This window comes from Numenius arquata, chromosome 10 (genome assembly GCF_964106895.1).
Source record: "Numenius arquata chromosome 10, bNumArq3.hap1.1, whole genome shotgun sequence".
Lineage (NCBI taxonomy): Eukaryota > Metazoa > Chordata > Aves > Charadriiformes > Scolopacidae > Numenius > Numenius arquata.
In genome coordinates this window covers 1,185,656-1,257,297 of record NC_133585.1, presented here as the reverse complement: position 1 = coordinate 1,257,297, position 71,642 = coordinate 1,185,656, and the positions used below count along the sequence as shown (strand labels likewise).

General features: G+C 43.5%; 1 protein-coding gene across 1 annotated transcript; it reads left to right on the top strand.

Annotated features, from left to right (window-relative positions):
• The first annotated feature begins 33,290 nt into the window (after positions 1 to 33,290).
• On the top strand, positions 33,291 to 58,580 carry HECTD2 (HECT domain E3 ubiquitin protein ligase 2). Its single transcript, XM_074154636.1, has 21 exons — positions 33,291 to 33,521; positions 38,257 to 38,386; positions 40,450 to 40,588; positions 42,480 to 42,582; positions 43,296 to 43,385; positions 43,988 to 44,052; positions 44,880 to 44,925; positions 45,740 to 45,849; positions 47,217 to 47,365; positions 48,868 to 48,991; positions 49,942 to 50,038; positions 50,755 to 50,862; positions 52,714 to 52,846; positions 53,529 to 53,617; positions 54,663 to 54,821; positions 55,221 to 55,295; positions 56,141 to 56,228; positions 56,466 to 56,572; positions 57,264 to 57,379; positions 57,978 to 58,121; positions 58,460 to 58,580. The coding sequence occupies exons 1-21, from the start codon at positions 33,291 to 33,293 to the stop codon at positions 58,578 to 58,580; spliced, it is 2,424 nt and encodes an 807-aa protein (XP_074010737.1).
• The last annotated feature ends 13,062 nt before the right edge of the window (positions 58,581 to 71,642 follow it).

The window sequence follows — 71,642 nt, the reverse complement described above, 5'->3', positions numbered from 1 at the left end:
GCAGGCAGGATTTGTAAGCGAGATTTATTTTAGAACAACAGTTCATGCAGACCCTGTAAATGGACCTTGTAGAACCTCATGTGTAAATATTTCTGATCGATAGCGTTTCTCTGACTCTGTAACTACCTGTGTGGCTCCGTACGGTGACGTTAAATCAAGCGCTTTGTGCTAACGTCAAGGATGTTCACAGCACCTTTCTCACGGCTGATACAGGGGTTTGGTCTGACCCGAATGCTGCAAGATGCCTCTAGCCCAGCTGGATTAATTTTATCAAAAATCTAGACGAGCAAGAAGTATAACTAATCTGCTTACTAGCACTGAATTGCTCCTTTCTCAAAGCAATAACTATATTCATGTTGTAACATCTGTTGTGCAGCCTACAATACCAGTTGGTTTGTTGCATTGTTTCTATATAATTTATTTTGTGCAATAAAAAAATCTCTGGTTTTATCTGACTTCTCTCTGGTTTCTAGTAATATTTGAATTAAAACATTTACGAGCTTTATATCTCAATCGTGCAAACGAACTATCGGCTCACCGAAATGCAGAGTAGAAAATGGAATGCAGTAGTATGGAAATGGAGTAGAAAATGGAACGCAGGTCGGACTAGATGACCTTTGGAGGTCCCTTCCAGCCTGGACCAATCTATGAATATTTTGCCGTGTAGGAAAATCAGAAGGTGCCTAATTGTGTTTGTTAGTGTCATGGAGAGCGGTACTGTTAATTGCCGTGCGTGCAGCGCCTGCAAACACTAAAGTTGCCTGGATTTGTGGCCCCATTTGTAAAATATAACCAGGGGGGTTACACAGTCCTAATGTGTGTTTGAGGCTTTTTTAAAAAAGTACATTTTGGTGCTTAAAAATCCCATAGAGCTTCTGGCAAGGGTTTTTTAAACCCAATGTCACTGTTTATTACCGTGTCAGCTCTAGTTTTTCCTTTTTGTTCTCTCCCTTTCTGATGTTTTTCTGAGTTAATATGGTTTCAGTAGTACTCACTGGTCTGTGCGCTTACCTGCTGATTACCCTGTATTATGTTCTTGGGTTTTTTTCTCTCTAAGGTAACGTGAAATAAATGTGCATGCCAGTTGGAAGCTAGAGGATATCCTTGGAAATGAGCCCTTGGTGTGAACTAACAGCCTTCCTACTATGTCCTGAGTTGTTGCAAGGACAAACAGTGGAGGGAGAGGTGTAATTCAGGAAAACTCCCACCTTTTATCTGAGATGCTGCTGTGGAACCCGCAGGAGATCGGAGATCGGTTCCGGTTTGGAAACAATAGGAAGGATCACAGATAAGGGAAAATGACCCCAGGCAAATAACAGAATCACAGAATATTTTTGGTTGGATGGGACCTTTGAGATCATCGAGTCCAACCAACAAAAAAAAAAAGCACACCCAAAAAATCCCAGAACACCAACACCAAACCAAACCAAACCAAACGCCCACAGCCCACCCCACCCACAAACAGACACTTTGCATCTGCTGGTAAAATCCTTCTGGATGTTAGTGGAAGAAGATAACCATTGCTTGTGAACACCAAATGTGAAGGTATTCATAGTATATTGCAATATGTAAATGGAATTTCCATGGAATTTGGAAGGAATGTGGCAGTTTGCTGATCCCCAGTCCTGGCACCACTGGCTGCCGTGAAACCTCCGCAGCCTCCCTGGCTTCCTTCGAACCTTTCTCACCTTGAATATTTCACCTCCAGATCTGTCAAAGGTCACAGACCAAAGCGTTCTCTCCTTCCAAAGTGTTCCTGAGACTAAGGGTCACTCAGTGGAAAAAACCACCAAACTTTACATAATGCTACAACATTCTTTCTGAATCAGAAATAAATCATATTTAAGTGCAAAATTCTGCTCCTGAGTATGGAGCAGTGTTCCGTCAAGCAAGATTTCCATTCAAAATGTTGGTGATTACATTATTTTAAAGAATGACTCTGTTTCAGGTAGCTAAGAAGAGAATCGTCGTGGGGGAAGCCCCATGCCTGTGACTAATACCAGGCCTGATCAGTCCTACGCCCGGATTATTTGTCATTGCAGGAGGAAGGTAGGTGGTATCACAACCAGCCATGTACATTAGGGGCACCGCACACGAATTTCCCTCCTAGAACTGCGATTCAAATCGCTTTCTAGCACGGTTATTTTTTTTTTCTCTTTTATTGTAGAGGAGACTATGCTGTGCACCATCATTATAGGCAAAAGTAATGTTTTTCAAAAGACAAGTGATTTAGTAATCTAGTTTTCATTACAGAAGCAGAGGTTTGCTGGCAGTGTGTAATAGGAGCACCTCGTTCCAGTGGCAGACTTCCAACATCTTCATTTGGGAAGGAGACTGCTGCATTCATCATTCATAAAAGCCTTGGCATCTACCCCGTTAGACTAACGCAGGAAGAGAAAACATTCTCATATTCAAACCCCTCTGTCCAGCTTTTCTGAACTATTTATAGGTGAAGTTCTGTCCTTTCCCGCAGCAAATAACTCCAGTAAGTGCATTTAGAGATAGGGAAAATAATTACGATAACGAGCCTGTTCTTAAGAAAAGCTGAACTGAATACTGGTTTTGGAGACTCTTTAAATTCCTGGGATCTCACTTCCCCGTTGGTGACTGGAGATGCGCGTGGATGTGTCGGTGCCCCTGCAGACCCAGTCCTGCTGCCAGGAGCCTCCACAGGTTTCATCTTCTGGTACGTCTGTAGAACTGGCAGCGCTTGGTACTCACCACTGAATTCTTCCTTCAGTTTTTCTGTCCGTGTCTTTCTCAAAATGGTACGATTTTTGTCTTGACCGCTTTCTGAAAAGCATTTTACTCCCATGCTCCTCCCTCTGAACTACCAAAAGTGATGCAGACGTGAGAAGATACTCTGTGTGCTCAGCTTGTCCTGCTGCGCCCAACATCCAGATTTCTGCAGGGCTTAGAAAGCGGGCTCAGGAATTTCCCAACATCCAGATTTCTGCAGGGCTTAGAAAGCGGGCTCAGGAATTCCCCAACATCCACATTTCTGCAGGGCTCAGAAAGCGGGCTCAGGAATTCCCCAACATCCACATTTCTGCAGGGCTCAGAAAGCGGGCTCAGGAATTTCGCTGCTGCTCCTGCGCTTTGCTGTTTTACGGTGCTGAATTTATAACCCACCTTATTACTCATTAAGAACTCCCGGCAGAAAACCAGCTTTGAAGAGCAGATCTGACGTCTCCTGTGAGACACAATCCGTGACTCACGTTAAGAAACAAGTTAGTTATTTGTGCTAGGAGGAGCTGCGTGCCTAATTCCACGGGACTCGCAAAATTCAAGGCAATAACTTGCATCTGGCTCCTGTGAACAATTTGACTGTCACCAGCCTTGATGTAAAAGAAAAAATCCTTTTGATGTAAAAGAAAAAAATTATTGCAAAAAGTGGTACTTGTTGTAGTTACCTGTGAGAAGGGCTCAGCGCAGCTAAAATAACCGATGCCCTGCTATTTATTGTAAAACCACAGCATAGCATCGGGTGCGGACAAGGTCTTTAAGTTTTACACTGCATATATTAAAGAGTTCCATAGATTTTCTCGGTGCAGCATCCGGAATTGTCTGTCTGGACGGCGTTCATTCTCTCTAAGTTCTGGGATGCATCAAAATCCATTCAAAAGGAGCGGGGAAGGAGACATTCCAAACCCCTCTGGACACGTTCCTCTGCGACCTGCTCTGGCAGGGGGTTGGAGGAGATGATCTCCAGAGGTCCCTGCCAACCCGTATCATTCTGTGCTTCTGTGAAGGGCTGTGGTTCCGGGGGCTGCCCCCGGGAAGCAAACAGCAGCGGAGCAGCTCCTGGATTTTCACACGTATTCTCTCTCCATCTCCAGTGTGGATTGAGTTACAACGTTAAACAGCGATTTCATGGGCTCCTCCTAGGCCCTTTCTCTTCCTGCAGGCGTTCAGCTCGGATTGTTGTTCTCGGGTAATGAAAATCCCTGGAGCCACAGGAAGCAAAGGCGCGGATCTGTGCTGGGAAATAGCTCTGTGACCGGCAGCAGCCACCCTGTCCCTCTCTTCATGTCCCGCTGACGGCCAGAATCCTCCTGCTCAGAGCGAAAAGGTGCTTCCAGAGAACCTTATAAATACACGGAATAACATGGCTGAGCTGCGTCAGGTAAGAAACACGTAACTTGTTTTTCTATTGAATAATTGCTGTTTTGAAGAGCTCTCTGGCTGCTGCTTTGAGGACGCGTGTGTGTGTTCAGGGCATTACCCGTCCAGTCTGACTTACTTTAGTATTTACTCACAGACATGTAAAATTAAAAATGTTTGGTCATTGTGACAGACTGGTGGAAATGTGTATTAATACAAGAGTAAATAAATAAATACTGCTACAGCTTATTTAGAGAAGTTACACTACGAGGGGTAAAGTCTGCACTGCTCTCGTGCTCAGCCAAAGGCTGCTGTAATTTAATTTTCTAGACGTGCTATGAAAACCACCAGGAATTACGCTGCAACGTGATAACGGCACGAAACCAAAGACATGTTTGATCCAAAAACCAGGCACGTGCTCACGGGGTACACACGTGTGCGACGTGCAACACGTGCACAGGATCCCAGTGGTGCTGCTGGGGAGGTAGGAGTTGGCCTGTGGGTAGCGTGTCCTCCATTTGTTTTACAGATTTTTATCTAAAGCAAGAAAATCACCTGGAAAATAGATGCCTGCCGTGTCCAAGGAATCCGAAGCGCTTTATGGGTTCTGTGTTTCAAACATCCACATGCAGGAGTGACTTTGCCATGGCAACGTGGCCACGGGTGAAAGCAGAATAGAGCAGCTTAGCACAGGAGAGCAACACGACGTTCAGCTGCAACTGCAAGATAAGTTTTCAAGGCAGCGGTAACGTGAAATCAGAATTCACGCTGAAATCTCTTCAGGTCCGTCCCCAGCCTTGAAGAAAAGTGCCCAGAAAAGGTGAGATGCTTTTCCATCTGCCTTCAGCCTCGGAACGCCCTTATTTCTGCCTCCTGGCCACGGCCTGTTCTGCGGCAAACAAATTCTCAGCAGCAAAAATATTCTTTCACCAGGAAAGGGAGTAATGTGCTTTATCCCCGAGCATCACTGCAGGGTCATTGCCCAAGGGGGGCAGCTGCAATAACCACTGCTTAACCAAGCTGAAGAGAAGCTGAATTCTTTCAAGTTCTTCGTAATACCTGCTGGGTTTTGAGAAGGGGATGGATGTGGTAGGAGCAACTGGTGGTCTTTCCCAGGGAGAAGGCTGTGGACTAATTGTCTTTATTCTGATGTCATTTGCTGCCCGTCACAGGAGGAGGCTGGCTAGAGCCAAAGTCGAATAGCCTGTAAGAAATTCCATCTTCAGCCCTGGTAGTTCTCAGCACTCTCCATTGCACGACCGCAGGTGGGGTGAGAATTTCCAAAGATGTGGCATCACAAATCGCACCGTGCAGAGGAGATTTCTCACACCAGCAGTGGGGGACACCAGGCTGTCACCCCACTGAGCAGCGACCAGGCACCACTGAGTACTTCTTAACTGCTGCCAAGGCACGCCTTGGGCTAAAATAGGTGACAAACAGGTATGACTGTGTTTTGGAACAGGTTTCCCAGAGAAGCTGTGGCTGCCCCATCCCTGGAGGGGTTCAAGCCCAGGCTGGACGGGGCTTGGAGCAACCTGGTCTGGTGGGAGGTGTCCCTGCCCAGGGCAGGGGGTGGCACTGGGGGGGGGCTTTAAGGTCCCTTCCAACCCAAACCATTCCATGATCCTATGTTTCTTAAATATCCTCAATATTTTACTCCTAGGAAGCTTAGACTTAATTCCAGCTATGGTTAGTGTTGAGTCACTAAAGAATGTGACCTTGGAAAAAGTCGAAGGGTATCACTGAGCCTTACCGTAGAATTCCAGGCAGGAAAAAAAAGGTGTCCTAGCTGTGGCAGAAGACAGGAGGCTTCTTGGTGTGGCCACCAGCCTGAGACTGAGGCTGTCAAACCCAGGGCAAGGCTCAGCCTGGGGATTCATGGGGTTTTTTTGTTGCTAAATCCCTTGGGAGCGTAGGTCTTGGGAGAGGAAAGCCACCTGCTGTGGAGCAGGTATATTGACTGGTCTGCTCTCATTTGCCCACAAACAACCACGGGAATAAGAATATTTATTTGGGAGCGGTAGTGGTGGAAAATAATGTGGTAAGGAGTGCACAGTCGTGAACATAAATATATATGTGAATATAAATAAAGCATTTCTGTGAGAAAGTAAGCACTGGGTAGTGCTTCACACTATTAATAGCTTCCAAGGAAAGATACCGCGTCCCAGCAGCAAAAGCACAGTGGGTTGTAGCCTGCTGCTGAGAGAACTCATCTAAACGTACTCCGTACGGGACCTTACGACTGTTTCCATTCACTTTGTGAGTCAAATGTGTTTTCTTCCACTTCAGTACCGGATTAATTATACACGTCTCTAAGAGCCTACAGATACAAGCACTTCTAATGCCCAGACCACAAGGCACATACACATTCCGCATGTGAGGAGCTGAAGCTGAACTGAGTCTGTGTCCCTTCACGCATCGGTAATGTTCAGAGAAGGAGGAGAAATCCAGCTTTGGTGGGTGATGACCCGTGAAGGTTGCATTAAGGATGCTCAAAGTGTCATAGATCCCTTCCAAGCAGCACTTCAGATGCTCCAATTGTGCTTCTACAAAATTGGCAAGAAGATTTTCCCTGACTCCCGTGAATATGAGAGCAAGACAGTGATGCACACATGCCGTGCCGAGGGGATTCCGACTTAGAACGGGGAGCAGCGACAGAGCCATGTGGGTGTCTGCAAGGCCCGGGCTCCAGAGAGGGACTCGGAGGAAACGGAGGTGTCCGTCCCGAGGAATGGGAGGAGAAGTTCCTCTGCGACGCTCCAGACTCAGCTGGATCACGGCTTGTTCAGCTTTCACCCACCCCCCGTGCTTTTGTCAAGGGTGGAACGCACAGGGAGGGTTTGTGCTTTGCACTCCAAGAAAAATTACTTTTTGACGATTTCCCCAAAAGCAACATTGGGTTTTTCTAAATTTAACAGTAAAAGCCAATAGTGGAAGGGCAGAAAGCAAAGCTCCTCCCTTGGCACCGAGAGACCTTTGGTGGCACGGAGAGGCTGCAAACGCGACAGCAGCAAAGGAAGAGAGCTCTGTGATTGAAAAGTGTCTTATTGCATAGAAAAAAAACCTACGGAATATGTAAAAAATTACTCACTGGATTTTACATCAAAGTAGAAGCCAAGGAAAGCAGAATTAATTTTAAAAAGAGATGGTTTTACAGGTGTTCTCCACGTTCATTAATGTCTGGCCTTTTTCCTGTACAAAGACAATAACCCAGCCCTAAGCCGGTGGCTCAGGATTTACTGCTCTCCGTGACCAGCAGCCGCTCCCTGGCTTCACGTCTGTCCAAGGCAGGATTTTGAGCTGAAAATAATGCCTTTACAGTGGTGAGGTAAAATCCACGCTGAAAAGCAGGATCAGGCGCTGGAGATCGGCCGTGGAAGCCGGGGAGGAGGCGTAGAGAGGTACCTTAGGGTTTGGGAGCTCCATCTGTGAGCAGCCCCTCGTCAGCCCTGACCCTGGGGAGCTCGGTGTTGGTGAGACGGAGCGACCCCGTACCCAGGCAGCACCAGGCACCAAACACCACCCTCGGCTCTAGTCTCTTACGTGGCAAAGGTTTCTAAAAACATCCTTAATCTCCAGGATCTATCATTGTCCATCGGCGATGCCGCTGGACTCTTCTGGTGGAATTTATGCTGGGTACTTGTGTGGAAGAACTACTGTAAATTGCTCCGCTGCTCCGCTGCCCTGCAATTAGCAGCACAGAGGGAGCAGAGCAGGTGCTCCTATTCAGGGGCTGTCGGTAGGAACGTGCTGGACCTCCATGTTTTAAGCTCGTTATGTATGACACATCACAGATACTGGTTTAAGTTGCAGAAGGACTTACTTTACTCACCATCTTCTGTTATCTGCTCAGTTCGAGCAGCCAATGGGTTTGTGAAGCCACGAGCCTTTGCCGTGAATTTTCCCAGCGGCAGCGACTGTTCCCTTTGCTCCCAGTCCCACCTGAGGACCCAGCTGCTGTTACCAGTTCCCGGCCCCTCAGGTTGGGTCTCCTATCAAATCAGGTGCTGGCTTATCACATCTTCTCTGCTTTTCCTTTGTTTGTCATTAAAGCATCTTTGTCCTTTTAATAGCAGCAGCTCTGCCTGAAATTGCAGCGGTTCATTCCTGTGCAGCCGGCTCTCCCGGTGCTGCTCGTGTCAGCAGGATGGAAATTGCTGCTAAACCAGCACCACAGGTTCCTGCCGTGGCTGACTGAGGTCTCCATGAAAAGCTCAGTCCTCAACCCTCCTTCCTTCATGCCATAGGCTTAGAGTCCGTGGTCCCAGCTCCTTCACATCTCTCTCACATCCTGCAAGGGTGGATGCTCTGCATTGGTGCTGCTTTTCTGCGTCATTTCACGATGTTTATTTTGCCCATGAAATCCCCTTCTCCATAACCAAGTGCTTTTCCTTCTGCTTTTCTCCCTGTGCCTCCCACCTCTCTGCGGACCTGCTGCAGTCATTAACAACTTTTCTCGATATTATGCCCGAGAACAACTGTCATTTTTCTTTTTTTTTTCTTAAACGTGAAGTTGAAACCTTCGTTTTTCTGTCATCTTCCAAGCTTGACCAAGGGCCAGCTGAAGTGCCCACCGGATCCTGCTCGAGGCTGCCAGTTCCCCTTCTGCCCAAGTGGGACCCGCCTCGAGGAAATTCAAACTGGGGCCGGCTTCGGTGCTGCCCTTGCCAACGTGTCAGGGTCAGGGAGGTTGCAGGTGGCAAGAACTGGGACAAGGTAGAACCCTTCTGGAGGAGAACCTAATTCTAAGCGTTCTCAGTTTCAGTCCGGACTCGTTCCATGACACCTCGTTCATGTAAAGCAGAGATTAGATCCCAAAAGCCTTTTTTTTAGTACATGCAATGTTGGACCTAGTTTTTCTTATTGCAAACAAGAGAGATGTAAAAATAGTGTTGTGTGTTTTCCTCCCGTGATTAATGCTCTCGTGGGTTACTTGCCACAGGCTGCAGCTTTGCGGAACCAGACCCTACTCCAGGCGTTCTGAGGGTCTCCATCCACAGAGGAGCTGTGGGATTCCCTCAGGATCCCAGGTCGGTCTTTGCTCCTTTTCCAGTGAGGACCTGCTCCTGGGGTGGGAGAAGGCAGTGGGATGAGTTCCCCTGTCCCATGGGGCCAGTTCCAGGACTGTGGTACTTTGTACTGTGCACGGGGGACACCTCGTTGGGGTTAGTGACACCTTTGACTCAACGTGAAAATATTTATAGCAGAAGTGGGTTGACTGTAAATGTTGTGAGAATGGACCAGAGCTCATCAGTGCTGTTTATTAATCCTTCAGTTCGCTAATTAAAGCAGCAGAATGTGGTCTTCCCCGTCTAGATGAAGTATTCATGTCAACCTTGGCTGCGTTGGCAGGAGGTGTTTGGATCCCGGCAGGTTTCCGGCTTTGTTTCAGTCTCTTTCTGAACATCTGCTGGGGTGGGTGGCTGCTTCGGGGGGGAGGGAAAATTAACTTTATTGATTGAGTAATTTCCTTTATGAAGGATGCGAAGGGGACGGCTGCCTGCAGAAATAATGTTTGTGAAATGGCCATATTTGGGAAATGAGTCAGTGAGAAAATAGCATGCAAATCCCCAAGCTGATCTCCAGCAGGGAAAGAACAGGGACCTGCTAAGAAAGGGGGAGAGATGGTGACTTGGGGATGCCAAGCTAAAATGCCCCTCACAGGAATTTTGTTTAGTTTTGAACTGAAAAAATCAATCGGGAAAATGCTGGAACTGGGTATTTTAAAATGTTAAAACTTCTTCCTAATGAAAAAATTTGCACTGAAATAACTGTACACCTGCAAAATATTTTTAAGGTCACAAGATTCCCCTTGAGCCGGTGTGTAAGAATCTGCAGCTCTGTCCCTTACCTACCTTCCCCTGCTTTTTCTAGAAAAGAGACCTAATGGAGAACAGGGTGATGCGTTTAAGATATAAACAATAAAAGGAGGGGAAAAGAAACTTTCATCTTTGTGTTGTATGAACTACATCAGGGTAATACATAAGGCTGGCAAGGCCCCAGAAAATTAAAATGAAGCGTCTTGCGGACAAATCCTTGGGTTTTGGAGAGCAGCCCATCCAATTAGCCCCGGGTCCTGTCTCTTCGGCAGCTCTGTCACCCCTGACCTTCCCCGCTCACCGCCACTCCTTGTAGAGGACACTTTCCATAGTCTCTTGTGCTGCCGCTGGCTCTGCAAACCCAGGAACTGAAATAGTTCCTACCTTCTGCCTGCGAGCCCGTGGCTGTCTCGGGTCTCGTTTTCTCCCGCGTTCCTGCAGCGACGGCGCAGCCTCTCCTGGCTTTGTGCGGCCGGGGCTTGGGGCGATGGTCGTCCCTGTTCTGTAGGAACCTGGGGAGAGGTGGGAGGGGAGAGAAGATGGGCAGCGATCTGGTCAAAAATGCAAAGTTACATCCTTGCTTTTGTCCTTAGCCCTGGGACTGGGGCGGGAAGCGGTAGGTGAAACAATATGGAGCTTGATACTTACTTTTAAAGCTTTTAAAACTCCCGGGTTAGTCAGGGAGGCTGCCCGTGGAACGGAACCGATCCCCGCTGATGCAGCCGAAACCTTCCCTGCCGGAGCTGAAACCAGCTCAGCTCAGCACAGAGAGGGGTTCGCAGTGAGGTGCCGTGGGGTCGGGGACCACCGTGTCCGGGGAAGCCCCCGAGGCCACCCGAGAGGCCGGGAAACGCTTCGGGCTGGACGGTGTAAAAGGTTCACAAGGGTGTTACTGGTTTTCACTGCAGATCCCTCCCCCGCTCACGGCACGGGCATCTCTGACGGGGGTAATACCCCTCTTGTGGAAAAGCCCGCAGCGGGCAAAGCCAGCCCCACAACCCCTGGGCTTTGCAGAGCAAATAGGTGGCTCCGGGAGGGACCAGGCGAGAGCTGGACGTGCCCCGGGGCCGGCGCGTCCCCCCCTCTGCTCCCTCGCAGGCGCTGCCCTGACGCGCCTCAGTGCTCCCCTCCATCCAACTGTTGTGTGTTCGGGGGGCGGCGGGACACAGTCTCTTAAAAATGCTTTGATTGTCATCCTCTGATACCAACGTTGTTTTTCTTCCCCACTGATGCCAGAAAAAACACACGCTGCATTAAAGCGAAGGAAAAGCTCCCGAGTCGCATCGGTGACGTGGAGTGTTTTCCAGCCCACCTGAAAACTCTCCTCTCTGGAGAGGTAAGTTCCCAGCGTTATTACAGGCCGGCAGTCGATCCAAGCGGCACCGAGACACGGCGCTGGGGATGCCAGCAGGAGCTGCGAGGTGAGACACAGGCACAGAGCGGGGTGCGATACGGCAAACGGCCACCCTTCCTTAGGGGATGGGGCTGTCACAAGGACAACACCTTTTAAAAATACGATTCCTTACACATCAGAGGGCGTCAGCTCTGGCCAGTGAGGGTTTTGGCTGCTCTTTGAAAGATGATCCTTCTGAGAATAATGTTTAAACCCTCTATTTACAGTAAGGGTTGTGTTCTGGCCCCAGGCTGTAGAGCGTTGTTATCCTTCTTCTGTTTGCTTTAATAAAGATGGATGTATCGCCCTCGTGTCCCAGTGAAACAGGAATTAGGTTATTTCCTTTGAGCTGAAGCTTCTTCTGTGTCTTAATTGGAAGCATTCTAATGTGCCTTGTGGGGCCGGGGCAGAGGAACGTGCTGTGTGGAAACGCCTGCCCAGTCCTGGCCATGTGGGAGTTGTTCCATCAGCTCCCTTCGTCTGCCCCGAGCCCCCCTTCCGTATCCACCAGCTTGCGGAGGAGAAGGTGATTAAGTGTTGCATTAAAAGTTTGCACGGTGCTTAGAGACGGGTGAAGATCCGCACTGTTGTATGTAACCCAACGCAATTAGTTAAATGGCCGGTTTAGAAATTAGAAAGTTTTCCACCGACTTTTTTCCGCCGGCAGCATAGTCACAGGTTGAAGCAGGCGTCGCTTGTGCCCCTTTCATTCTGGCCCCTTCACCTCCAGCTGCGCCCTCTGCTAGAGGCTGGCTCTGTGTTCTCCTCCTCCCGCTCTGGGGGTGTCTCGGGGAACTGAAGAAGCAAAATCCCACCTTTAAAAAAAGAAACTTTAATATCTTTCTTCCTGCACGCTGCTATATTTGGGCTTACTTCCAGTAGGAAGAGCAGCTATCTATTTTATTTTTTAAAAAAACAAGTGCAATTACTGACAAATAGGTTAATTCAGTGGTGAGCCGTTAAAAGGAGGGGCTGAGGAGGAGGAGGAGGAGCATGTGACAGAGAGGAAGAAGAGAGCGAAGAGGGGTGGGTTTCTTTATCCTGGAGCAGAAAGGGTTGGCAGGATGTAACCCCATTCTTCTGCTACTGGAAAGGGGTGTTGGAGGGTTAAAAGAGGTAATGTTCAGTAAACAGAAACTTCATCAAATACCAAAATTCCCTGTAGGGGGAGGAACAGGGACTGCCACGGAGGTCACAGAACCCTGGGAATTAGGACGTTCACGGGTGATTCCTGCCCCCTGCTAGAGGAAAGGCAGCCCATGCAGCATCCATCAGGGATGCCTGGGAAGGGAATATCGGGGGGGTTCAGCATTCGTGCAATTCCTGAACGTGTATCGCGTCCTCGGGGTGGCTCTCCTGACAGTGGGTGGCAAAAATGAAAAGCTTTGAGTTAGAAGCCTCAGTTTCATGGGAAATGTGGGAGGAGGGCTGGGAGCGGGACTGGGAGCTGGCAGAGCCGCGCGTGGTCATTGCGGGCGGTGGGAAACGGTCACCAACGGCTTCGACTCGGCTCCTTGGCCAAGTAGGAAACCGTGTTTGGGAGGGGTGTTTATAATTATCGAGAGAAAACAGTGAGATGTCGTAGATGTAGCCAAGGGCTCCTTTTCATTTTAATAAACTGGGTATTTCTGATTGAACAAGAAAAGTCCCCAACGCCAAGAGAGCAAAATGAAGTTTTGGAGCAAAACCCGCGTCTTGCAGCCCTTAATCCAGCCAGTCTCCTAATAATTCAGATGGAAATCTTGCTGCAGGAAGGATCATTTTTTGGCAACACAATATAAGCGCTACAGCAAAACATGAACAATTTTGACATGATTTACTTACTTTTTCCTTTGTAAATGACATTTTTTTTTTCTTATTTGTGCTTGTAACAAGAAATCTCCTCCTTCCTGCACAGCCACAGAGCCTGCCTGAAAACCCCAAAATTGTTACTGGCGTATTTTCAGCTGCTTCTCTTGACGTCAGCAGGGAGATGTGGCTCTCCCTGAAATGCATTAAAGTAGTGGATCTGAATGTTATAAATATATCAGGAAATACAGCCATCCCTTCAAAATAAGGGAGCAGCAGCCCCTGCCTCAGCAGATTCCCCGCCACCTCCGTGCCCTTCTTCTGAGCTCTTGTCCTCTGTTCCAAAGCACATCTATTATTTCTAAAGGATTCATTCATATCGAGTTAAATCTAAACAAAGGAAGGTCCTGACAAGTCAAAACGAAGAAGCAGTATCATTTTACTGCAGAGTCAGAAATAAATATTTGCTATAATATATAATATAATATAATATATATATAAAAAAATATTTCCTGTGCAGGAAAGAAATGCTTTACTATTCATTCATGATGACTGGGGGTTTTTTTCAGGGCATTTTCGTATGGAAGGCGACGCAGAGGGTAACCCGGGACGTGGGTAAGTGGCTTTTCTTGTAGCCGGAGGTTTGGATGCGGGGCGCGTGGGAGCCGAGCGGCTGTGAGCACCCCCCGCACGCAGAAGCAGCTCTCCCCAGGGTGAGGGTGAGTTCATAGAGAAGGCATCCGGACCCTGTCGCCGGCCGACGGCTCGCCCTTATTAGGACCGGGGGTTTTTCTCCTGGGAGGCTGCGCTTCCCTGGGCTGCAGCGGATCCTGGTGGGTGGGTTGATGTGACACCAGTCTGACTCGCGCTTTTTTTTCCCTGCCAAATCAGTTATTCTGTTTCGACATAAGCTAGGGCCCCCTTTCCCTGAGCTATATGTTGGTGTTTCTTTGAGTCTAAATATGTGGTTTTCTATCTTTGGGAAGGCAGAGATTGTGTTCGTCGCCATCTGTGGGTGAGAGCGATATTCTTCATGAGTTTAGGTCCACATCAAATCCTAAAGGTGTGCATCCAGCAGGGAGGATTTCTACCTAAACCTCTTCCCTCCTCAAGCTGCTAGCAGTGGCTTTCTCGCGTGGGAACTTCCTGAGGAGCTGCTGCAATATTATTAAGCAATTGTTGCTTATTATTGCTATAAGCTATTGCTATAAGTTATTGCTATAAATTATTGCTATAATTATAAATATTGCTGATTTCCACCCTTTGATGTAGTCTAGCCCATGATCTTCAAGCAAGAAGGTGTCCTGATATTTGCCTCCAGCTTCAAATATATAGTTTTGTTCAAGTTGACAAATTACTTTTGTTTGGTCTAAATTTGCAAAAGTAGGAATTTCTGAATGCTGAGAAAACAGCTGACAGCATCGTTCCAGCACAGGCTTAACCAGGTAACTTCTGCTTTTAGAAAAAGAAGTTGGACATGAGGCCCCGTGACTAGTTCTGAAGGTTTTCTAAAGCCACGTTTGCCGGCGTTAGTTAGCACGTGGTTATAGGCAAAGCAGGGCTGCCTTCGGTGACAGGGTGGCAGGAGCTGAATTCCACCCCGCCGGGGCTCCGCTCCAGCCAGCGTCCGTCCCAGCAGCCGGACGTGACAGCGATAGCGCCAGAGTTGGCTGCCAACCTGAGGAACCCACCGGCCCTGCTCACCTTTGCCTCCCTCCAGCACGGGAGCCGGGCTGGTAATGGAAACCATTTACAAGGCAATAACTTTTAATTGCTGTCACTGATTAACGGCCGCACACCCAGAGGCAGAGCAGGAACTCGTCTGTTATTCTTCCAAGAAATAAATACCTCTGCCGTTCATTTGGCCTTACAGTAATAAAGAGCCCGTGACAAAGATTTATGTGGACTTTGCTGCTGGTCTGAGCAGATCGGTGCTCTCAAGAGATGGACCCTTTCTACCAAAACAGGGCAGGGCTTTCGTTTTCTGAAGACAAGAAAACAACCTTTGGCTGCGTAGAAGGAAGTGAAACAGAGAGGTGGGAAAGCTGCCCTCTCTGGGTCTTTCTCTCAGCATTTTCAACCCATTTTCTGACCCCTCCTAAAGTGATTATTGTGCTATTTAGCGTAGTCAGGATGGTGGGTAGACCAGAGGACTGACTGGACGGTGTCTCTCTGCCCCTACTGCGTTTTTAAGACCCTTTAGGGAGTTTTCAGAAGACACTTCCATCTCGTGTCATTTGACCGGATTTTCTCTCGTAAGATTTATGACGTGCTCAATTTTAACCCTGTTCCTTTTGCAAATGACAAATTATTTCACTTTATCGAAAAGCGGCGTTAGAATCGGCACCAAATGCAAAAATAATCCGAGTTTTTCTGGCAGCGTGGGGAAAGCGGTAACGTAAGACGGGGGAAAAAAACCTTTTCCTGTTCCTGACCCGCTGAGGGCAGCTGGAGACTGGCACGGCCTCTGGTGTAATTTCATCCCAGGCTCCGCTTGGAAAGTGATGTCTCACACACCCCGATGAACGTCTGCAGAATACTCTGTCATCACTGCCTGGGTATGCTGGAAATTATTATGGGCTTGAAGCAGAGATTCGGGGCTGGGGTTTCTTCCTCTTTTTTCTACATCTGCTACACAGAGCCCTTGTGTTGGGGGAGCGGATGATCATCCCTAATAATCTCTGCAGACATCTTCCTACCTGCTGCCTGTGTCCTTCTAATGCCACAGGGCTGGATTAGTGCCAGGATTAACGTGCATTTCCTTAACGCGGGGAAGTGGGACATCACACAAATAACTACCTTTGACTTGTCTCTGGCTGCTCAACAATCGTTTTCTAGGCTTGGACAGGGTGCTGGGGTACCGATCTGTATCCCTGTCCCTTGCCGTGGACCTCCCTGGCCCCTCTGCTCTACCCAGCACTTCCCAGCACAGAGAGCTCTCAAAACCTGTGAAGTGACTAAATCACATTTTTTATGCCTGAGACCCTTAATAAATTATATAAATGCCTTGGGATTGCCCTCTCACATCTCACTAGGGAGGGATTCAGAAGCCAGGCTCAGGTATACATTTCGAAAAGGTACTTCTAAATCTTCTAGTAAGGCAAGCTAAAAAGGCTGCAGTTTCCCCAGGACAAGCCGCATGAAGTGTGCTCTTTAAAGGCCTAACTATAGTCAAGTGTAGTAATTGCCAACATGTGTATCTTATTTTCAAACTGTAATCCAGCCAATTCCAGTTCATAAACTGGATGGTGTATTTGTTTACAGTACTCTGTTTAAAAGAGAAGTCACATTTATAATAATCTCATGCACATCGAACCCGTTTTATTCGTGTTTTATCAGTTGTTCCTGCTTTTAGAATATTCCTTGTTCCAGTCTCACTGAAGCGAGGATTATTTTAGTTCAGAATCTGACTAGAGAAAAATTAGCGAAACAAATGTGTTTGCTCAGCGCCGCAGATGAAGTGAGAATTCCTTCTGCGGGGTCCCAGCTGTGTGCCGGGGGTTCTGCTGAGGTACGACCCGGGGACACTCTTTGCCTGCCCAAAAACTCTGCCCCGTGCCAGGTCAGACTCTGCAGCTGCCGCTGAGTGACCAATATCACCTTATTTTCCTCGTTTATGCCGGTCTTGCCCGGGGCGAGCGCACACCCCAGGCGTTTGACAGGTCCGAGTGCTCCCCACAGATTGCATCACCCCCCTGCAAACTCAGCCAAATCAATGACTTTTTTAGTCCCTGTTACAAAAGAGCCGAAAGTGTGTACATAGGAGTTTAAGGGATTAAGGACTTGCTGCCAAAACCGATGGCGAACTTAACGTCGTATTCAATTGTTTTTAACAACTGCAAAACAGAATGTTCTCTTTTCCAGCTCATTTAAGTTTGACGATGGGCTCGGCATAAACTATGATTACATTAACAGGAGGAGGTAAATAGTGATGGATTTGCTGCTGGAAGATATCCTTTTTCATTGCTGGGCTTTAGCTTTCATCTGAAGAATCATTTTTGTCAGTTTAGTCTTTATTGAATTAATGTATTTATGTTCCCTGTTTTCCTGTATTTTGCAATCCCAAAATAAGTATTTAACCACACAAAAAGACTTTGGAATATTTCTGCCCGTTGTGGCTCCCCTGACTTCCCATTCCCAGCAGGAAGATCGGCTGTGAGACACCCTCGTTCCCTTGGAGCGGCACAACCAGCTTCCCTGGCACCGGCGGGTGGCCGTGCTGTGTCTGGCAGCAGCTCTCCAGCTGTGATTTATCAGCCCGGTGAGATCTGGCAGTTCCAATGGGGTGAGCAGCCTGACAGAGCTACAGCTTTTTCCAGCTACAATGTCATGAGGGATTTTTCTTTCTAAGACTTAATCCTACTCCGGCCGCGTCTCCCCAAATCGCCCCCCTTCTTTTGCTACTTCAGAAGAACCACGCTACAACCGTTTATCCCTGTGTTTGCTAAACAGCACAAGAGCTCGGTTCAGATGCAGAGCTAATCCCACAACATTTCTTTTCATTTCAGCTAGTTTATTGTTTCATCGTGTTTATTAAGTGTTTAAAAGGCCAAAACTCTTGTAACAGTCAGGGAATGGGAGTTAGTTAAGATCCACATCTAAAGCTAAAAAACTCCTCAAAAGCTGCAGGGCCTGACGATGAACAGCAGGGTGTTCTGTGACGGTAATGCCATCCTTACAGAGATCTGCACCTCATAGGACTGGAATTGTGTTTTTAGTTTCCTGTCAGTGAGAATAAGGACACCGGGCACCTGGGGGACAGGCTGTGGGAACAGGTAAGGGCAGGCAAAGACTTCTCCACCAGAAAACTTAGTGTGGGTGAGGAGAGGCCATACGTGGGTCTGGAGGGAAAAGCTGCCCGGAGCATTTGGGGCAGGGAAGGGTGGCTCTCGGGAATGCCCATTTTAGAAAGTCAAAACTGATCTGGGTCACTCGGCTCAGAGGTTGGATGCCAAACGGTGGAAGTCTGAAACTCCTTCCTTCTTTGAAGTGTTCCTCAGCTTCAGGCTGCTCAGTGACCCAAAGAGGAGTCTGAAGAAACTATCGCCAGCGTTGCTCATACCGTTTGCTGCTCTTTGGCTGCACTGGTCTCGCTTCATGCTGCTCTGGCAACACGGAGCAGCCACCAGCCCTCAATGCTCTCAGCTGGAGGATTCCACCAGCAAGCGGCAGGCAGAGCATCACCGTGCTCTTCTCCTGTAAGCCATGCCCAGCAGCTCTCGTTATCCCAGTTCTCAGAGTGAGGGCCCACCTGGGTGCTCAGCTGACTTCCAGGGTCAGGCAGAAGTCAGGAGGAAGGAAGACTCTCTTTCCTAATTGCAGCTAATGAGAGATGGGGTGCCGAAGGTTGAACATGAGTGAAGGAAGAAGAGGGAGCTTCAAAGGGCGAGATGAAGAGCCTGGACTTTGCCTCACACGTTTTCCCCTGTGTGAAGGAACTGTGGCAAGAGCCTTGGAAAGTGCATCTGAAACATCAGCACCCCAGGGATGGGTTGTACATGGGGTTGCCTTGACCTTGGCCAAGGTACGTGGGAAAGATTCCCAGCCTTGTACTGTGTGTCTTTCCATTCGATCAAGTGACACAAGTGTTGGGTTTGGGAGGTTATTTTGTCACCTCTGGGCCCATCATGTTGTGAAGTGAATACAGGTGGAGGGCTGGTTGGTTTGGGGATTTTTACTATGAAAGGAGAAGTGAGGTCTAGTGGAAACTCTCTAAGTTTCTGAACTCCAGACACGTAGGTGTCTAACCAGACCTTCCTTCCTTTCCCAGGCAAGATGTACTATGACAAACTGACCCAGAGGGTTAAACATGACTTCTTTTACACATACTGCTATGGGAATTTCCAGTGTGGAAACTGAAGGGGGCTTTGGCTTGAAGAGAAAGGGAAGGATTACATTTTAGCAGTCTTGCTTTTTTTTTTTTTTTCCCCTCAGTAATGAGGCCATAGCTAGTTAATTACAGGGTTTCCAAACCCTGCATCTCTTCAAACTGTGTCACTTCTTTATGTGGCAGACACTGAAAAGTGAAGATGAGGAAATACCAGAAACAATAACTTTCACCGTCACATGAAGCTAGTTCTATAGTGTTAATGCAGGCAATATAGTGTAGGGACAGGATTTGCCTTTAGTAGAGGTCTTGTTGAAATAATTAGTGCTAAAGAGACGAAGCTTTGAAGCAGAGAGTCCCGATGTGCCGTGAAATATTCATTTCTAGTAAGTCATTTAAATTAGAAGCGTTGAAAAGGGAAATTGTTCCAAGACTTCTCACAAAGTCTGTTGAATGGTTAGAAGGGAATAAGGAGGGGGAGCAGGGAAAGAAGACTTGGTTTGGTTTGGTTTTCTTTTTTAACTTAAAACCTGGGATGTATCTTCCCAGTTATATTATTGATGAAACCCTTGCTGTCTCTCTCGTGTAGTCACATGATGCCGACCAAAACCAGGAAGGAAGCGTTTGAAATGTCGCCTCAGCCCCTGCTCCCCTGTCAGCAATTTGTTCTGTGGGATATAGAGTGGTATGAACCAGCAAAACTGCCCGAGGGCTCGGTTAACACTCTTCTGGAAGATTTATTAAAACCCAAAACATGAGAAATTCTTCTCAGTTGACTGGCTTTATAGTAGTAAGAGCTCAATTGAAAAAAAAAACCCAACATGTGCTGTGGCAATGTTTGAAAAAATTCGCTTTGTACTACTGTGTTGTAACAAGCTGCCAGGCAATGTCATCCTCCTGTCTGCTTGGTAGCAAAAAAGATTTCCAGCATTTCTTCTTACTAAAATGAAACATTTTATATGTATTTCAAAAGCATCCTGTCATTTAAAATTAGATCACGTACATTTAGTTTTACTTTGAAAATGAAAACAAGGTTCACACCACTTAGAGTTTGTCTTCACCTCCTATCACTCACTCCTCCTCTTCTTTTTCAATCATCTTTCAGCAAAAACTCCACTATGGCAGCCAGTTTGAAGCAGAATTCCTTAGATTAAGTGGGACCAAGCGTATAGAGCAGAGAATAAAGGGCAGGGTGCTACAACTCTACTTAAGGAAATGCCATCGGTGGAGTTACTCCCGCGGTCTGGAGCCTGACTCACCACGTGAGCTGAGCTCACATGAGCCCCGAGTCCATCACGGTTAATGCTTTGCCCACAGGGCTAGGACAAGCCAAGAGAACAGGCTGATAGTCATTGGAGACACTGGCATCATGAGCAAATGGAAAACTGCCGAGGCAAGGACGTCTCGTGTCCTTGACCTGTGTTCTCAGTTGAACAGCAATCTGTTGCCTTTAATAGAATCATAGAATCATTCAGGTTGGAAAAGACCCTTGGGATCATCGAGTCCAACCATCAACCCCACTCTACAAAGTTCTCCCCTGCACCATATCCCCCAACACCACATCTAAAGAACTCTTAAATGCATTCAGGGATGGTGACTCAACCCCCTCCCTGGGCAGCCTATTCCAGTGTCTGACCACTCTTTCTGTGAAGCATTGTTTCTTAATGTCCAGTCTAAACCCACCCTGTTGCAGCTTGAAGCCATTCCCTCTTGTTCTATTGCTAATTACCTGTGAGAAGAGACCAGCACCAACCTCTCTACAACGTCCTTTCAACTAGTTGTAGAGAGTGATGAGGTCTCCCCTCAGCCTCCTCTTCCTCAAACTAAACAGTCCCAGCTCCTTCAATCACTCTTCATAAGATTTATTCTCCAGAATATATATAATTCTGACCTGGTTTGGGTTGGGACTGTGTTGTCCTTGGTGAAATACCAAGACCCAAGAGACTGTTTTCTGTGTGGGATGCATTTGCCATGACCCACGGACACTGGGCTCTGGCTTACTCTCTTGGTAAATCTACACCAGCGGTGCAGGATTTCTGGCTGCAGAGCACCACCACGGTGTACATCGATGAGCTCTGGTGGGAGCAGATTCAGCCTTAGGAGAGACCCCTAAGGCTTAGGGGGTTCCGCCTAAACCCAGAGATCACAACTTTGTGGCTGTCCAAGACAGTTCCATAACAGGGCAGCAAACTTGCATGAAGTGTGAGATGAAATATTTCAAACTCCCTGAATACCCATCAGTGGTAAGAGGAACTTCCAACTTGACCGTACAAAGACACCGAGCAAAGTCCCTTCTATTTGGAGACAGTCTTTTTGTTAGAAACCAGCAAGTTCTCACCCCCTCTCACCTTCCCTGCATACCACGCCTTCAGGTCTGAGCAGCCTGTAACAGAGTTATTTCCTTCTGTCCATCCATTAGCACCCATTTATCGCCTGTTGTCTCACCAGCTTTCTTTTCACTGCAGTTTTGGTACAACATTCAGCCCAACAAACCCAGTGATGATCAAGAAACCGGGATGAGTAGTGCCGGTGCACAGCTCTGCGTGTTTCTCGAGGGTGAGTCTTGGAAGTGTGGATAAAAAAAAAAATCCAGATTAGTGTCTGGAAGAAGATACGGGCACAAAGTGAGTCCTCGGGAGCAGCACTTCCCATGGGCAGGATAAAACTGCCAGGCACTGCCTAAATGCTCAGGAAAGGGATGTTACCTACAGCTTCACACAAAATTGTGCGGAATAAGTGTTGTACATGTGCGTATTAAAGATCACTATTTTTTATCTAGCTGTTCTCCTGAACAGCCTTACATATGGCGTGAGCAGTGCAAAAGAACAGAAAATACACAAACAGCTCTTTTAGGGAAAACTCGCTGCCCTGAGTGTGGCCACAGTTTTGTCCCTGTAGCACAGAGTCTTTATAAACACAAAAATGTGACAAAATAAAAAAATATGTAAAAAAACCTTCATAGATGTCACTGAGTAAATGGTACTTACAGAATAAGAAAATGGAGAGTAACTTTTCCAAATGAGTTATTAGAGTTACAAAACCTTGATCTACGCACAGGGTTTGGATTGTGAATTTTTGGGAGCGCACCTTTTCGGGTGCAATTCCAAGGCACATCTGTTTTCATGGCACAGAACCCATCCCTGTGTGCAGATGTAACCCTGCGGTTGTGATGTTCAGCGAGGCAGGCAGCTCCCCGCGGGTAGCAGCCCCACGGCCCCATCAGGCAGTGTCGGCAGTTTGGCATGGAATTCACTCCATTCCCACTTTCTGGATCCAAGCTAATGGCCCCGAGGTGTATTCACTTCTCTACCTCTTCTGCAGATGCTATATATATTTTTTATTCATATTATATATCTATCTTTATATAAAATATACTCTATATAAATATATTATGAAATATAAAATATCAGTAAATATATTAATATTTTCATATCACTAACATTTTAATATAATAGAATATAAAATATTTAAATATATTAATATGTCAATTGTGTACAAAATGTATATATTATTTATATAAAATATCTTTTATCTAGAAGATTTTTTAATATATATTTTTCTGCTCAGGCAGAAAAGGGAGACTGAGTGGTGTAACAGTAACGTGAAGAGCATTTTGCAACGCTGGGAGTACAAAAGCACAAGCTTCAATGGTTATGGCTAGAATTATTAAAATGCATAGCAATAGAGAAGCAAAAGAACAAGTGTAATTGTTTTTATTGCAACTGGCAATTCACTAAGCAGCAGATCACTGTTAACGAAACTACTCGTACGGGTACAACGGGCAGGAGTTGGCTCTACGGCTCTCTAAGGCTCAAATCTAATCGCTTTGGTTAATTTGTTATTTATCCAGAACATTTTGTTTATTGCCTTATTGTCCTTCCCGAGTAGCTCCGTGTATGAACTTCTCTGCCCCCTCTCTCCTGATGACAGGATCACAGAACCGGAATGCACCACTTGAAGCGTCTGGGCAGATGTCGCTGCCTGTGGCCGGGACGTCAGAGGGGTCAGGGGGACTTTGCCTCCTCTCCTCTGGCTTCTCTCCCCAATCCCGGTCACAGGGTGCCACCCAGAGTTGGGACAGCAGAGCCGGGGTACCGAGCAGGGCTGGAGGGGACACTGTGCCACCACGGGCCTCGGCGTGTCCAAGCATCCCCTCCTGCATTCCCCTGGAGATGAGGAGCTTTAAATACAGCTAAAAAATAAATGCATCTTCCCATGACAAAAAGCAGGGAGGGGAACAACATCCTCAGTAGCTCCATAGATGCGATGTGTGGCAGAACACCAGTACTTCAGATGGTGCAAATGCTTGCCTATATATGTTTTATTTCTCATAATTTCTCATCCTGCAAGGGACAGGGGGGAGAGAGGGAAAAAGAACATCCGCCCCGTCCCAGCTCATCTCCCTGGCAGCACAAAAAGCCGTGCCTTAAAATGTTTTCCCTCCTGCGTGGTGACTTCTCCTGGGACTCTGACATTCCATCTCCCCCCCTGCCTGTGATAAGACTCCACGTTTCCATGTCCCCAGCGGTATTTTTAGCACATATCGCAATTCCCTAGATGGGGAGCAGAACCACGACATTGTGCCTCATTACAATGGTGTCCCCATGAGCCGGTACTTAAGTCATCCATCCTGAATTACATCCCATACATGCTGGGGTGGCATTCTTCGCCCTGGGAGGCTGCTGTGGTGTGTCATGTGTCAAATCACACCACAGGCAAAAAATATTCGCTGGAACTTTTTTTGGGGCGGTTCTTGCAAAACATAACCTACGTGTGCGCGTTCCCCTAACACTCTGCTGGCACCAGAAGTGAATTTAGGCTCGGGGTGCCCAGTTGGAGCCTTCTCCCGGGGTTGATTCAGTCACCCTTTCCAGTACAGCACCTACATCGGTGGGTGAGTTCCAGCCCTGGAGCTAGTGGTGACCTTCAGGCCCTGCTCCTGGCCCTCAGCATCTTGTCACCAATGTTTAACCAACCTTTCTTATTTTTTCCCCTGGTTTAAGCACAACCAGCTGTCCACGTCACAGTCCTACAGACACCAGGGCAGGAGTGGTGGGATGACAGCGAGTAGCTGGTGGTTGGAGAAGGGTGGGCAGCTTCTCTCAACACCACAACTAGTTTATGCCTATCTGAAAGCTTTGGTGAGACTACAGCCACTGCTGACTATCAATGGCACGAGGAACCTATGGAAAAAAGAAATCTAGCTTCTATTTGTCTTGCTTGGAGACAGCTACAGAAGAAGCTCTTGGGAGCTGGAAAGCTCTGGCATGGTGTTTTCTGTTATGATGTGACCTGGGGTTCACAGAGGCTGAGGACATGGAATAAGCTTCTGGCCAAGGTGTGCTCCTCCAGCCGGGTCCCTCTGAGGGCTAGGCACACCTCCTGGACCACATGCAGTGAGGATGGACCCATGTCCCTAAGAGCCGTGCCCACCTCCAAGAACACATGGTGGCCACCACGGCCATTCTGTATCCTCTGTTGCCTGCGCCGATGCTTCCTGGAACCTCTTTCAAAGGAGGGGACACCAGTTTATGCCCACATGGCAGCAGCAGATGATGTGGACATGAAGGTCCCCACATCCACACCAATCCAAGACAGACACAAACTTGGATTCTTCTGCCTGTGTCTTTCTGGGTTGTCTCATTTTTATGCACATCAGGAAAAATTCAATCCCTAAATTTTCATGTCTTCAAAAGCAAAGATTGATAAAGATGAATCCTTTGTGGGTTTGGGTTTTCTAATTTCTTTTAGTTGTAAAATTAATTTCACATTTTGAAATTATTAAAAAAGATTCAGGTTTATACCACACTGAGGGTTGACTTGTTGGCTTTGGTTCAAACTCCAGGTCCATAGAGTTAAGAAAATGGGCCGCTGAGTTTTCTGTAAATAAGCTTTTAGAGAAATAATTTACAGAGCACACAATGACCAGAAAACACATTTGCTATTTGGCAAGGAGGGCTGGAGCAGGAGGGGACGAGACCTCTTGATGAGGCTCCCATCAGCTGATGATGTGACATCTGTGATCTTCCCAACAGCATCGGTGTGAACAGCAAGCTCCTGCTGGCCTGATTTCAGAACGTGACCATAAATTAGTTCTCATTCCCAGCTCTCTGAAACCCACATAAGTGAGCTCAGGTTCTTCCCATTGCTTCGGTCTGGCAGGAGGGACTAAAGCCTTTGCATGGCACGAGCACTGGAGGTGTGTGCTGTTAAACCTTGGCTGCTAGAGCTTGAGATGGGGTCATTATCTATTATTTTGATACAGCTGAACATTATATAGAGAAAATTTTAGAGGAGAAATTACTGATGAAAACCTCTAAAAAGAGGGATAGCCAACAAGTATTGAAATTCTACCCTTCCTCAGAGAAAAAAAATATGATTAAGTACTGAATATATTGTACTAGCTATGAGCAAAGGCTTCAAGCTTGTAATCTTGTGACTGGTCTTTATTCATGTTTGGGTCTAGTTGGATTCATTGAAATGAAAGGATCTAAACTTAAAAATATTTATTTGCAAGCATTGTGGCAAATGCTCTTTGTTTTGTAAGCAGAGGGAGAATGCCTCCCCAGGAGGAGGGGCATTAACAAAAACCTGCATATCGTAATGCGAGACACTCTTTATTTATATTTTAATGTTTGCAAATAATTATGTGTATTTTGCCTCCCTTTGTTAGAAATGGAAACTTGTGCTGGAGTCAGATTTCTGACCAGGCAGGACCTCCTGAGCTTTTTCCCTCTCCCCATCCTGTCCTCCAGGTCCTTACAAGAGCCAGAACAGGGTGTACGTCAGGTTTCCATTCACCTGCCCTCTCCCGCCGCTGTTGGCAGCACATTCTGCAAGAAAGGTGCTATATTTTAAATCTCCAGGACTTGTTTTTCAGTCTGCCAGCACTCAGGATATGGCAGAGGGTGTTTCTTTGCTTCTGCAAGATGGAGCAATTGGTTTCAGCCACGGCTGTGTGTTTGGGTTGGTTTATTCCATGAGGGGCAGGTTCTTACCACTCAAACAGCGTTGTAGATCACTGGCCATAAATGATCTGTACTATTACAAGTTTTCTGAATTGTGATGCCTTAGACTTTAAGACACAGAATAAATAAATATCCCAGTGGATGTAGAGCCGTCCTCTGCAGTGATTGGTGCAGGGGAGGAGGTCACTAATCCCTGGAGGTGGTTCTCTCTTGTCTAAATGGGAGCGTTTGGGACCCTCCACAGGGCTGAGGAGTTTGTCTTCCCTTTCACTGCCATCGCTTTGGCCAACGCGTTCACTTCAGGTACCTTCTCAATTTTTATTCTCTATGGTGATTCCGTGAGGGTGGTTCTGTTTCACCAAAAATGACTGTTACTTATGCCTGTTTCCAGGGCACGCTCCCCTTGGATAATTACTCCAGTGTGATGACTTGCCTTCGCTCCTCGCTGTAACGCTGGAGGATGGAGGGAGGTGACACAGAAAGCTTCTGTAGAGTTGAAAGAGCCAGAAAACTAAAGCATCTGCAACCCCTGCATAAATAAGCCGTTTGACACCTTTAAAAGCTTTAATGTACTTTATTTTTGGAATAAAACTGGCATCTGTGCTGACAGCTTACATGCCAAGTTTCAGCTTGATGCAAATTTGAAAACTCCTGAATAAAAACTGCTAAAAATCAGGAGTGCATAAACACTTCCTGATCCTGACTGGCATCCAACATGGAGAGTAGTTAAGCTGCAGTATTTATATAGTACGCGACTTCATACCCGGGAAAGACTGAAAGTTATCTCCTTCTTTAGAAGTGCTTTACCGAGGCTACGACTGGGTCACCTGAGAGGTTATTATAAATAGAACTCCTTGGCTGATTGCAAATGACGTTATAACTTGGCAGCGCTGTCCTGGGAAGGAGCCTGTGCTCCTGCAGCGCGCCCTGGCAAACCGGACACCTCGGTACTCAATAGCAGTAAATTCTGCAATTTCAGCTGAAAACGAGGGAGATGGTGCTGTAAGGGCAGGTGGTTCCCTCGTTCCCCTGCCACCAGCTCAGCCCTTCGGGGGGAGATGATGTAGAGGGGAAGATCTTTGGGAAAAAAATGCTGGAATATTTATTTCTTTTTAAGGAGAATAAGTGCAGGAAAAGGGCAAAGGGGAAACATTTCTTAAAAGAGAATTATTCAGGAAGAAGTGAGATACATCAACCCTGTAATGTAGACCAATGCTTCGCTTTCATAAAGTTTGTATTGCTGCAGTTGAACACTGTGGTGGGTTTTTTTTATACAGAGATTCTGTGGGGGGCAAGTGCAGAAAATGTGATTATTAACCACTTGGTGAACGTTTCCTCTGAAGATGACAGAAGCAAAACAGCACTATTTGTTCATTTATTAAGTAAATTCAATCACCATTACATTAGTTGCGTTTGCATCATTCTCTCAGTTACACGCACACCGAGGGGAGGTTTTTTGTTGGAAAAGGAGCTTTTACTAGAAGAGACAATGTTTAGGAATGAACGGGTTTTGGGTGAACATGAGTATTTCTGTGAAAGAACCCAGTGCTGGGTTTGGAACTGGTGGTGTGTATGGGAGGCAGGGGAGGTCTCTCCTATTTATAAAAGCCAGCCATCATCTTTTCAAGAAATAAACACAATAAGAATTAGCTAAGCAAGGTATGGGAAGGAGCAAACACTGCACCCAGCTCCTTTAGTCATTCCAAAGGGAATACCACATACTGCATTAAAGATGTGACATTCCCAACAGCCTTCAAGCACACAGCTCTGCCAAAACTAACGTACAGGATAAAGTTAATCAATGCCATTTGTCCTATCAGTTTCCAGGATACTCGTGAATTATTGCAGATGTGACCTGATCCCACATTCATTATTTATAAAGCTCAAAAAGCTCAGAATTTCTACCGTGCTCATCACGTCTCTGAGCTGACAAATCCTTTCCAAGCGCTGGGAACGGTGTGAGATGCTGATTCCGCCGAGGCCGGCTGCCTCCCAGCTGGAAACGCGGCGGCGGCAGCGCTGGAGGGAGCTGCAGCCCTGGTTACCACCGCCTCCACCAGCACCGCTCCTTTCAACCCAGTATTTTACAATTTTATAGGTCATACCATGACACGGGTACACAAGCAACCTCCTGAATTCAACATCACATACCGCCTCCTCATCTGAACCTTCTTTAGCAGGACACACTTGTTTCTTTTTTTCTGTTTGAATAGCAACTGGATAAAATCCTGTGTCTGGTATCTGCCCCAGCTCATTTTAAAATGATTTCCAGGTCAGACATGACAAAGAGCCTATCTCCTACCCTCAGCTTTTGTCCCCTGCTGTATCTTGAGGAAAATCATGCTGCTGTTTTATCTTGTAAGAGTTTAACTGAAGTTTAAAGATTGAGTAACTAACACCAACTTTATGGAGAGAAGAAATGGAAACCTTAGTAAAAATTGTGTGATCACTAAGTTAATTCCCTTCACCTGGTGAATTTTTCTCTTGCCTCTAGTCTCTCTTGTCCCTCGTCTAGTGTTTGCGTACACTGCATTATCACAGATAACCTCACTCTGGATGTCACTAAAATAGCTGTCATGTTTCTAAGATAGTAGTTAATCACATCTTTCAACCCAAAGGTCCTGTTCCATGGCAAGAGGTAATTTAATATTCATCTTATTCAGGCAGACAAAGAAGAGTTAATCACTAACCTAAATAACGAGCTGTTGCCTAGGCACCAGTGTCCATGTTCCCTGGTACAGATGTTGTATGGCACCAGGCAGTGATGACAAGGAACCCCAAATGCAAATGTAATGATGGAGGTAAGACAGAACTGCTGATTACCTCCTCTTCCTCTGTACCAGGAATGGCCAAGGAATGGCCATCTGACAATATGCCTTCAATCAAGAGTTTACCATTTGCCAACGAGAAAGTGAGATTTGAGTATCTGCCAAGACAAAACAACAGCTGGGCAACGCGTATGGAAGTGCCTCGGATGAATTAGCTGAGGAGTTCTTTGCACCACTTCTCTGAATGTTTATGAACTCTTTAAAAAAATGGGGCTTGGAGGACAGCCAGAGGGCAAGTGAGAGCTACAGATTAGTTCACCTACTGTTAGCCATAGGGGAAATAATGTGGACTGAGCTCGGGAGAGTCTGAGTGCACCTTGCACACGTGCTCCTGGAGAAGAGGGAGCTTTTCTCTCTCACAGGTGAAGGTGTATGATCCAGGATGGAAACACAGAGTAAGACAAGCTCCAGTTTGACATAATTCCCTATTCCCAGTGGGAATAATAAATGTAATTGCACTGGTTTGTCAGCAATGGCAGACAGATTCACAACCATCTGAATTCTTTAGGACAAAATTCCCCAAATTTATACCTTAGTCTCACTTCAAGGGAAAGGGGTGGCTGGCAGCAGGGGAGGTCAGAGGAGACTCGATGATCTCAAAGGTCCCTTCCAACCAAGAAGATTCTGTAATTCTGTGATTCTGTGAGACTGGGGTCACCCCTTAGGAGCCCTGAGGCTGCGCAGTTTCAGACAGTCGTGACTTGTGGGCAGACATGAGCTTCCACCTTCCCTGATGGGAGTTAGCTGGCCGGGAAGCCCAGAAGTCACGCTGTCTCCGATTGGGATGATTCACGTGGGATGTATGGTGGGCTCTCCCACTGAGTCGGCAGAGAAACAGGTGGATCTCGCTGGCATCTTGCCCGAGTTCTGCTAAAAGGTTGTGGGAAAAAAGATGCTTCTTTGTAAAACATTTCCATTTCAATGAATCAGGTCTTTCTGTTGAAACCGAAATGTTTTGCTGAAAACCTGTTGTGCTGGAAAGCACCCAACCGTTTATCTCTCTCCTACTCCCATAGAGAGGAAATGGGTTGTCTCCAGCCTTTGCTTCCCCTTTGGATGTTTCAGCTGTCCCATGCTTCCCCTCGTGCCCACTCAGGGGCCACCTCACAAAGCACACACCTGGCAAATGGTCCAAATATTTTGTACTGGGAAGTGTAGGAGATCCTCAAAGAGCATGAAGAGAAAAAAACAGAACTGCTCAATATCCGAGACGGAGCAGAGCTGAGCAATGAGAGCGTGTCACCAACCGAACAGGAAACTCAGCCTACGCTTTCTGAAGGACACGGGTCACTTCAATTCCTGAAATGCCACTTTGCAGCAAGGGATCTTTGATACTCTCTGGTTGCAAACACTAGTAAAGCATTTGAGGGCCAGGGAAAAACCCATAATGGGCCAAAACCACCCCTAATATCACTGAATTAAAGCAGGGCTGATCTTGGCTATGGCTGTATTTTGACTTCTGCCTGCAGAGGAACATGTGAGGTACACGCAATTATTTGTCATGCAAACACTAGCCAGGGAATTCAGCCCTTTTTATTTTTTTTTTTTCATTTGTGCATCACTCCCAAATGCCAGTCCCTGCGAGTCTCTCTATTCCTTGTAAGCATTTACTAATCATACGTGAACAAATGTTAGCATTTGGGTTGTTTCCATCTGCCATTCCTAGTGGTGTGCTGGTGCCTGCCCATGTCACTGCACAGAGATGTGCCACTTTTTCCCTTTCCTGACAACTCAGACTCTTCAGATGGAAGAAATATATTTCTGAACAAAAGGGCATTACCAGCCTCAAAGGAAGAACTGGAAATATTGTGAAAGGTGATGCAAACAAAAATCCTGCACTTTCAAAATAAAGGCATCGAGCGTGCACGGCCCTTCATCAAGGCCCATCTGCCCAAGAAATTCGTGAAGTCTTGTAAAACGGCAGTTGCGTCCCTCTGATTTTGTTTTTGCAAAATTTTGTGCGTTGCACATCCCACAAATCTTGTCTGTTGGGAGGCAGACCATCGTCACCCTGTTTTCTGACTGCTTCATTGCCCCCTACCCTGGTTTATTGCTTTGGCAACAAACGGTTGCAGGGTTTACGCATATTGCCTCCTTACATGCGGCACCACTGCACCCAGCCAGCATCCCTCCCTGCCAGTTTAAACATGCCTTTCCCAGCTGTGGTTATGTCTTCGACTGCCTTGTGAATCTACAAATTATATTGAAATACTTTCAGTTGCAAACCCGAAGCACCAGGTGTACGCTGCCCTTCCAAGAAGTAGGAAAATGCACTTGCTTCTCCTTCAGTATGTGGTCCTTTTACTTGCTTATAAAAACGGGAATACATTTTTTTAATAGTACTTTTGTGCCTATTTTCATAATTGTCATGGGTCAAAATACTTATCTGGATTAGTTCAACAGAACACTACGGCTTCAAATAGCACAGGACAGTACGGACAGTAAAAATTGATGTCTCTGATGTTGCATTAGCTTTTTGCACAATAATCCTGGCAGAAGGCTGTTTCAGTGGGTTTGAAGCTACCGAAAATCAGGCCTTTATAGCTCAATGGAATTTAAAAAAAAAAAAAAAAAGGTATGAAATCATTTGTATACTTGCCTTCCTACATTTCTATTCCCCTTTGCTTCGTCTCTCTCTGCAGGCTCAAGGGAGCAGATCCTTCCATGTTCCAAGTCGGCACAGCTCCACAAAAGAGCCGTGCCAATTACTTCCAGTTGGGGACTGCCGCTGGGCGTACGGCTGCTCGTTCTGGAGTTGCGGCAATTACTATCATTATGTTATTTCTTGGCACGGAAAAGGAAAAAGACGAGTGAGTGTTTGGGGGTCTTTGTCGAAGGGCAGCGGGCCGCTTACTCACGCAGACCACTGGGAGCCACTGGGAAGTAAGCACAGCGAGGAACGGACTTTTTGGAAAACCAGTTCTCGTATTGAACTTGCTAAGGAGACAAAGGAATTTCTTAATGAAAAGTAATAAACTCCAGCTCTGCCAGTTCCTTCAAAAAGGGAAAGCGTTTTTCAATGTGTGTTAGATTAGCGCCGCAGTACCTATTATGCCCTTGCTTTTATGCGGCTTATAGAGGTCTTTAGCACAGCTCCAGCCTGCGGGAGCCCCTCCGGCAGCGCCAGCGCCGAGAAAAGCCACCACACGCCTTCCCCCGCCCGGATAATGGCTCTGAAGAGTTGTTTCAAGTGGTCTTGGACGCAAAATTAAGAGTGGTCTGAAAGCAACTTATTTCTTCTGGCAGCTGATGGTTTGAAGGACATTTTATGTAGCTTCGCGTACACAAACACAGCACCCCCTCGCCCCGGGGAAGGGCGCCCGTGCCTTTGCATACCATAGCATGTCAGTACCCCATAAACGCTGCATTACATGTCATCTAGATGTTGCTTTGCAACCAGTTCAACGTAGCACATCTTCTGAAGACCGTATTTTTATTTTATTTTATTACAGCAAAGCTCCAGCAGGCCCAGGCTGCCGCACAGGGGCCCCGATGGCGGGTGTTACCTCAGCCCTCCCGAGACGTGTCCAGAGGAAGAGCAAACACCCGCCATCACAGGGGCCCTGCCTCTGCTCTGGCTTTGCCAGCAAAACAGAGACGGGTCTGAGCTTTATACGCTTTATTTCTGCGTTTTCCTCGTTAAGTGTGTGACGTGAAGCCCTGAGGAAGGTCAGCATGAGGTGACAGGGAGGTGAGAGAGGTGCGACAGCGGCACGACGTGTAACACCGGCCCGCTGTGGCAGTGCCCCGAGGTCCCTTCACCACAGTTTTATGTTTTATTACTCGTGTATTTCACTCGCCGCCGCGCTCCTGCCCGGCACCCGGCCGCCGGCGGGGGGCACGACCTGGGGAGCAGGTGGGAGATCCCGGTCGGCGGCAGCATCGCCTCAGGGTGGGTGCGGGAGGCGGACGCTACCGGGCGGCCCCGCGACCCCCGGGGCCCGGCGGTGCCCCTCACCCCGGCCCCGACGAGCGGAGCCCCGGCCGGGGGTCGGCCTCCCCACCGCCGCAGCGCTCGCCCCTGGCCGGCGCGGCTGCGCAAAAGGCGGGACGCGCCTCCGAGTCCCGTACGCCCTGGCGCCGCCTGGGGCCGGCACCGCGGCTCTTCCTGCGCTACGCAGTTTCCGTAGCCGTGTCCTCCGCTGCCCCCGCCCGGCGCCCCCCGGTCGCCAAGCGCGTTTCTATGAGCCGCCCTATAAACAACATGGCGGCGGCCCCTCTTCCTGCCCGCCGTCTGTAGGTGGCGTGGCGGCTGAGGGGGCGCCAGGGCAGCGGGGTCCGGCGGTGCCGGCCGCCTCTGCTCCGCTGCCTCCCCCTCGCGCTCCCCCTTCCTCGCCCGGGGCCGCGGCGGGGGCGGCAGGGCCGCGCTCCGCCCCACCGTGCGGGGGTGTCTGAGCGCCCGCCCGGCTGCTGCATTGCCGCGGCGGCCCGGCGAGGAGCGGAGCGGCGGCGCCGGGGGTGCCCGCGGGGGCTCCTCGGAGGCGGCGGGAGGGAGGAGGAGGAAGAGAGGGCGCGGGGGCTGCGGGGCTGCCGCGAGGAGGAGAGAGGCCGGGAGCGGGGGCTATGTCGCTGCAGAGCCCGCCGGCGGCCACGGCAGCCGCCGACCTCCCCCCCGGCCCCGGCGCGGGGCTGCCGCCGGGCGCGGAGCTGAACCAGGGCAGCGCGGCCGCTCCCTCAGCCCAGGAGGGCGGCGAGGAGGAGGAGGAGGAAGAGGAGGAGGCGGAGGAAGGAGAGAAAGAAAAGGAGCGGGAGAAGCTGCCGCCCATCCCGTCGGCGTCCAGCGCGGCTGCCGGGGTAGGTCTGCGGCGGTCCCGTCCCCGCGGTCCCGTCCCCGCGGTCCCGTCCCCGCGGTCCCGTCCCCGCGGTCCCGTCCCCGCGGTCCCGTCCCCGCGGTCCCGTCCCCGCGGTCCCGTCCCCGCGGTCCCGTCCCCGCGGTCCCGTCCCCGCGGTCCCGTCCCCGCGGTCCCGTCGCTTGCCCCGCTTTGCCGCTGTGTTGGCGTTGGTGAGGAAGCGCCGTGTTCATTTTCTTTCGTGCTCTTTTCCGCTGAGAGGCTTCCATTCAAGTTTCTTAAAAAAAAAAAATAAAAAATAGCAAGTGCGTCTGTAAGCTGTGACATAATGAAGCTATAAATTCTCCGTCTACTTATAGTTCTTTAACATTTTACAACGGTCTGCACTTCTGGGTTAGTCATGACTGGGGGGTTGCAGCGCCGTGAATGTTCGTTACGGGTTTTCGGGGGTGGAGGGTTTCGGCTCTTAATTCCCTGAATAGCGAGAGAGGTACCTGGAAAATACTCCTGCGTTTTTAACTTTTTTTCTTAAAAGGTCTTTTCCGGCTTTTACAGTGCGTTGAAGCGAAGGTGACAAAACGTTTTGCTAATTGATGAACGAGTTAACGAGGGTAAAAAAAAAAAAAAAAAGCTGCGAGAAGGATATTTGCCAGAATAATTTCATTTCAGGAAACCTCGTTTGAGATTTTCAGTTTTACTGGAGTTGTGATTTTCTTTCTGCTGACCATACAATATTATGAAACATAAAATTTTCCTGGCATGAATAGAATCTCTTACCTAGCTCAGTGTTACAGCTTGCTGGGACTTACTTCTGTCCAACAACAGAGCAAAAATTGTACCATTCCTGTCGTAAGTAAGGCAGTTAAGAGATTTTAATTCAACAGTTCTGATAAGCACCTGATATGCTATACATTACTATTTTACATAATTTGCATTTAAAAGATTGTTTATGACTGTCGTGAAATAATTACAGTTTTTTAGAAAGTAATGGTAGGCAAACTGCAAACTCCTTTGAGCAGTTCTGCCAATTTTGTTTTGCCTGCAACATTCCAACCTTCTGAAAGACTTTCAGCTTTGCAAATCTGGCTGAACGTGGAAGAGTCTGTTTGTTCTTGTGATTCAAATACGGATTTGGTGGGAGAACCCTGTAAGGGACAAGTGCCCAGGAGTTATTTGTACCTTTGAAAATCCCTACTTCAGACTTTGAACGGCAACTGGCAGCCTCTTAGAATAAAGATACAGGTGCTGGTCTAGCTATTGCCATGGCCCTAGGTTTGTCTGGCTGTAACAGAATGCAGTTTTTGATCGAACAGGCAATGCAGGTATGCTTTTGCACAACACTTGAGTTGCTGTAATGAAGGTATTGGCCTGTTGGCCTGACCTACACATCGAATTCCAGGGCTTTGTGACGTATTTTGTGAGATTATTTGTATAGAGCCTGATTTTAGTACAAGTCCTTGTATTCAAAGTTCTGATTGAACATCAGAAAGCGAGTGTTACTTAATTGAATCCTTATAAATACTTTTAAAGAGAGAAATGTTCTCAGCTTCCTCCTCATTAAACCGGGGAGAAGTTTTTAATGGGATATAATGACAAAAGGGAGAAATTATTGTCTTTTTAAAAATATCTTTGCTTATTTGTGGGGGTTTTTTTCTCCAATAAAATTCCCTTCCTTTAAAAATACCTGATATAAATACAGTGATACTCCAGATGACTTTAATTCTCTCTGCATATTATTCCTAAATCTATAGCCATGATATGATGGCTGTGGTGATACAGATACTGTATCTTGTCTCTCCATGAAGTGAGCCTGGGATATCCCTGTCTCACAACATCTCCCCAGATTGTGTGTAATTGACGTTTTCTTCAGTGCTCTAAAGACCCACCACAAATTTGGGTGGCGGGAGTGACTAGAGCTTCCTCGAAGGCAGCATGAAGGTGTGACACATCCTTTAGAGAGTTTTTATTCCCTGCAACGGCTGCAGAAATGGTCAGAATTTCAGTGAGTCAATGGATAACTGGGGTATCCTTTTTCTCCGATGTTCGTGAAAGATGTCTCATCTGGAGTTGAAGATGGCTTCAAGTTGGAATAAAGGGATTATATGATTTACTGCTATTGTCATTCACATCGTGGCTTTTCCCATGCAAGGGCCATGTGGAATTGTGGAGCAATGGTGGGGGATTGGGGGTGGTTTGTTTTGGGGTGTGGGTTTTTTTTTTTTTTTGCTTCTAAGGAACGTTGTGGAGATTAACTAAGTCCATGAAGAAATTAACGTGATCCTGCAAGGAGTTCAGGCTTTCTTACGTGCCAAAGGGTGATCGGAAATAATGTGTAAGGGGTGATGGTTTGGAGGTTAGCACTCCAATTCTGAAAATAAACTTATGGGAAGCTAAATACCCCCAGGAAAGCAGGAACACGTAGAGGCATCTGTAAAGCAAAACCAGTCCAATGTTACATCTTTCAAGATAGGAATGAAGGGGAAAATCCTACTTCTTGTGTAGGCTGTTGCATCCACAGCTGCCTTTGGGTAATCTGAGTGTCCTCCATGGCTTCTTGCAAGGAGAAGAAAACCATTTACTCCTTACTGGCCTTTTCTTGCCAGGCACATACAGGTCTTGAGTGAGTAATGTTGGGACTAAAGAGTACGATTTTCAAGAAACTCTTCTAGAAGATCTTTTTGCCTCTTCCCAGAAAGCTCTCTATGTGCTCTTTGCAAACAGTTTGGCTTATTTTCCCCATCTGATTTTAAGTTCCAACGGTGAAAACCATACACGTATAAAGTATAATGCTAGTACCTCTCCAGCCTTTTGGAGGGCTTAACTCTGGAAAACTTCCACTAAGAAGCCAGTAGAGTTGTGAGTTATTGATATGCTCTTAAAAAACAGGATTAAAGATTACTTTGTTCCACTTACTCCCTCCAGGCATGCTCGTTCTTTGTGGGGCGTTCAGTTTTCTGGGGGTGGTATGTGTGGAAAGTCTGGGGCTCTGGAGGCTCACTGACCTCCTACAGATTTTTGAAGTGTGCCGTGGTGCTGTACACTTGTCCTAGATTGCTCTCCTGGGAGATGGCAGAGATGCTCATTAATGAGCATGTACTTTCCCAGTATTCCCCTAGGGGAATACTTTCCAGTAAAATTAAAAAAAACCTCCACATTTGTTTAATATTGTTGGAAGGGTACTTGGAGCAGGATGGTGGAGTTAAATAGCACCTGCAATTTTTGTTCTTTCTGATGGCTGCTGAGGGAGGCGGTGTTAAGAAGGTGGCTTTTAAACAACTGTTCAACTCTACTTCTCCAGTAGTGTGGCTGGAGTCAAACCTGGGAAGTGAGACGGTCAAAAAGGCTATCAGAATAGTCTGTTTCGTAACAGCTCCTCTTATCGATGATCTATGATATCTACTCCCTATTAATCATAATTAAACCGGTCCAAGCTCCAGAGGTTTCCTACCTAGAGTGTACATTTTGTGACACGGCAGATTAACCTCAGATCCGGATTTGTTTAAAAGTCCTTTTCCAGTCAGTTATGTCTTGCTGTGTTTGTTCAGGGTCTCTTTTTCTCCAGTCGTGTGCCAGGTGATTTTTAAGAAGCATCTTAATGATATTTCAAGGGTTATAGAATAAAATAAAAAGTTAATGTAAAAATTATAGTGGTAATCAAGTTTTATTTTTGAATGTTTGTTGCATACAAGGAATGTGGAGCTAGAAATTGAAACTTGGTATTTTTAAAGCCAGAAGTCCTGCTGATTGTTCAGATTTATAATTTGCTGAGTTATAAGGCATGGAATAATGTGCCACAGGTAGTTAAAATTCCTGGCCGTGTCCCAGCTGGCGTACACTGTGGCGTGGCAGGTCTATGGGCTGGGTCGTTGCCCTCCTGGTGGGATTTTGGGGTGGAAGTGGAGTGCTTTCCTCAGAGCTCTGACTGCATCTCTGAGTGCCAGTGTAGCCCTCTTAAGGGGAAAGGGAAACGAATGGGTTTAAAACATTGGTAGGGTACTATGTTAATTATTCCAGAATTTCTATTCTCCGTTGGGGAGTTACAGTTTTGATTGGCATGAGAACATCATCTCTTACCGAGAGTGCAGAGACCGGATCTCAAGCAGATGAATCGTTGGGTTAGTGTGAGGCTGAAAACCCTGGTGCGTGGGAGAGGCTGTGTGTTTTCTGTGGGTTGTTCTGCCTTTGCCTCGTATCAACTAATGCCTTAGAGCAGAGATTGAAATGAAAATCTCCATCGTGGGATTTCTGTCATCTTGGGCAAGCCCTTTAACACACTTAGGCTTTGTAACTCCTCCAGAGTAAATAACCGTATCTAACAGACCGACTGGTGGCACCCTTTGGAAGCCTGTTGTGTTTCTGCACTTGTGTTTGCTGGATGAAGTGTTTGCTCTGGATGTAGTGACAAATATAAAATTTGTTAGAAATTAGGATACATAAAGTTAAAATATAGTTGAACGCATTCTAATTGTACTGTGTTTTCCTCGCAGTAATCCGAGGGTAACTTCATCACCCGCAAATTAATCCTTGAGTTTTTTAATGTAGTGTAAAGGAATTCTATGGTATCTGTCCTGACTCAATTTGAAACAAACTTGCAGAAGCATTATTTATGTCTTAATTAGGTATTACCACTCTGATTCCAAGATAAAAGGTATTTAAGTATTCTGTGTAATACTCATGAGTAAGATGACTCTTGCAGTAATGTATGAGCCCTTTATAACGTGCTGTCATCTTAATTACAGGGGTTGGAGAGAGGAGCCAAAAATCAGTTTTCCACTTTCAGCAATTTCATCACAACCATCAACCAAAAGAAAGAAGGCATCGGAAACAGAAATTCACCTACGCAACTTGTTATACCCAACATCAAAAATGGTAAGAGAATAAAAGCCCTATGTTACTTAGCTACCAATTTAAGAAGGTGCTCAGCGTTCTGCCAATATGTGTATTGTGGTACTGCCAGAAAATCAAGAAGTTGTTAGTTTTCACCACGCTAACGCATGGCAATATTTGTTATATTCATCTGCCCTTGGCTGTGTTGGTCACTGTGACCATAGCTGCTGTTCTAAATTCATTCACCCTCAATTTCCTTGTACTGGTCAGTTCTGGTTTGTGTCAATGAGATTTTCTTCCTCAAAGTTCTTGATCACTCCCTAAGCAGTTGTGCATTGCTGAGTCTTTTTACTGGATGTAACTGGGCAAACAGCCAGAACTGATTGCTTTTTCTTGTCTTGTAATATTGTGTTATTGCAGCTTATCAGCAGCATGAAGTTTCAAGTTTCTCCTCAATGGAACTCAAGTGACAGATCTTAAGTAATATTTTTGAATGTCAGACAAGCAAATAAATCTATTTACAAATCAACTTGAATTATGGCAAAACATACTGAAGTTGACAGTATTTATGAAACATATTATTAAAACTGAGTTTTCGTATATCTAATTTAAGCTGCGTATATTTCAAAGAAAATTACATCACTGGGTGCAAGTTACCAGCTCAGCACCTGCAGCTCACTCACTGAGATGAGGAACAGCTTCTGTCAGCAGCTGTCTCTTCTGCAGATGTGGAGAGAGTATCTTCCTCACCCCAGTGTATTCAGCTAGTTATAAATCAATGTTTAATCCATTTAAAATTGAGAATACATAATGAGAGCTAAATGAGAATGACTTGTCTTTCTCAGAGTATAAAAATAAGACACAGTCTTAGGGGTTTTTTTAAGTGGGTCCGTCCTGCTTTCAGAGAATTGTGTGGCACCTTGGCTTGAATTAATTTACTATCTCTGTGTCCACTTGGCTTTTTAAATTACTGTTCTTCTCTTTTAAATAGCTTTAAATTTCAGCTGTGAGGGTGGGCAAGGTTCCGTGCCTATAATCGATGCAATACTCGGGGGGGATGAGGGCAGCTCCGATCTGTTATTGCCTGATGAGCGGTGGCTGCGCAAAGTCACAGTGACAGCGGCTCTCTCATTAGCCTGAGCGAAAAGAACCTGCCCTTGGGCTTTGGGGATTTTGGTAGCATCTATTTCCCTGCTCTGATAAATGGAGTAGGCAGCAGAGCAGTGATACTGCCTTGATGTTTAGTTAATTTTAAAAAACAATAGCTCTTGGAAAAGGCTTAGAGGGCACTTGGACAATTGATAGAGGATTTTAGTTTAATATGTTTGACTTTTGAGGACACTTTTCTATAGTATCTTTTATCTCAAGCATACATCATAATTCATATAAATGCTTTTAAAAACGTGCAGTATAAATAGGACTAAAAAAGCATTTTAAGGATATTTGAGAAGACACTGTCAGTAAATGGATGTTTTTATACTTCATTGGAATATATTTTTTTTCACGTTTTTGGTGGGTTTACTTTGGCTGGCTGCCGGACACCCACTGAGCTGCTCTCTCACTCCCCCTCCTCACCAGGATGTGGGGAGAAAATACGATGAAAAAGCTCATGGGTTGAGAGAGACAGCGAGTCCACTTTCCAGTTACCGTCACAGGCAAAACAGACTTGACTTGAGGATATTAATTTATGGCCAGTTAAACAAAATAAAGCTCAGAACACCTTCCCCCTGTCCCTGCTTCTTCCCAGGCCAAACTTCACTCCGTTGTTCCCCGCCTCTGTCGCTTCCCCCCAACCAGCGCAGGCCTTGGACAGGAGACGGACTGGCCGGTGTTCTCCCTCCGTTGACAGGAGGGAGCACTTTGTTCACAAAAATAGTTTCTAGGGTTTTTTTTCCCTTCATCTAGTTGAAGTTTCCATCACGTTTGGGATGAGCATGTGGTAAGAAAAGTGCTTGGATGAGAAGGGGTTTAAAGGCCTGTAATCAACCAGTGTGGGTTTTCTTTCTTTCTTTTTAACTCATTCCTATATATCTGTATTTTACTAGCTAAAAGTTTTGTGTATGCTTGCATTGTATTTATTGTTCTTTACTTTTTTCTTTCATAAGTGAGAGACCTACCACCGATTTGCCTCGACGTACGACAGAAGCAGCGCATCTCTATAGATACGCTGCCCCAAGAACTGAAGGCACCGGTTCCTGCCGAACCTTCCCTTCCCATCCGAACCAAAACTGTGAAAGACTTTCAGTAAGTTACACTGGGGCTTCTAAAGGTGCACTTTCTTTGGACTTCTTTTTTTCATTTTTGTCCTAATCCATACATTTGACTTTGTTAATCTCAAATGAGGACACAGTTCAGTAGTCTGGTTGTGGTGGTGGGATTGATAACTCGGCTACTGTGAGAATTATCAAAATACTTTCTCTAGCTTGAAGTGTTGTTCTGTTCAAGAAGTGGCAAAACTTGTGTTTCAGAGTTAGAAATTAAGTTCCTGATGTTCAGTGGATATTTAGTTTGGGGAAAAAAGTATGTATGGCTTATTTTAGGCCAGAAAATACCTTTCAATCTTAGGTATTTTGTTTGTACTGCCAATTACGGTGATTCCTGTCCATTGAGGTACTGGGCATTCCCAGGCGTGTGTGAAACAGCAGGCACTTCAATGTATAACGTTGTATTTGGGCACCTGGAGTGGCCATTGTGTGACTGCGGTATTCCTAACAATTTCCAGTACTAGTTTTATGTCAAAAACTAAATACTTTTTTCCTGTATCCTTGCTGCTTATGTGACCACAGTTTGAAGCAGTGCAAGCGGAAGCCGTTCTAGCGCTTCTCTGAGAGGTGCTGTGCTTTGTTTGTGTAAAAAGAGTTTTAAGAGTAAAGAGTCTGTGCAAACACTATTTATGCTGTTGCCCCATAGCATTGATTTAGCTAGAATTAGAATTGATGTGAAAATGTCTTGGGGTTTTTTTTGGTGCTTTTTCCAGATCAGTATGGACCCTTAATCAAAATGGTATTCCATTCCATTTCTTCCAGCACTGTTAGGATACTGGGCACACGGTGCCTGACCAGCCTAGCTGGGCTGGCAGGAGTCCCCAGGGAAAACACCTGAATTGTTTTTAAATGGTTAGAAACAAAACTAAATCACAGTTGCTCCAAGAGCTGTATGAGCATATACTCTTCATTGCTCTTTTCCATGTTTGAAACTTTGTGCGTTCAGTGAGGAGGAGGAATGCTTTGGGATTAGTCGGTGTGTGCTTGGTGGGAAAGGAAACAGGTATAAGAGAATCTGACAAGAGGTGATCCTTTGTTGGTATTGAGGTGATTGGAAGAGCTGACACTTTTTCCATAATCAGATTTTTGTATCTATTGACTGCTGCCTATATATGTAATTATCAAGAATTTTATTCTTTCAAGTAAAATACTAAAAAATCGTTAGCATCTTTGGTATGTCCCTCTAACTTTGTAAAAATATCTTGTACAAAGAAATTATCTGGGAGGGAAAAACAGGGATTTGTATCACCAGCATTGTAGGTAGCTAAAATAAGTCTACTCCAAAGATTGGTTGGGTTTTTTTGGTTGGTTGGGTTTTTTTAGAATGTATATTAGACAAAATTTCATATCCATATACTTGCTTTAAGGTCCAATACTTGAAAGACTTTAAGAGTAAATCCATATATTTTGTTGTTCTCTTAAGGAATGTGTACAGTTGCATACCAAGATTAAGTTTGATTTGAAAAATTTGAAGAGAAACAAAATTATGTGCAAATAATAATGAATTTGACTAGTTTAGGAGCCTGCATACTTAAATAAATGAGTCTGAGACTTTATCATGTCAGTGTGTCTTCAGTAGAATCTGCTCTGCTAATTATTTGTCTTAACATACTGAACTGTGACACCAGGAGTGAAGATTTTGAATAAGAGACATTGCTCGGGTGTATCAAACACAAGCTGTGCTTTTGTTCTCTTGTAATATCCTGATCTTAAAATGACAAGGCAGATGTTAGCAAGATACTGATATTATACTTGTCTGTCTTCTAAGAGTGCTTAGTGAGGAAAGCTTGGCGTCACAGTGCAGTCTCGGGGCTAAGCGGCTGGGAAGATGGAACCCTTGTATTACCAATATTTTAATATACTCTTTCTAGGGATGATGTGGAAAAGGCTAAGTCATCAGGAGATTGGAGAGCTGTACACGATTTTTATTCTACAACATTTGATTCTTTCCTGGAGATAAATGCTGCGTTTAAGGTAGAAAATAATTTATAATATTGTTTAGTACTTACAGTGCTTTGTGTCTTCAAAGTGTTCACAAAAACATCAGTTAAAGGCTTGCTAGTATTAATGCGGCAATACAGAGCAAATCTGAAAACAGAAGCTCCCTGTCCCTAAAAAAATGTGGGATATGGGCTCAAGCAGTATAGCAGTTCTCGTGTAGTGATGGCATACTCGGTTTTCCTTGGGAAAGATGGTATTTATGTCTGGAAACTTCCTGAATCCATGCTAAATGAATATTGCCTGCCTATTGCAGGGTGAAACGGGCTTACGGTGTTTAATATGGACAGTGGGGCCTGAGCCTGGAGCAAATAACCTGTGGCTTTTAGTTACTTAACAAATCTTGAATGCTTATGTTTTGCTGATTTTGTCTGATGATGGATCAACAACAAAGATGAAAGATGAAAATTCCTTATATTTCGCTATTTGAAACCCTCTTACATTTTTAAAATAGAATGACAAGGTAATGGAGTTACATGAATATTGCCAGTGTGTAGGATTACTATTGTTAGGCTTCATCTTTCCCTTATTAATAAAGGTAACTTAGGTTCTTATGTTTTGATAAGGTAAATAGTTACATCTGTATGTGTTTTGTTTAAACTTGCTGTTAAACTTCTATTTTTCAAAGATAGCTAAAATATTGAAAACTTTTGAAAACCAAAATGCTTTGTGTATTATCTAACTTACAGAAAGATACCAATTCTCCATTTAATACCGTTGAGGACTCTGGAATCAATGCTAAATTTGTGAATGTTGTCTATGATGCCTTATTAAATACTGTAAGTAGAAGAAAAGAATTCATGTTTTATAACATTGCAACATTATTTCAGCAGAGAATTATGCTCAGAAGCAATTTATACCAAAACTTTTTCTCAGATAGGCACGATTTCTGAAGAATCTCTCAAAACATACTTAAAACCATCCCATGAGAATTGCCGTAGAATCATGAAAACTGCCTTAGTAAAAGAGGAGGAAACTCTTGCTCCTGGTGATGCACAGTTTCTGTTGTGATAGATCTCAAAGGGCACTCGCAAGGCGTGAGGAGGCTGCGAGGGGACACTGGGTGGGGAGAAATAAGGACGATGCGAGGATGGGGGTAGCAGACAGTAGGTACTGTGCCTAGTATGAAAAGGGTGGGAGTAATTCAGCAAGTCTCTTTACAGTTTTTAAGTTGTTTAAAGTGTTGAAAGCTGCTGCTGGCACTGCTCCAGGCTCAGCTGATGGGCTGCCAGGAATGGGACTGAGGAGCTCAGCATCATAACACAGCCGTTTCTTACCTGGCTTGAAGCACCAGCAAAACAAACTTGCTTGTGCATACAATTTCTTGTAGAGACTCTGTATCATTACATCAGGTATGATTTTTCCTCTCCTTTTTCCGCAGCCTCAAGATGTTCAGAAGTCAGTCCTAAAAGGAGTAATTAATGGTCTGCTACAAGAATGGAAAGGGTAATTATAACAACAGTTTGCATTAGTGCAGTGCCAGCACTTACAGCTGATACGCGTTTTGTGTTTGTTTTAGCCAAAGAAAGAAAAGATTCTGTTTTGTGCAATTTCTTTAACTCGTAGGAACTTGTCTCATTTTGGCAGGCAAACCTGCTGAAATACACCCTGAACTCCATCAGCTGACATGGAACCCTGAGGGACAGACCCAGCCCCAGAAATACATTTCCCCCCCCAAAATGTCAGCTGCTCATTGCCAGGGCAATCTTGGGCATGTGAACTGTGAGACGAATTAAGGAATTTATCCAGAGTAAGACATATTCTTCCTGCCCACCCCCCAGCAACAACTGGGATGCTCTAACCTAGATAAACTTTGGCTCAAGGAGTTATTTCATGGTACTGCTGATGTGTGGCCGCAGCATAGAAGGAGCAGTGCAGGGTGCAGGAAGGGGTACCCAAAGACAGAAGGTCTGGAAGTGACAATGTTCCAGTGAGAAGCAACAGAAGTGAGAGTGCACTCTGATCCACGAAAGGGTACAGCCAGAGACAGTGCCTTGTTGTGACTCCCCTGTCACCCAGCCCTTTTTTTTTTTTTCCTCCCTTCTCTCTCGTGTTATGCCACAAAAGACAGATGCTGAAGTAGCCCCCTGCCTTTAGAGAGTTGTCAGACTCTTTAACTGTTCTTTGCAGTTTCTGAGAATGGTGGAGATCCTTAAATATGGTATTCTATGTGCAGTGGCAAAGCAAAATCAAATCGTAGGGTCCATGATTTCATGGCTCTTAATGTATGTGATGTATACGTATGGTTCTGCTTCTATTTCATTTGTTCAAAGGCCACGGACAAAAGATGATCTTAGAGCATACTGTATACTTCTACAGGTAAGGAAAATACAGTATCTTTACTTAAGTATATGTCTGCTTTATTTATAATCTATAAACCAGTATACTATGCAAACAAGATACTTTGTATAGCTGAGATACTTCCCATTTATTTTCCTGTTGTAAGAATGTATTAAAGTATCGAAGAAGTGTAGGATGTGCATGGTGGGAATGGGAGCTTCATGGGAGAGAGCTGATGGGGAAAGGTTGTGTAGATCAGAACTGTGAACTTGCAGACAAGGAATTGCTTCCTGTCACTTTGTGAGTTGAAAGAACAGATGTTTTAGCAGGTTACTTCTTATTTCTTCCTTATTCCTAGATTTGCTTTACTGGTATGCTGTAACTCTCATCTTTCCAGAAAGTTTCAGTATATGAACTTTTTTATCTTGCTGTAACTTTCTCCAGTGTTGCGTTTTATCCAGCAGACTGGCTTACATTGATTCCTCTCTGTGGTAACCTATGGCCTTTGCTACCATAGGTGATTTACATTTATAACAAATTTCCCTTGTGGATTTTGCCAGTGTAGATAACATCTCTCCACCCAAGGAGAGGTTTCTGCTGTTACCCGTGGGCTTTCTTTTGGGGGGAAAAAATAAAATCATACTTTTACGATATAGAAGTTATGTAATTTTTTTATTTGACTAGAAGTTGCAAATCATTTTTTGTTCATAGTTTTACCACTGTCACAGCAATTTTGTTAACTCCTTTCCTGTGTAATTGTACTGGCAACAACAAACATGAGAAAAAATCCTAACAGCTTTTTTCCCTTTTTTTGCAGTTTATTAAACTAACGCATTTTTTTAATCTTTTTCAGAATCCTCAATTTAGTAACACTTCTACTTATGTCATCTATGCTCACTTGCTAAGACAGATAGCAGCCTTAACAGAAGCTGACCATCATTTCCTAGTGCACTGGTCCAAAAAGTAAAAAACAAATTAAAAAAATAAAATTAAAGATGAAAATTAAAGGATTACAATTGTTACTGTGTTTCCATTGATGTTGACTGTTTTATAAATTGTATGAAAGTTAATTAAATTATCTAAAGAAGTTGTTTTGCTGTTTTCAAAGTACATTTGGACATAGTCCACTAAGTGATACTGATTTATAGATGCAAACTGTATATAATGTATAAAAATGAGTATCTTTATGCAAAAAAGCCTGAATTGCAAAACAAATTCTGTAAGTTATTGTTCCATAACACATGAAAAATAACCTGTATGTAAATTTTTAGATACATGTTTAAATGGCGTTATTAATACAAACATCTTTATGATCTTTGTTTAAATCAAGTTTTGTCTTGCATAATTTGCAAAAGATACTGTAACTTTACTGTATTGTATGAAAACTGCAAATGAGGTCAAGTCCTTGCTTTGTAGTGTAGTAGGGGGAGTGAGAGAGTGTAGTTAGGGTGTTAATTTCAGTTAATAGAAATAACTGTAATAGCCCCTCGCTAGCAAAGCCATACGGGGTAACTGCCCGAAGAGGGGCTGCCAGGTTGGTGTCGCGGTGCCTGCCTTATAACAGCTGTGCAAAGAGGCTGCTCTGGGGTGAACGTTTGAATGGCCACGTTCACAATTCACTGATCTCCAGGGGAACCTGTTCATAAAGGATTTTCTTCTCTGCAGGGATGGGAATTATATTTCCCTCACCCCACCCTGTGATATGTCTCAATTTGCTTAAAACTGTGGTAATACTTGATTTCATTTGAACTGGTGTTTACAAGTAAGGTTTACCCCCTTGGCTAAGGATGCAATAGGCCTATTGATGTTTTTATTCTTAAAACTTGCGTTAGAAATCTAATCCATTAAAATAGGAGAGCTCTTACTTAGAAAAGAATGCTTTAATATATCTACACTATATGTGTATTGTTGTGATATTATGGAAGTGGTGCAGCACAGAATTTAAAATGTGCACTTGTCACAAGCATATGAAGTACTTTCCACGCTATATTCAATAGGACCAAGTATCTCAAAATAAACTCAGAACTCCTCAGTATTCAGACAGTAGAGTGAAACAGCTAAGGATTTTTGTTCTCTTTTAGGTTACTAAAAGTCAAGAACAAGTAATGATTCTATTGTGATTTTAAAAAATGCAGACATTAAAAAGCATGGTTGGGGTGCTCTGAGGAGCATTGCTGGGTGCACTATTTGAAAGCATGCTGCTTCAAACTTTGTATTTGGGATTTTTTATGTATAGGGCAAAAGCATGGGTTTTTAACATTTTTTTTAAAAATATAAATTCTAGTGTGGTCAGTGCTTACATGAGAGTAACTGCGGCCTGTTTGCGTTAGGATCTCGCAGAGGAGGTTCAAGCAGCTGGTGGACAGGTTACTGCAGTTCATTTCCTTGCGCCTCTTTCCTGCAAAACCTGAAGAGTTTCCACCTATGGTGAAATGCGCCTGGTGGATTCCATCAGCAACCAAAGTCCTGGCTTTATTTAGTAGGTATTTTTCTTGAACTGTGTGTATTTATGTACACTTGTGTGTATATATATGATATGGGGGGGTAGTTAATATCTCTCCTGTTCTGGAGGAGACTGACAGTGCTGGTGGCACAGTACCAGCTACAAGAAAACGCAAAAAAAAGTAGTAAGCAAAAAAATAAAATAATCTTCTATTGGCAAGTCTTCCTACCTGTTTTCCAGTAGAGAATAATTGCTGTGCATCCTTCTCCTGTGACAACAACTGAAGATCATCCAAACAAAAACCCACAGAAATAATTGATGGTTAAGGTTTCCCTTAGATTTATGAAAGAAACTGTTTTAAATGTGTAATTGCCAGAATTTCTTCTGTTAACTAGTGTACCCACACAGAAGCATTTAGCATCTAAGAGAGGTCAGGCAATGCATATGCCTCTTTAGACCAAAAAATGTAAATCCCTGTCCAGTTCAACACCGAGCACAGCAAATCTGACCATTGCAAATGCAAACCCTCTCCTCCCCGATACCTTAGTGATTAGAGCATTTACGATGGAAACAGGAAATTCAAGGTCAGTCCCCTTTTCTTGAGGGGTAAATCCCTTTCTCCTTTCTTAGGAGAAAATGAAACCACCAAGTGAAAATTCAGATTTGGAATGAGGATGTTTTCATTTTGCTGTCAACTTAAAAACTTTTACTGAAAACCCTTCTGCACAGTCCCGCCTGCCCAGAGCCACCGCTCAGACACAGCTCAGCCGCACCAAAACCCAGGATGTGTGCAGTCTGGTCAGCCGTGACAGAGTTGCTAATTCTTCAATTCTGGGAAAAGGGATGTTTAGTAATTCAAAATACATTACTGTCTGACTGGCTAAACATAGTTAAATTATGTTTAAGTGCAAATAGAGAAAACTTATTAGCTGTTTAGTGGTATGTGGATGTTATACAATGAGGCAGGCAGCTTAAATGTGGATTGGTTTTCTTCTTTTGGTCAAGTACTTAATTTTTGTGCTGGTGAGTCTAGATGGTGTATTAATTACCTAAGGAAATAGGCATATCTTTGCATACTGTGTTTTGTGCCTCTCCCTTTCCATGCCTTTTGCAATGGAATTTGCAGGTATCAAACTCAAACAGGTAATGGTTAGCTGGGAAGCATCTAGATGTTATATCCAGAGCTATGTCTGAAATCAAATGAAGGCGTTCAAGAAATCCCTCTATCAAACTGCTTTTTCATTGATTTCAGCAGAACATGGCATTCTTTATCCATGAAGCCTTACTTAGTGTACGTCATGAAGGGGGATAGAGTCAAATGGAGGTTCTCTTGTTGTAAATGGGCTAAACTGGGGATTTACTATTTTCTACAGCAATTAGTCTGTGTTACGTTGTAGTTCTGTAGCTAAGGCTGAGACGAAGTTATTAGTAGCTGATTTGGCTTAAAGTGTCTGAAGTCACCGGTGCTCGGGATGCCTAGAAAACAGACCTGTCAAATCCGAACAGTGTTTTAAAAGACTTTCGTGTTTTCTTTGTAGATGCTGCAAATAGTCTGGTCAGTCCTCCTATTATTTCGTATACGGATTTCTATAACTCCACACTTGATCATATTGATCTTATGGAAGAATATCATAACTGGCAATGTTATGGAAATTCTCACAGGTAAGAGGAGTAACCGGGTGTTTCTTGATCAGTAGTGTTTCAAAGCGCCATAGCTACACTATGTATATCTATCTTAAACATAATGTATCTATAGTGTATGTATATATGGTATACATACGCTTAGGATTTCCAGGAGACCAAGAAACAATATTTTTCCTCATTTTCCTCTTTCTTAAAGCTGTTAGAATCCAGAGTTTCTCAGAGGCAGAATTCAGGGTGTACATGAGGTGTGGGTTGAAGATGGCACACATAGACTCTGGAGCTCTGTCTGTTTCAGTTTAAACTTCTGGTTGGGGATGCATAAGCTAAATCAACCAAAAAATTACCAAAGTAACCAGTAACAAAAAAAAAAAATAAATCTTTTACTGTGATGGTTTCTGAAGCTTTTCAAAATTGTTTGTATTATTTGATTGCAGTGGAATATGGCTGTGGTATTTTAGAAGTCCTAAGTACTTGTAACCCTGGGTTAAATCTGAAGGACCTGTGGAAAATCAGTGCCTTTGAAAATCAATTCTGCAGCAAATAAGCCAAACCAGAAATGTTGCTACTGTGGACCTGAGAATGCTTCACTGACAGGGCTGTTTTTCTTGTATTTAATAAGAAGATATTGGTTTTTTCTAATTCAGTGTAGCAATTAAAACTTCGTATTTAAAGCAGATGACTGTTTATTAGGTCTATTCATAATGAAAAAGATAAAAAAGAGCTTTATTGAGGGTAAGTTTTCTTACTAATTACAATTTCTAGTAGCATTTGAAAATAACAGCTTATTCTGCTGAATTGAGTATGTATGCATACACCACAAAAAACCCAGCAGCTATTCACAAATTGCTGTCAGTGGAGGGAAGTTAGTTACTGGATGATAATGCAAAGGTTTACTCCTGTATTCTTAAAAAAGAAAATAATATGCTAGATGCTAAAAAGGCATATGTTTTTATCTTTTCTCTTTTTAGGTTTTCTTTCTGTCAATACCCATTTATTATTTCTATAGCGGCAAAAAAAGTTATTATTCAAAGGGATTCAGAACAGCAGATGATAAGTATTGCACGGGTAAGTCAGCAATAAATGTTTGTGTCTCATGCACTGGTGTTTTACAAGTTTTTGTTAGACTGATACTGCATACAGCCTTTCATCACAACTTCTAGTTGTTCAGACTACCCAGAAAAAGAACTTGAGCCATTTTACTATTACTGGTCTACAAATGACCATGCTGGATTCTCTCAATACTTTTTTATTTTAATGTGCTTAGTTTCAGGATGCTTAAAAATACCAGTGTTGGGGTGAAAGAGTTCCAGTAATCTATTTTTTTCTCTCTTTTGAGAAACCAGCGTAATGTGTTAGCATGTTAAATTAACAAGATAATTTCAGGAAGAAAATTTCCATGAGAACTTTGGACTGCTTCCTGTTTTATTCTGTGAAGATACATTGTCACAGGAAGACCAAGATGTACCTGCATGTTCATGAGTCCCAAAAGAGATGCTGCTGCCACTGGGCGGCTTCCTCTGTTTCAAGAGGGGCTTTCTCTGCCTCTTTCTTCAGGTGCTTGGTGGTACTGCTTTCCTCATAAGTTAGTTCGAATCTGGTATAAATGCCATCCGCAATCAAAATAAATTGCTCTCCATCTCTTAGAAGCTACTGAAGCAGCTGTTGTATTAGGGTAATGTCATTAACACAAGATACCAAGGACTTTTACATTTAACAAGCGCAGCATTTTGGTTTTTAAATGAGGATACTGCATGTATGATGTTTGTTTTTCATTCACATAGCAAAGCCTTGTGGATAAAGTCTCTCGCAGACAGAAACCTGACATGAATATGTTGTTCCTAAATGTGAAAGTGAGGAGGACGCACCTTGTTAGTGACTCACTTGATGAGGTAACAAAAAAATTAATTAAATGGTGTGTTGCTGTGATAGCTACTGCACTTAGATTTGAGTTGATAAGTCATAGTTAAATCTTTCTGTACCAAGAGACTGGGAATGTACCTGTATAATACTAAATAAAAACAACTGAATTACTGTCACAGTGGCAGTGCTTGGGTCAGACCTTCTGAACTTTATTTTCCACCTTCATACTGCTCTGTAACTAAACCCGTAAGAAACATATGTGTTTGCATGTCCCATGGTATGTATTTGTGTCTGCAGTTTTAGTCTGAAGAAGACAGTGCATAATTACCAGGTTATGTGGGACTTGGTTCCATGGTAGGAGCATGAATAGTATGTGACTAATCGCTGATGAGCTTGTTCTGTTCTAATTCTTGGAATATTTTTATTCTATTCTTTCACTAACTTCTCTATCCTATAAGAATTATTCTAGGCTATCTCTTCTTAAGTTCTTGCCTTGATTTAACTAATTTTTCACATTCTTGAACATGATTTTTTCCTTTTTTAGAAATGAAACAGGTATGTCTATTAAAGTAGGCAATTCTTCAGTATCCACTGATTCTTGCTAATTAACATTATTTAATGAAGTCTAGTTCCCTACTCTTTCTCAACACTAAGAACAGCCTGATGATATTGAAAAATAATTCGAAGTGGTGAAAACCAGCCCAAACTAACTCTGATTGCTCGTGTTCAGAAAACATAAGTTTAAACTTTTTTGCTGTATTAAAGCTTGTCTATTGTGGCCTTCTCTCCTAAGACAGAACTGGCAGTGGCAATTCTGCTTTCTCTTAGGCACTATCAGGTTGGGGTATTTACCACACTGAAGTAATCAAGAGCAACTTCCAGACCTCTGATAGCCAAAATATTCTCCTATTTATTTCTGATGTTTTCTTCTACCCCTCTCAGGGATGAGTAAGAATCTGAATGCGTTCTATTATCCATAGTCTCAAAAGTGTGGGGAACAGAAGGTGGGGGAAAGATATATTATTTGTATTTCAGATTTAAAAAATCAGTTTGCTAAGGAAAATCACTGCAGCTCATAAAAAGTTCTTGTCGCGTAATACAAATACCTATAGTTATAAAACTTGTGCAACAGCAATTTACTTGAGCAGCCAACAACATAGAAATCATTTTCACATGCATCTCCCTGACTGCTTTAAACACTGTCTCTGGAGCTGGCCAGTAATTAATGATTTAAAGAAAAATCGTATAGCGACTTGATCTGAAAGATCATTGCTAATTGTGAAAGGCTGTAGTCTTAATTCTTTGCAGGTCTTTCACATACCTGGATGAAATGCTGCCTCTTAGGACAAAGGAAGAAAAAGAGCTTGTTACAATTGTCTAAAAATCAGTTTTACAAAACGGCATGTACTTGCTGGCCGGTATCTTATGCTGAACAGAACAGTGTCCAAATATTGACAGTCTTAGCTATCTCCTGATTTCTAAATATCTCCAAAGGATGTCTCTTTTTTAATAATTTGTTCCTGGCAGAATATCTTCTCTGTAGGTAAAAACTTATATAGGTCCAAAATACTGCAGACACATTCAATTCACTATATCTAGTAGCTTATTAAATGTCTGATTTGCAAACCACCTAATTCTTCTCCAGCCTGGAGAGCGGCACCACGTGCAAGGGGCTTGATGATGTCAGGCAACCACGATGGTCTCGCTTCTGCAATTCAATCACTCTTGTAATATAGTCTTGACCTATTAGTAGGAGATGACACAAATTACTAGTTTAAACGAAGCAAAAGCGGTTGAGACAGAGCCGTGTCCGCTGTGGCTAGAGGTAGTGATAATATGGTAAATCTCCTTTTTCTTCTTCCCTACCTGTTTGGCAACAGCTAGCAAGGAAGAGGGCGGATCTGAAAAAGAAGTTGAAAGTCACATTTGTAGGGGAAGCCGGTCTCGATATGGGTGGCTTGACAAAAGAGTGGTTTCTTCTTCTGATTCGCCAGATTTTTCACCCAGATTATGGTGAGTCCTCATAAACGTTCTGAAGTATAATGTGAAAATTTGTTCACTTCAAATTACAAAAACAACGACGTGTGTGAATTCTTCATTAATCCAGTTTTAGGCAGAGCAGTTAACTAATTGATAATCCTTATCCAGAGGCAGATCTTGATTTACTTCTGGGTGGATAGGAGAAGACCATTGGCTGTTTTATGGAGTAGGGCAAGGACAATTTAAATCTGTTAAAACTGAAATGGAATCAGGCCTTTAAAAGGGTTGTTTCCATTTCTTTTCTGAGGAGAAAACTCCTGAGAGTTTTCTAGAAGTGCTAGTGAATTGTTAGACCTACTGACAAGCTCAGAAGAATAAGCAAAAGCCCTGCAAGCCATTGAAACACTGACACTTGTCTGTCCTTGGAAGCTTTCTAGAATTCACACAAGTGTATGTTTGCATTTGTGTGCTTGGATTTAAGAATAAGTTTCTTCTATTTAGCTTAATATGTTGTTTGGTTGTAATTGGAATATGATATTCCTGTTCCAAAATAGGAAGAGAGATGTAGCAGCCTCTGAAGTAGATGGTTTAGCAAATATTCAAGTGGAGATAAGGCTGAATGTACAGGTTTGTCACCTGCTGCCTCTGCCTCTTCCTTCTCATGCTGCATTTTCTGTTTTCATGCTGCCAATTAATGTCTCTGGCTGATCTGCAGGCATGTTTACCTACCACAAGGACTCGCACTGCCACTGGTTCAGCAGCTTTAAGTGCGATAATTATTCTGAATTCCGGTTGGTTGGAGCTGTATCCTTTCATGGCCATCCATAGGGTTGGTACGGGAATGAAACGAGGCGTTGACTAAAGCTCGTTCAGACATTGTATATGCGATTGTGTTCCATGTGTAAAACGAATGTCGTTCAAGCAAGTGAACTAAAAATAGGAAGAAAATGGTGGTACGTGGCTACATGGTACACTTTACAGTCAGTGAATACTAGAATGAAGATTAAACATGCAACTCTGTGTATAAGTTGTAATTTTTTTATTTGCTTACACCCCTGAGTGTCATTCAATGAGCCTATATACATTAATATTTCATTTAAGTCTGTGCTGATCAGTATGTGGTGCTTTTTTTAACTGAATGGAAGCCATGTGCTGTTTTGAGTATGAGTTTGTTTCCTAGGTTTTCTGTTGTGCTCATTTATGAGGTCCTCAGGCAAATGATTAATCCTAATATATTCTTATAACTCCACTAAGATGAGATGATGGTGTCCCCATTTTAGGGATTGCAGTTGGACCAGGTGATCGTTGTAGGTTTCTTCCAACTGAACTATTCTATTCTAGTGAGAAGCTGAATCGTGAATTGGATTCTCCTAATTTCTGGTATAACTTCAAATTTGTTTCACAAGATTACACTTAAATGTGCCAGCTGATGAGCTCTAGTGCCGGTGCAGATTTGTCTTTGTGCTTTTAGATTTATTTAAAAGAAAAATTCCCATATTGAGCTCTCTAGAATTTGTGGATTAAAAGATATATTTCTACAGTTCTCTTTAAAACAGTACTTTGGAACAAATTATTCTAGAAATGCTTATATAGGATATTATGATGAAGATCCTTAAGTATTCTGTAAATGTGCATCATTTAGCCACTTTAACTACTATTGAGTTGTAATACAAAACTGCATTTAAAATTGTCAGTCCAAAAAAAGCTAAACAATTTCCATTTTTTTCTATTTGTTTAACATGTATTAGAGTATGCTGAATAAAATCTTAAAATATTTTTTCCAAGTTACTGGAAATATTAACTGTAATAATGATGTGTGGGGTTTGCTCTTAACGTTTGGCATGTCCAGCTTATGGGCCTTGCTGTATATAATAGCATCACCTTGGATATTCGCTTCCCACCGTGCTGTTACAAGAAATTACTGAGTCCTCCCATTGTTCCCTGTGATCACAATGCGCTCGTAGGCATTTGCGATGTCACGTTAGATGACCTGTTTCAGATTATGCCCGTAAGTATTATGTTTGTTAATCATAAACTGTTTGAAAACAGCCTTTTCCAGCACAGGCTGGTAGTCTCCTTTTCTTCTGTTGAAAACAGAAATTCCCTGTGTTTTCTAGCATAGCAGAATCTTTGTTGATTTACTTGAAGTTAGAATACCAAAATCTGATATGAGCATTTTAGACACATTTTCTGTAGTAAAAAGAAAAATGTAGCCGTTTATACTGAAATAAAAAAAAAAATATATACACACACACATATTGAGCAGTGAGTTTTAATTTGTGTATGCATTTTGAATCTGCGGCTTTTTCCAAGATACTTTCTGTATAAAGGAATGATTCTGGCATGTCCTTGGAAGCACTATGCTCAGTTTTGTAAATTCACTAAAGAGTTTTTACTCATATTGTAGGAACTGGCCCATGGACTAAGTGAACTTCTCTCCTATGAAGGCAATGTCGAAGAGGATTTTTACTCAACCTTCCAGGTCATAAAATATACAGTTATAAGTGATTCTCAAACTTGTTTGGTGATTATTTTTTTTTTTTTTTACCAGTGTTTCTGCGGTGGATTGCTGATTGTTGGGAATATAATGGCCCGGGCATCGGAGCTTGCTCTGAAACTCCAGCTGCTGGGGTGTTCCCAGCCCTTTGCTCGCTCGGACACCGTCACCTTCAGTGGGTGACTGAGTCTGTAGAATTCATCTGGCTGCAAAACAGCCCCTTTCCTGTCTAGCCCAAAGTCAAGGCTCATTCCAGTTATTTTATAGGCTTTGTCCAGGAACTCTCCCTGGAACCGCAGCCTGACCTGCATGTCCAAGTGCTACTTCCATCAAGAAAGCCCTTTTCATTTAGTCATTGTTTTACAACACACATACTAGTTAGTAAAATTTCACGCTGCTCTATGGGTGTATGTGGGACTAGTATTGACCTTTGCCTCCTTAGCTTTGAATTACCTTATTGTTAGACCATTTCAGAATTTTTGTAAAGCGGGTACTTTTGAGTTCCTAGGTGAGCTGCAGGGGAACACGTACCTTCTTAATCGTGTTTGATGCTCCTAAATTGTTCTTTTGTATGAAAAACTCCATGGCTGCGGAGCCTGCAGGTCAGTTCGATATGCCACTGTAACAGGGCCAGTTTTTCTACTTCAGATACCAATTTCTTGAACAATTTGTTGAAAATGGTAATATTAAACTTTTAAAAACCCCTCAGAATTACAGTGTGTGCTAAAAAGAGAGAGACGGAGGAAATACATGAAATAATAAATCCAGGCTTTATAATTTGACTATATGAATTTATTTTCCAGTACTGACTTTGACTCCTTCTTCTTCAGGTTTTTCAGGAAGAATTTGGTGTTATAAAATCTTACAACTTAAAGCCAAATGGAGATAAAATTCCAGTCACAAATCAAAATAGGAAAGGTACTTCAATACATATTAACTACATATATTTGGCAGATTTAAGTTTGTCCTTTTTTTCCTTCCCATAAGCTAAGGTTTTCATTAACAAAGCGTGAAAACGAAATGACTGTAGCCCTTTCTGGTGTACCTACCAATTTAATAGTATCTAAAATGAAACCCATTTATTTCCCTTAATTCAGTACAATTTGAGAGATTATTCGAAATTATTATGATGTCACAAAATAAAATGTTTTTCAGAATATGTGCAGCTCTACGTTGATTTTCTTCTCAACAAATCAATCTACAAACAATTTGCAGCTTTCTATTATGGGTTTCACAGTGTCTGCGCTTCGTATGCATTACTGGTAAGAATGAAATGAAACAGGCCTCTTCTGTGTTAAGTATGTGACAATGACTTACCTAAATTAAACAAATTATGCTGGGTGATTTTTAGGATTTGTGAATAGTCTTGGTTGATCAATGGAGTTGATTAATGCAATATAAGAAGAAATTAAGCAGGTAATGGACTGTTATCTGTGGCATTCCACTGAAAACAGATAAATAAAGCCCCCCAAGTTGGCTTGGTCCTCAGACCAAGGGAGTCAGGGTCTGTTGGTGGCTGTTGCTCATCAGCCTACACCGGGACTCTACACTGTAAATTAAGTTGTTGTAACCAAAATTAGGACCAATTTCCCCCCTCGGAATTCCATACAGACAAACTTAATCTTCTTCCTGATCTGTTTGTAACCTAATCAGATGACAAGCAAGTCAGCGTAATAAATGTAAGAACAGAAAAGAAGGGAAGAGCAAAAGAAATATGCTAAAATATGATGTTATACAGTACTTTGCTTTTTACTATGTACAGTAATAAGAGATTCTTCAAAGTACCGAGGAATTCATTTTTCTATAAAGCAGTATGTAACTAAGTTATAGATTTACACTAAATGATATTCTGTTAATTTTTCTGTAATGCCAAAAGGAAAATTTAATCTGACTCTAGTAGCATCATTTCTCATCTTTAAAAAAATTAAATCTTTTATCCTTAATTCTTGGCAGCTGCTTCGTCCAGAGGAGGTTGAAATCCTGGTGTGTGGCAGCCCGGAACTGGACATGTCCGCATTACAGCGAAGTACCCAGTACGAGGGCTACCAAAAAACTGACCTTACTATTCGGTAGGCTTCGTGGTTTTTGTTTTTTCATTCTAATGACTGAGTTTAAAAACATCATAAAATGGCAGGCTGTTGGGAATAATCTCTTCAAGGATAATCTGAGAATGATTGAAGTTTTAAAAACTGATTTCCAAATAAGGCAAAGACTATTAAATTACTGTAAGTAGGAAGAATTAGATCCTTAATGGCATAATGTGTTGGTGAATACTTTTAAGAGGTTATGATCAGATTGAAATGGAGATAGTTAAAAAAGAGTACCTTCAACTCCTGCCTAGCGAAATCTGAGTCTATTATCCAATCTTCTAAAAACGCTTTTTCTCTTCCAATTTTATTTGATACTAAGAACACTTATATTAGTGAGTAGAGCAATTATATTTCCATTAAAAAGTGGGTTTGGGCATCATTTGACAAGACTTGAGTCCTTAGGAGTTTATTTAACCTTGCATATTGGAATACTGCTGGTGTCCTATATATTACATTAATTAAACTCCAGTAAATGACATTTATCATGTGGTACTTGCAGTTGTATTATCATCCTCATACTGTTTTGTCATGATATTGCATCTTACACCGTTTTCTTCTCCCTCTGCGCTGAATGTAGATACTTTTGGGATGTTGTACTTGGATTTTCTCTTGACCTTCAGAAGAAGCTGCTCCACTTTGCTACGGGAAGCGATAGAGTACCTGTGGGAGGAATGGCTGACTTGAATTTCAAGATCTCAAAGAGTGAAACATCCACTAACTGGTAAGAAGTTTTCTGAATTTTTTAAAATACTTGTATTTAGATAGAAACTGATTTTCAAGTCACGTGATACCTTGGAGCCTGCAAAACCTAGAAGGAAATGTTTCCAACCTAACAAAAAAAAGAAAGGGCAGAGGAGGGGCATTGCAGGGAAAGAAATTCACCTTAGGTGCAACAGAACCTGAACCAACAGCATCAGGATAAGTGTTCCCTTCACAGGCATTCCTCTCCAAGTGATGTTTAACTGAAAAGACATCAGCAGTTGGCAGTGTCCTGCCCCTATTCTGATGTTATTAAATGAGGTCTGTTGGGGTTGTTTGTTTTTTTTTCAATCACTTTAGGTTACCTGTGGCCCACACCTGCTTCAACCAGCTGTGTCTCCCTCCTTACAAGAACAAGAAGGAACTGAAGCAGAAGTTGATCATTGGAATTTCAAATGCAGAGGGTTTTGGCCTGGAATAGAATTAAATACTTCAAGAACAGCATTTTTATGTAGCATTCACTCTCTTCTAATTGTGCCTTTAAGCTTTTTGTTGTTATGTCTCTTGATAATGTGCCAGTCTTACCCAACTTAGAGATTTTTTTTTTTTAATTAAATATGAATATATGTTTATTCCTGAATGGCAATACATTTACTGCTTGCTTTGTCACAGCAAATAGCTTTCTTCATACAAAAAAATCCCCAAAACCCGACTAAGACAATTTCTAAGTTATAGTTTGTTTCTTTTTTTTTCTTAATAGCACTTTATCATTAATTGTAATTTCTTTACATCGCAGGTATCCCACTGGGAGATGATATACAGAATATTTCTTTATTAGCTAATCCCAGTGGTAGAATGTTTTCAATTAACATGAATAATAGAAGAAATACAACGTAGAGCATGTAGCCATATTTTCACAACGGCAAATAGAAATTTTAGTCTTTATAAAATGTATGCAGTTTTAATATTCTGGTTTTCTTTTTCAATGAAACAGGCTGTCTAGGAAGCATGTAAATAACTGCCTGTGAACAAATAGGGTTTTGATAGTGCCATTTACTGCTAAAAATTTATTTTTTATGAATAAGAGGTTTTAGATGTTCTATATTCAGCTTTTACAGATCAATGGGCTTGACTGTACAAGGGCGTTAAAAGGTACTTTTTTCAGCTTGAGGGGATTCAAGTTCAAACTACAGGTATTAAGTGTTAATTAAGTTCATTCTTTGACAGCTAACTAACTAGATCTACTGTAGCGTTACAGTAAGCAAAACAAACAAAAAAAACCACCAAAAAAAACATTTAAAAGAAATTCCACATATGGTGAAATATTTCAGGAACGAATGAAATCCACAACATGTGGCAAACTAATACCCTGTATCACGCTGTCATTTATTTCAGCAGCTTTGTTGGAAATGCTTAAGTAAGCTGTGACAAAAGTGAATACAATAACATTTCCGAAGAATGTTGAAGCTTTCATTAACTTGAAAAGCCAGCATTTAAAGACAATGTTTTGTGGTTTTCACTGCACAAACTACATAAGAATTCTTGGTGTGCCTGCTCCAAGTTAGTAAATTAGGAGCTGGGAAGGAAACTGGTTCTAAAATGCAGATGTAAGTCTGGGTTTTATACCTTAAATGGAAAGAATTTATCAGCATGCAGTATAGTATATTTTTTTTTAAAATGTGAATAGCTCCTGCATGTTCTATAGATTCTTCTTTCAGCTGAATGAGGCCCAGATCATTCAAGACGCTTCAGCATCCAATTTGTCACTGTCCCCATTGACTTTTGCTGGGGCATGGATGCCTGAATGTCTTGTAGTGTCTGTACTGAATTACTTAATTGCAATAAGAGTAAAATATTCTATTATTCTTGTCTGCCCTCTCTGTATTATTTACATAAAACCAGCAGATCTGCAGACGATGAACAAATTAATCTGCGTAATCTGTAGTTTCAAAGCTGTTGTGGATTTTCTTCAATAGCTAAGTGCAAATTTTATTTTGTTCTATTTCCTAGAGAAGGTACTGGTGATTAGACTGTTCTATGAAACAGAGATAAACAGTGGGATATTTTAAAATATTTGGCACTATATTCATTGTGCTCTCCTTGAAACCCATAATGAAATTTCCATTGACTTCAGCCTGGAACAAAACTGGGTTAGCACAGAGTGTCGAAAGCGGTACTTCACACCTGTGAATTTTACACTGTTTCTCCCAAATGGAGATTTTAAAAAAAAATTAATCTACAGGATTTCAGATACTAAGAAATAAATGCAACTTTGACCATTGCAGTGAAGGAACTAGATCGGTTCAAGCAATGTTAAGTTTCTAACAGCTGAATGTGGATAAGAAATCTGGAAAGAAACAGCTCCTCCTTTCCCCTCTCTGTAGAATCGGGTCCACAGAAGGTTGGCTGAGGAATAAATAGCTATACAGTTTATCTGAAAACACGGCAAAATAGCCAAAATTATTTTTTTATGGCTTAAGCCCACTTTTAATAACTATTTATCTATTATTGTTAAAGCTTTATCTTCTTATTTTCACTGAATTGCACTTTGCCTTGGGTTTAGTTTTATTTATTGAAGCTTTTTTGATTTACTGTATAATATTACCTCAGAATTCTAAAAAGGCTATTGTATTTGCATCAGTTTTTAAATAATATTGTCATTCGATGACATTTTATATATTTCCTGATGTTGATAAATGAAATAGTAAATTTTGTATTTGTTAAATGAAAGCATTGCACTGTATTTATGAAATAAGCCTCTGATAATTTTAAAACTTTTCCTCAACGATGTTTGGTTGTTCTTTTGTCCTGCCCTGTAATCCAGCAAATACTTTTTTTTTTATCTCCGTCATTGTTTTGTACCGTACAGAAGAAATCTGGTTTGTATAAACTTGTTCATTAGTAAGTATCTATTTTTATGTATTAAAATTGTGCAGTCATTAAATCAAATATTTCAATTTTTGGCCTCACTTGTTTAATCTCGGGTTTCCAAAATCAATCATAATGGGTTTGAAAATATAATGAACATACCTGCTTTTGTCTTTTCTTCTGAAAAAATTTCTTTACAGTAACAGTTTTGCTACAACATGGAACGGCTCACTGAAAAACAGACTGAGTTTCAGCTGCCAGGCGTATACCCAGAATGTTCCGTATTTATAGTCAAAATTCCAGGTGTTGCAGTGCATACCATGGGGTAACAATGCTGTTAAAATAGCACGGATCCTCCGCTTCATTTTCATTATTTTTCTTATTTCCTCAGTTGCAAGATTTCTTTAATGTACAATGAGAGACAGAGCCAAGTCGCTGTATTTTTTATCTTTTTCTGACTAATTTTACTGTGGAAGTCAGGAGGGGCAGGGAAGAACATGGTGCTTTCTCATGGGCGTGGGTCCTGAGCACAGGACCAACATCTGACCCAGCTTCAAAAGGGGTTCTTCCCTCCTTTGTACCATTCAAGTTACCTACAGATGGCAGCAAAGACGAGGATTGAAACTACTTAATTAATGTTGGACTTTCCTCTTAACTAAAGCTAGATATTTTAAGTACAAATAATGAAGGAAATAGTTATAAGTGGATATCACAAATTATTGCAGATTGGAAAAAAATCAGCAAATATAAATTGGCTTCTCGCAAATGGATGTGGAGGAGGGAGAAGCAGTTGCTTCTGCCCAGTGTTGGGTTTTGACAAGGTCTTCTCTTTCTATGGAGAGTTCCCCAATGTGGATTGGGATCAATGAGAGACTCTGCCAAAGCTCAGGGAGAGGAGATTGAGCACGGAAGAGTCAAGATCCTCCAGACTGATGCTTAGAAAGAGGTTGGAAATCCTACCTTGTCTTGTCCTCTTCCAACTGGAGACCAGGTGGCAGGAAACGCTGAAATGCAGTATTTCCTCTGGATTTCTTGGCCAACCATGGTGAGGTTCCCTCTCTGTGGTTGTAGTTGGTGGTGGTACCCATTGACTTGCTCCAAAAGTAAGTGCTGTATCTGTTGTTATTTTTTTCTTACCTGTGGTATTTAATATTCTTTCAGAATCCTCCCCTGAAAATACTGAAATATTCAAGGTGTCTCAAAGCCTCTGTCTTCATGTCCTGACCGGCAGGCTGTGAGACCGTGCGGTTTTCCTTCTAGAGCACCTAGATCTTCTCCAAGAAAACTGCTTTTTTTGTTTGGATCAAGTAATTTTCCATTCTCTTTGGATTTACTTATTTTTTTCTTCTTGAGGATCTGTGCTGCTGTTTGTGGTGTTGAAGTTCCTTGCACTTTTAAAGATTCGTAATGTTTAGAAGAACGATAATGGGATGGCTTGGACTGCCACAGCCCTTTCACTTGCGATAGTCATGTTCCGATTCATAGTCAAGTGGGGTTTGTTGTTAAATTAATGAGCAAAACTGGGCCCCCAGAGATCTGCACCTTCCAAATTGTTCATTGAATTCTTATTAAAGTCTTTAAAGCCCAATGTCTTTATGTAAATGTAACAAGGGAACAGGTACGGCAAGGGTGTTCTTAGCTGTAGAACGGATATTTGACTCAAAAATAACTTGTTCCACAGGCTGTGTTCAGAAAAGAACCCTGAGGTCAAGGAAGATGGAGAGGTTTTGTCTTTGGGGACCTGGCCAGAGCAGTTGCTCATTAAACTCTGGAAGGGTCAGAGAAGTTCATGTCAGTTGAGCAGCACCTAACGTGAGTTCAGCTCTGGACTCTTCTGTAGGACTAACCTGAAATAACACCTATATGCGTAAGAATAAGATATATATTAATGGTTTTATTGTGTGTTTCAGGAGTTTTTATGTTCTACCACAGCAAGGCTTCATTTACCATTTTCATTTACCATCATTTTAGTTGTAAAAACCTAATTTTATTCCCTTAACTGAAAAGTTTTAATTTTTTTAATGATTAATCTCTTGGAGGGTTTAAGAACAGAGGTTATTTTTCTTCAATTCAATCACCACGTTAGAGCTAAAGCTTGAGTAAACGGTAACATTTTCCCACGAGCAGAGCTGGGTAGTGCTTCCTGCTCTGTTTAATTGGACTGAAATCAGTACAACGTTCTGCATCCCTCTTCTTTCAGAATTCTAACTTTTGTGGCAGTTTTTACAGCGAAAGGAGAGCTTTCCCAAGCACTGAAAGCACTTTAGTATTCGTTCAGGCTGAAGCTTTTCAAGCAGTAATATACACTTGTTCCCGTGGCTTATAAACAGCCTCCTTGCCTTGCTGTTAACTCAGACGGCACGTTCTGGAAGGTGAATTCTCTCTCTCCAGCAGCCTGTGCCTCTTGGGGGGACTGCAAGTCTGTGCACAGGATTCCGAGTTAATAATTTCTTGTTTTGCTCTGTCAGCTGCTGGAGAGGGTCTGAAATCCCCTGTTGGAGTTGCCCGTGGGGTGTTTGCTCTTGCCCGATTGATCCCCTCCTGGCCTCTCCTTGCCCAGTCTCTGCTGCTGATGGGTTCCACCTGCTGAGATTTTTCAAATGTATTTCTTACACTGGAGTATTTAATACCCATGAATTCTTCCTACCAGCAAGTGAACTCCAGTTTCTTCAACAATCTGTGATGTTGGCCAAAAACTCAAGGGCATGGAGCTAAAAAATCCATGAAATTAGTTTAACAGGCCCGGGTTTATTTTCTTATGTTTGATTTTTAAGAGTTAACCATCACCCTATAACCAAAGCTGTTCAGGCAGCTCTGCTGAGAGCTGTGTATTCTCCTCATCGTTCCCTGGTGGGGTTTTTTGTGTAAACTACTGCAGACACGTAACCAAAACGTGAGAGGTACAATAGGAGTAAGGTTTTATAGTAAAGCTTGTGTCATTTTTCATCTCATTTGTTCAAAAGAAAGAAGGAACTTGCTGGTTTTCCCTCCCTTGTCTCCTGGGCACCAACTGGTGCACCAAGGCTTGCAAAGGTATTTATTCTCAGTGTACCTTTTGCCCTTCAATTTCTTCTCCATTTATTTGTTGCTGACTCTACTTGTAGAGCTTATCAATTATACATGACATAAGCAGGGATGCTGTGCTTAATCATGCATGCAGTCAGCACTGCCATACCTGTAGGTGTAACCCTGAAGAAGAAATTACTACTTTGATGCAGCGCAACCGATCCCTGGCTGATTTCTCCAGTCATTACTTACAGCAACAGTCTTCATTCTTTGCACAGTGATGCTGCCTTCATTTATGTTCAGGGTCTCCTGTCGCTCCTAATAAACCAGATATGTAATTGGAGAATGATAAAGACGTGGAAGCTTTCACTTAGAATTTCCCTAGGCTATTTGCGAAATTTTTTTTCTCCTTTTATTTTTTTTTTTACTAGACCTCAGATTTTATTTTCTATTTTCTCAGGACATAGGGTAAGTTAAGGGAATTTAACAGACGTTTTAGAACGGAGTTGTCACTCGCACAGATGGATTATTTGGGTAGCTCTGTCAGTCCATCTCCCAGCTACACACAGTGTCACTCCTCTGCAGCGCCTTTTCATAAATCGAAGTGATTCTAATATTAAGAAAGAACACCTGGGTAAAACTGCTGGGAAGGGACAAGGAGTTGTTGTGTGTCTGGGGTGTGACTTGTAAATGTGTCTTTGCCTCTTCAAAAAGAAAAGAAAAATGAAAAGGACTGGTCAAAAGCAGTGGTTCAAGGTGGTGGCAGGGGAGAGTTGAACGGTGGCTGTGCCTTGTCTCTGCTTCCAGAGCAGCTCCAGAGAGTTCATGGGGAAGACAACCTGGGAGAAAAATCCCTGCAGGATAATGCTGTGAGTGTTCCCGATCAGTCATTGTAATCTGATTTTATCTTTTTCTTGCAATTAACTTATTATTTGAATTACCTTGGGGCTGTTTGCTTTTTTCCTATCCGTCTTGTCACAGCCCGTGTACCCTGGTTTCTCCTGGAATGGGTTTCACATACTTTTGGGCTGTCAGAATTCAGGCTTAAATTGAGCAATCAATTGAGCTCCGCATACGAGATGAGGAAGAAGCTGAGATGTGCCTTGGGCCATACGGAATCCCACCCTGTTTGACAGTGTTTAGAAGGCTGAAGGGTTAACAAAATCTGTCTCAAGTCTGTCTAGAAGGCGCGATCCCAGCTGGAGCTCGCCCAGTGTCCGTGTTCCAGCGGCGATTTCCCACCCTTGTTCAAACAGGCTCGGCTGGAAATGGAGAATTGAAATGGGAAAAGTAGGCTCGTTACCAAATGGATGGGATTAGTAGGTCACTCCCTTCTTTTGAAGAAAATTATGGGGAAAAAAATGTAAAATTATCTACCTGCCTCTTTTTTAGGTTTGGCTTATTCATGCTTTTTAGTACGTGGACTGTCATAAATGCAAAATCCTCATGTGCTAAGTAATTCCTGCAATCCAGTGTTCTTCTTTAATTAGGTGCCTGTAGGTATCTCTGTGATGCCTTCATTTGGTTCATGCTGCAGCCCTTGCAGGGGCTTTCCAGCTCAGGGGTCAAAGGAGAAAACCAAAAAAGCAGGACATATTTGTGTTTCGGAGGGATCAGGTGCTGCTACCAGGTGGTTGTGACCTTTTTTCTAAGCTTTTTAAATCCAGGCAGTTTGGGAGGTGTGCAGTGCTGATATCATAGCTGCAGTTGCTTTAATTATAGCAGATTAAAAGACAAAACATCTGCAGCGAACTGCATCTTTGTTAGTCAGTAACAGCACAGAATTTTTCATGTAGCTCATCAAACCTAAAAACGGTGATATAAAAAAAAACAAACTGTGGAAATGTATTGCTGAGCTCAGAGCTTCATCACAATCAGTGAGTATTACACTCCAAAGCAGCTTAATTAAAGATGTCTCAGGTTATCTGAACGTATGGTTACGTGCTGGGCATTATACGTCCATTAAGTCCTGTAAAAATGAGAAACAGCCCCTCCAGCCTCCCTCAACTACTTTTTTTAGCGTGGGCGGATTGTGAAGAACCACAGAAAACACCGAACCTCACCTTGGCAACTTGCACGTAATGAAGAAAAGTTTGTTTATTTTTGCGTAATGAAGGGTGGGGTTTTTTTTTTTTTTTTTTTGGATTCTTTTGTTGGGGTGGTTTTGTTGGTGGGGTTCCCGGGCTGCCCACAAGCAGAGCACAGGGTGCCTTTAGCTGGAGGGGACTGACAAACAAGAGGTAACTGTGGGGCAATGTTCTAGTTTGTCACTGCTCCCTGCTCTCGGGATCGCATCCAGCCGGCGGCGTAAGTGCTTCTTTCACCAACCGCTGGGGTTTTATAGTCAAGGGGTCTGATTTCTGCAGTAAGATCACAGAATCACACAGAATCACAGAAAAAAATAGTGGGTTTTTTTTGTTTTTACAGATAAACTAACGTACATCAGAAATTACATTTGATAAACAGAGCATCCATAAGGTACAGGCACAGGGTTGTGCGTCCCCCCAGCTATCCACACCTAAAGCAGCCTTCCCCTCTGCCTTCACAAACCTACCCCAGGGCAGGACTTGGGTTGCCGGTAGCCCGTCAGCTCCTAAATCTGTGCTAATTTTGCTTTGTGCTGATTTTTGCTCTGGTGGCCAAACCACAATTTTCTCCTGCCTGAACCCCCCCTTCCCGCAGGCATAAGTCAGAAGAGGGGCTGAGGAGGGGGAAGCCTTCTGCAAAGTGTGGGGAGTCTAATAACTGAAGTACCATCGTTCTTCACGTCTCAGCGGGATGTTTTCCTGGGCAACATGGAAAACTAACAAGCCAGAGAGACCTTCCTGGCTGGAAATACGGAGAACGCAGCGAAAGCCATCGGGGTGAATTGTTCGGTTATTACATAGCACCAACACCTTTTTTATTACCGAGCTCAGAAAATGGTATGTTTTATTGTAATAGCCCAAAGGATATAGTGTTGATGTGTTTAGCCGTTTATGGAACGTCACACACCTTCGAACAAGGCCTTTCCTGGCCTCAGAACCGTCAAAGGGGTTATTTTCTCCAGGGAAACTGCCTCTTCTCTGGGAGGGACTGGAGCAGAGCCGGGCTCTGAGCTGCACAGATGCTGTGAGGAGCCTCGAGAGTCCTGGACTCAATGCCCTTCGCATCAGGAAGGGGGTTCATTTCCAGATGCCAGGTTATTTGCAAACGTTGTCTTGTGTGAGAGCAAGAGGCCTTATCCCTGGTTCTTACTGTCACTTTCCAGTATCACACTCCATATCCCACACTGTAATTTTCTGAGAACAAACGCAATTTAAGGCATCCTAAAATTTCTGCTTCTGTAGCATATGGAGACATTTGGAAATGTAATTTTTTTAGTGGGTGTTTGCAGAAGCTGCACCAGCCGATGGATGCTCATGAGTGCTTTCTAGGCTGTTTCTTCTGCAAAACTCATTTCTGGACTGCAGATAGTTAAAGAAAGTAGTTTAATTGTTCGGTTTGGTGTATGTTTTTTGCAGGTTTTGGTAGTAGAAAAACCTTTGCACTTCAAGTGCTGGAGCAGAGTATGGCTAGGGCATTTTGAAATTATTTTCATCACAGGAGAACGGAGCCTTTTGGACAAAATCACGGATGGGATGGACCCAGCCTGGATTTTCTGACTTCTGATTCTCTGTTCTACTCATCAGCTGTTTTTCTCACGTAGGTAAATGAAACATAGACAGTTCTGAAGAATACTGTGTTGAAAAGTATGCCTTTGGAGTCACCATGAAACTTTGATAATTTTAACGCGCTTTCTAAGCTGAAAATAATCAATTTTGATTTTAAAGCTCCAAGCAGTTTTGCGGGGGGGGGAGCGCTGAGAACGCTGTGCCGTTTGCATTATGCAGCGCCTCCTGTTAAAGCCCGGCCTCGAGCCCATGGAAACGCTCCGGGATTTCAGCAGGGTTGGGATGAATCCCGCATCTGCCAACTTGTAAACATGCTGTCAGTGCAGAACTCCAGCTCCGACTGTGGACGTTTCAGTTTGACAACCTGATTGGCAAAGGCTTTAATATGACTATTTATGCGCTCACTAGTTTACAAAATATGTTCCCCAAACTTAACAACTTGATCATTCATTCTGTCCTCAAATCCATACCCTGACTGCGTATGGAATTGCAGTCTGCACAATGAAAAGCCATTTTTAAAGCTTTAATTTTGGGACTAATTGGTTACTAAGGTCTCCAATACTTCACCGCAGCTGGTATTATATGAGTAAAAATACGAGTCTAGCTCTGAATTTAACTCATTTCATCCTATGAGCAAAAAATAACGCTTGTGGGAACTTAGTATGACAATGTGGATTCACATTACATGATATACCAGTTATGCGGGTATCCTGGGGAAAAAAAATATGGTTTAAGGTGTGTTTATGGGCAAACATCTAAAGACACAAAGGTAATAATCTCAGCCATCCTGCAGCTCTTCTCTGAAGTGCATTTGTGAGGCAGCAAAGGAATATGCTTCATGGAACTGTTCAATTATAACGGTAATAGGGAACGTTGCTAAAGGTGAACTCTCTCTCATTCGAGTATGAAATTGCTGAGTTGCAGAAGGAAATAATTTCCCTGGCAATCTTTATGTGAGGTCCAAATGGTAATTTAATGCTTTATAACTGGACTTTTCAGGCTTGCTGCAGACCTCTGGCAGGAATACAGGGCTGGATGAAAAGAACAGGTAATAATTCTTGATACGATTCTGCAGACTTCTTATTATCATTTCTGTGGGACTCTCTTTCTATAAAATTTTTTGCATTCTGTGAGATTTTTCCATACAGAAGTAATTACAGTTTTTAAGTTTCTTTTTATTTCTTTTCCTTCCTGTTCTTTTTTTTCCTGTTCACAGCAAAACCCATACATACACCTTGGAGAGCAAGCGCGAGGGATTTGGTGGGAAAGGAAGGGGGTTTGTGAAGAAGGCACCAGCCTGAAGCTCCCGAGACCTGGACTCAGTGCCTGGCTCCGTACCAAGGCTTCTCCAAACGTCGATATGCTTCGTTATCGCCCTGTTCTGCGAGCCAACAGCCTTTACCTAGGAGTTACGGTATGTCATCAATTTTCCCAAAAGAGGCTGCAACGAGATTGGAAATTATTGACCCTGCAGTAAATTAGATAATCTGCCTAAGGCTTTGGTTTCCCCACGTGAAAAAGTGGGAGCGATGCAGGGTTTTAGTAAAAGCTCTGGATGCTGAAGGACACGGGAGAGCAGGGAAGGGCAGGAGGTGCCTGCTGCTTGCTGAGGAGCCAGGGCACCTCGCCACAATTAACCTTCCTCAAAACCGGTACCCCTGGATGCAAATTATTGTTTGTTTTAGGGATGTATATGTGTCTCAAAGGAGTCGTGACACACCGAGTAGAATGGAGATAATTCTGGCCTCGGAGCAAACCCAGCTGAGCTTTCCGCCGGGCTGGGGGAGTCTTGGTGCCAGAACAAACGCTCTCCGGTTCTCCTTTGGGAAAACTCGCTGGGCACAGGGAGCTGCCAGCGGCCGCCTGAGCTGACACCCTTCTTACAAACACGGATTCAACTCAGCCGGGGGTTACAATAGGCTTTCTTTGCCTTTATATGGCTGTTTCGTGTTTCCCTGCCTCTCGCTCAGCCTGCTCCCAGCCATGTCTGCGCTGATTAAGGAACAAGCTTTGTGTTTCTGGGCATCCTTTGCGATTTCTGGTGGCACTGACTTTTATGCTTAAGGGGTGCTAAACCCACGGCTCCTGGTTGCTTGTTGAAACCTGACAGCGTCAATAAAGGATGATGCTGAGTAAGTATTAGAGCGGCCCCCTTTTCACTTGGAGAAATAGGTTGTTCTTGATCGTTCTCCCTGAAGACTGATTCATATTCAGCTTTTTAATAAAGCGTTCTTAAATAAGTGGCAGACTTTGTTTACACGTGGAATGATTCTTTGTCCAGATCTTCACTATATTTAAGCAGAAGGGTGTTCATATTCCCCAAAGGAAGAGTTTTCTCCAGGACATGGTCTATCAGCACTGCATTAGCAGAAGGTGTCTGGGAGGGACAACACATCTCTCTGCGCTACCGACTCCTCTCTTTACAAATCGACGTGCAAAATGGTGCGTGACTGTTAAGCCACGTGCAATGACTCCTGGTGACCCCTGATGTCCACCCTCTGCAATGACAGGTACCACTAAACTGCTTTTTTTTTTTTTTTTTCCTCCGGGATTATGACTGTCAGAAGTTCAGTGGTTCCCCCTCTTTGGCAGAAGCAATGGATGGAAGGGGAGGTACAGCCAAGCAGAAAAGGCAACAACAACAGGCGAGAAAAAGTATTGGGAAATGCTAATTTAATGTCAGCAGTACCAGTATTTGTCACCAGCGTATTCTGCTTGCAATAACAGATTGTTATTCTTTCCATCCTGGTAATATCAGCGTTGTCCCGGCCCAGTGCCCATGAAAAGGCTCTTTTCTGTGCACTTAGGATGACTCCAAACCAGGGCAACACAAGGAAGACACGTACCATTACTTACTATGTGTACTTGTCTGGCATGTGTTTGATTTTCTTTTGTATCAGTTCTAAAGACTGCAGCGCTTTCAAAAATGTATTTTTGTGGTGTTTTCCTATTTTGGATGTATTTTACACAATATTATCTAAGCTGAAATCCATTGAAAACTTGGATGCGTCCTTGTAATTCACAATCACCTTTAAAATCCAAGACAAACTAGTCAGAAAGTAGGAGCAAAATTATATATTGGCTCAAGTGAAGAACTTAAATCCTCTGGATTGGAAATGCTTCCTCCCATGGCAAGCGCTGCCTTGGCCTCTTCTATTTGAGAGGTCAGTGCAGGCAAATACAGGGTTTGTATGGTCAGAAAGTGCAGCCAATCTCTCTGTATTTGATGCTGGATTTCTGCTATAAACCAGCATTATCTCAGGACGCTGTTTTGTTTCCTCATGAGAAGCTTTGTCCTGAGTCTGCAAGAGGCAGCATAATGATACCACAAATTTCCAGCCAGCATCAACCTTCCTTATCCCCCGGGTCAAAGCGGGGTGCCAGGGGTGTTGCTCTCCTTCCTTTTTGCCAGACGGCCTTCTGTCTGTATTTCCCCTAGCACTGTCTTTTCCTTCCATTTACCTCACATTAAAGCATGCAAAATAGCTTGTTTAGATAAAATAAGCCTTAACAACACGTTACCTATTCAACACAGCCAACTAATCCCAATTAGTCCACAACTGGAATAGGACACAGCAATTTCTAGCCATACAAATTACACAGAATGAGGATTTTGGCCACCGAAACAAAAACACCTCATACAATTTTCTTATTCCTAACACTTTGGGCAGAATCGGGTGGGTGTTTGCCCTTGGATGGCAAAGCGCTGCCTCCACACGTTTAACCGGGAGGAATAAAAGCTCTGATCGAGCTGAGTCAAGGGAGGGATTCTAATGGGCATCCTTCAAAATCCAGGGGTGCGCTGACGGATGGCAATGGGAAGAGCTGCATTGCTCTTGGGGTCTGTCTTTTCTCTTTGTGGTGCTGTGGGTCATCTCCGTGTCTGAGTTCATAGAATCATAGAATGGGTAGAGTTGGAAGGGACCTTAAAGCCCATCCAATCCCACCAGACCGGGTTGCTCCAAGCCCTGTCCAACCTGGCCTTGAACCCCTCCAGGGATGGGGCAGCCACAGCT

What these genes read in the sequence shown, in the direction of transcription:
- HECTD2 (XM_074154636.1), top strand. Translation starts at nt 33,291, where the DNA reads ATGTCGCTGCAGAGCCCGCCGGCGGCCACGGCAGCCGCCGACCTCCCC. An exon ending in CAAAGTCCTGGCTTTATTTA is followed by an intron (nt 47,366 to 48,867) that starts GTAGGTATTTTT and finishes TTTTCTTTGTAG; the next exon opens with ATGCTGCAAATAGTCTGGTC. An exon ending in GCGCTTCGTATGCATTACTG is followed by an intron (nt 56,573 to 57,263) that starts GTAAGAATGAAA and finishes AATTCTTGGCAG; the next exon opens with CTGCTTCGTCCAGAGGAGGT.